The sequence below is a fragment of the Tachypleus tridentatus genome, chromosome 12, assembly GCF_004210375.1.
Source record: "Tachypleus tridentatus isolate NWPU-2018 chromosome 12, ASM421037v1, whole genome shotgun sequence".
NCBI classification, from domain to species: Eukaryota; Metazoa; Arthropoda; class Merostomata; order Xiphosura; family Limulidae; genus Tachypleus; species Tachypleus tridentatus.
The window spans coordinates 118,826,709-118,898,797 of NC_134836.1; the positions used below are offsets into that span (position 1 = coordinate 118,826,709).

The 72,089-nt window shown below is 36.2% G+C and overlaps 2 protein-coding genes across 8 annotated transcripts; one reads left to right on the forward strand and one right to left on the reverse strand.

Moving 5' to 3' along the window:
- Nucleotides 1-5,551: 5,551 nt before the first annotated feature.
- Nucleotides 5,552-27,753, forward strand: LOC143234499 (uncharacterized). 5 transcript variants are annotated; one of them, XR_013018689.1, is made up of 5 exons: nucleotides 5,552-6,086; nucleotides 15,042-15,100; nucleotides 16,884-16,978; nucleotides 17,219-17,349; nucleotides 26,778-27,753. XR_013018689.1 is itself a non-coding variant. In XM_076471900.1 (5 exons), exons 4-5 carry the CDS (start codon nucleotides 17,274-17,276, stop codon nucleotides 27,029-27,031), a joined length of 330 nt encoding a protein of 109 aa, XP_076328015.1. In that variant the 5' UTR covers nucleotides 5,592-6,086; nucleotides 15,042-15,100; nucleotides 16,884-16,978; nucleotides 17,219-17,273; the 3' UTR covers nucleotides 27,032-27,753. The 5 variants fall into 5 exon arrangements, 4 of the variants coding, with proteins under 4 accessions (XP_076328017.1, XP_076328018.1, XP_076328015.1 ...); XM_076471900.1 differs by having other exon boundaries at nucleotides 5,592-6,086; XM_076471902.1 differs by lacking the exon at nucleotides 17,219-17,349.
- Nucleotides 27,754-29,618: 1,865 nt separating this feature from the next.
- On the reverse strand, nucleotides 29,619-58,827 carry LOC143234498 (BMP and activin membrane-bound inhibitor homolog). 3 transcript variants are annotated; one of them, XM_076471897.1, is made up of 3 exons: nucleotides 58,357-58,827; nucleotides 32,120-32,434; nucleotides 29,619-31,677 (listed from the first exon to the last, which is right to left on the reverse strand). In XM_076471897.1, exons 1-3 carry the CDS (start codon nucleotides 58,433-58,435, stop codon nucleotides 31,235-31,237), a joined length of 837 nt encoding a protein of 278 aa, XP_076328012.1. In that variant the 5' UTR covers nucleotides 58,436-58,827; the 3' UTR covers nucleotides 29,619-31,234. The 3 variants fall into 3 exon arrangements, with proteins under 3 accessions (XP_076328012.1, XP_076328013.1, XP_076328014.1); XM_076471898.1 differs by lacking the exon at nucleotides 58,357-58,827 and adding an exon at nucleotides 52,341-52,676; XM_076471899.1 differs by lacking the exon at nucleotides 58,357-58,827 and adding an exon at nucleotides 46,010-46,617.
- Between the last annotated feature and the right edge of the window lie 13,262 nt (nucleotides 58,828-72,089).

Sequence of the window (72,089 nt, forward strand, 5' to 3'; positions counted from 1 at the left end):
ACAACTGTCGTTTACTTACAAACGATGTTCGTGATGCTATTGTTGTAACAGAAACAACTATACTGTATTTACAAACTGCGTTCGCGATGCTATTGTTTTTATAGTTATTAACAACTATCCTGTATTTACAAACTACGTTCGCGATGCTATTGTTGTAACAGTTAGAAACAACTATACTGTATTTACAAACTACGTTCGCGATGCTATTGTTTTTATAGTTATTAACAACTATCCTGTATTTACAAACTATGTTCGTGATGCTATTGTTGTTAGTGTTATTATCAATTATCGAGTATTTACAAACTATGTTCCTGTTGCTATTGTTGTAAGAGATATAAACAATTATCCTGTACTTACAACTACGTTTGTGGTGCCATTGTTGTAAGAGTTATAAACAACTCTCCTATATTAGATACTACGTTTATGATGCTATTGTTGTCAAAGTTATAAACAACTATCCTGTATTTAGAAACTATATTCAGAATGTTATAGTTGTTAGAGTTATAAACAACTGTCCTGTGTTTACAAACTATGTTCGTGATGCTATTGTTAATAGAGTTAGAAACAACTAATCTGTTTTTACAAACCATGTTTGTGATGCTATTTTTCTTAAAGTTATAAACAACTATCCTGTACTTACAATCTACTTTCGTGATGCTATTGTTGTTAGTGTTATAAACAACTATCCTCTATCTACAAACTACGTTCGTGATGCTATTGTTGTAAGAGTTATAAACAACTCTTCTGTATTTAGAAACTATATTCAGTATGCTATTGTTGTAAGAGTTATAAACAACTGTCCTGTGTTTACAAACTACGCTCGTGATACTATTGTTGTAAGACTTACAAACACTATTCTGTATTTAAAAACTAAGTTCGTGATGCTATTGTTGTAAGAGTTATAAACAACTAACCATTATTAAGAAACTATATTCATAAAGCTATTGTTGTAAGAGTTATAAACAGCTATTCTATATTTACACTCTATGTTCGTGATGCTATTGTTGTAAGTGTTAGAAACAGCTATACTATATTTATAAATCATGTTCGTGGTGCTATGGTTGTTAGAGTTATAAACAAACATCCTGTATTTACATGCTATGTTAGTGATGATATTGTTGTAAGAGTAATAAACAACTCTACTGTATTTTGAAACAACGTTCGTAATGCTGTTGTTGTAAGAGTTAGAAACAGCTATCCTACACTTACAAACTATATTCAATATATTGTTGTTGTTAGAGTTAGAAACAACTATCCTGTATTTACAAAGTATGTTTGTTATGCTGTTGTTGTTAGAGTTATAAAAAATATCCTGTATTTATAAGCTATGTTCGTGGTGCTATTGTTGTAAGAGTTATAAACAACTATCCTGTATTTACAAAGTATGTTTGTTATGCTGTTGTTGTTAGAGTTTCAAACAATTATCCTGTATTTAGAAACTATGTTCGTAATGCTATTGTTGTAAGTCATAAACAGCTATCCTACACTTACAAAATACGTTCGTGATGCTATTGTTGTAAGAGTTAGAAACAACTATACTGTATTTACAAACTATGTTCGTGATGCTATGGTTGTTAGAGTTTAAACAAATATCCTGTATTTACAAGCTATATTTGTGGTACTATTGTTGAAAGAGTTATGAACAATTATCCTGTACTTACGAACTTCGTTCGTGAATCTGTTGTTGTTAGACTTACAAACAACTATTTTGTATTTGCAAACTATGTTCGTATGCTATTCTTGTTAGAGTTATAAACAACTATCCTGTACTTACAAACTGCGTTCGTTATGCTATTGTTGTTGGAGTTATAAACAACTATCCTGTATTTAGAAACTATGTTCGTAAAGCTATTGTTGTAAAAGTTATAAACAGCTATGCTACATTTACAAACTACGTTTGTGATTTTTTTCCTACAGTTATAAACAGTTACTTTGTATTTACAAAATATGTTCGTGATGCTATGGTTGTTAGACTTATAAACAAATATCGTGTACTTACAAACTATGTTTGTGATGATATTGTACTTTCAGTTCTAAACAGTTACTTTGTATTTACAAACTGTGTTTGTGATGCTATTGTTGTTAGAGTTATAAACAATTCTCCTGTACTTATAAATTACGTTCGTGATGTTATTTTTGTAAAAGATATGAACAACTCTCCTATATTTACAAACTATGTTCGTGATGCTATTGTTGTAAGAGTCAGAAACAACTATTCTGTATTTAAAAACTAAGTTCTTGATGCTATTGTTGTAAAAGTTACAAACAACTAATTATTATTAAGAAACTATGTTCGTAAAACTATTGTTGTAAGAGTTATAAACAGCTATACTATATTCACAACCTGTGTTCGAGATGCTATTGTTGTAAGAGTTAGAAACAACTATATTGTATTTACAAACTATGTTCCTGTTAATGGTTGTTAGAGTTATAAACAAATATCCTGTATTTACATGTTATGTTTGTGATGCTATTGTTGTAAGAGTTATAAAGAACTATCGTGTACTCTCAAACTATGTGTGTGATGATATTGTTGTAAGAGTTATAAACAACTATCCTGTACTTACAAACTTCGTTCGTGATGATGTTGCTGTTATAGTTATAAACAACTATCCTGCACTTACAAATTATTTTCGTGATGCTATTGTTTTTGGTGTCATAAACAACAATCCTCTATCTACAAACTACGTTCGTGATGCTGTTGTTGTTAGTGTTATAAACAATTATCCAGTATTTACAAACTATGTTCCTGTTGCTATTATTCCAAAAGTTATCAACAGCTATCCTGTATTTATAAACAATGTTCGTGATCGTATTGTTGTAAGAGTTATAAACAATTATCCTGTATTTACAAAGAATGATCTAGATGCTATATTTGTTAGAGTTGTAAACAACTATCCTGTATTTAGAAACTATGTTCGTAATGCTATTGTTATTACAGTTATAAACAGCTACCCTGTATTTACAAACTCTGTTCGTTATCCCATTTTTGTTAGAGTTATAAACAACTATCCTGTATTTACATGCTATGTTCGTGATGCTATTGTTGTAAGAGTTATAAACAACTATCCTGTACTTACAAACTATGTTTGGTGTTATTGTTGTAAAAGTTATAAACAACTATCCTGTACTTACAAACTACGTCCTTGTAAGAATTATAAACAAGTATCCTGTACTTACATACTACGTTCGTGATGCTATTGTTGTGAGAGTTTTAAACCACTATCCTGTATTTCCAAACTATGTTCTTGAAACTATTATTGCAAAAGTTATAAACAGCCACCCTGTATTTACAGACTCTGTTTGTGATCCCATTTTTGTTAGTTATAAACAACTCTTCTGTATTTACAAACTATTTTCGTGATGCTATTGTTGTAAGAATGAGAAACAACTATACTGTATTTAGAAATGATGTTCGTGATGCTATGGTTGTTAGAATGAGAAACAACTATACTGTATTTAGAAATGATGTTCGTGATGCTATGGTTGTTAGAGTTATGGACAACTATCGTTTACTTGCAAACTATGTTTGTGATGATATTGTTGTAAGAGTTATGAGCAATTATCCTGTACTTACGAACTTCGTTCGTGAATCTGTTGTTGTTAGAGTTATAAACAACTATTTTGTATTTGCAAACTATGTTCGTATGCTATTCTTGTTAGAGTTATAAACAACTATCCTGTACTTACAAACTGCGTTCGTGATGCTATTGTTGTTGGAGTTATAAACAACTATCCTTTATTTAGAAATTATGTTCGTATAGCTATTGTTGTAAAAGTTATAAACAGCTATCCTACATTTACAAATTACGTTCGTGATTTTTTTTTCCTACAGTTATAAACAGTTACTTTGTAGTTACAAACAACGTTCGTGATGCTATTTTTGGTAGAGTTATAAACAACACTCCTGAACTTAAAAATTACGTTCGTGATGGTATTGTTGTTAGGGTTATAAACAACTATCCTGTATTTACAAACTATATTCTTGAAGCTATTATTGCAAAAGTTATAAACAACTATCCTATATTTACAAACTACGTTCGTGATGCTCTTGTTGTTAGAGTTAGAAACAACTCTACTGTATTTACAAACTATGTTCGTGATACTATTGTTGTTAATTTTTTTTTAGTTAGGTTTCTGGCAAAATTTTTTTCTTAATTCGGTTGACGTCGTCAATTTTCATTGTAGTTTCACATGATGTTCCTTCTGTTTTATATATTTTTGTAAGTGTTAACAATATATTTCTAACCATTCTGAAATGTTTGATTTACTTTCAATTTCATTCGAACAAATTAGAAAAACAGAAATTTAGTTTGTAATTATTTTGTCTAAATCTCCTCCAGTGTTAACCCTATGTGGCCAAGTGTGTTAAGGCGTTCGACTCGTGATCCGAGGGTCGCGGATTCGCATCCCCGTCGCGCCAAACATGCTTGCCCTTTCAGCCGTGGGGGCGTTATAATGTTACATCCAATCTCACTATTCGTTGATAAATAGTATCTCAAGAGTTGACAGTGGGTTGTGATGACTAGCTACCTTCCCTCCAGTCCTACACTTTTTTATTATTGACGGCTAGCACAGATGGTTCTCGTTTATCCTTGGGCGATATTCAAACCAAACCTTCAGTGTTGTTTGTTTTCGTTTCTGTATATATACAAAAAGACGAAAAAAAATTAATATTTTATGCTTTGTCACTTGATTTGTTTGCAACTTTTACCATAATTTAAACAAACATAGAACTGTGTATATAACCGTTTCTAATTTTCAACTGGTAGTCAAGAAGTTACGTAGCTAGCCAGCTACACCCACCATCACTCTTATAATGCATCCGTGACCACATAGCATAGAACGATTGTTTGAGGCAATGGGTCACCAGCCATAAATTCACAGACCAGGCAAGCTAATCAGTGGGAAACGCTTGACCTAACTAATACTTTTGTTTCGTTCTTACAAAGTCTGTCGTAAGAATAAATCCATTTGAACAGATAGTTCAATGAGGTCATTCTCAGCAACTCGTTGACATAAAGACAAGCTTCTAAAGTGTTCCTGTTGACATGGCTTAGGCTGTGGTAGAAGTGGGTAATCAAAAAGACGCCATTAGAAACGGAACAGATAGCATCAACGATCGAAGCGTTGTCCTAAATTAAAGTCTAAAGTAGGATACTGTTTTCCAGTTTTAACATAAACACCGTATATGCATTCACACACACATTGAAACATATAGAGAAACAAAAACTGGCTTGTAGTTGGTTATGCAATTGATTAATTACTCATTGGTATCTCTCTTGGTACACAAAGAATTTACCCTAGTATATTGACACCGCTCTAATGAACGCTATACTTAGTTAGGTCCTTGGACTAATGTTTTAAGATAGTTAGATAACTGTGGTAGTTTTGATTCTGTAAGCTCATTCGCTTTCCATACTGAACCACATTCTTTCTCTGAGCCAACTATACCAGTTGTCATGGTAACACAGATGTAACAACAGACTGCTGGTGAAATGTTTTGTATAAGTAATCGATTTCCTTTAAAAATAAATGATAATGACAACAGAAGCGAAGTGTACTGCGTTTATTCGATAAATATATATACTCTAGAAGAAGAAAAACCTAGCCTTAGCTTATTGACATATTTGTTTGTTTAATCTTTCGTTTTATTTTCTCAAAGCATAATTTTTGGTCTGAGAGAGGGCGCTACTAGTTTAAATTTCAAGAAAGGAACAGATAAACTGTAGTTTTTCCTGGTAGTTTAGCTCGCTATGAATGCTGTATATATGTCTAGGTATTCGTCTTTTTAAGCCTACTAGTAACCATTAAGTATTGTAACGCAACTCCTGGAAAAGTATGGAGTCTACAATATTTTGTCCTGGGTCTTTAACCTAGTTACACTTACAAAGCAGCATCCTAATGATTAATTCATTTGTTTCCATCTTCGTTGAGGTTAAGTGACGTTTTAAAGAAAACGAACAGCTAACCCTCGCAAGAGTTTCATACCAGCAGAAGATGATGTGACATTTGAGTGTCTGGCCATGTTCTGTTGGCTGCAGAAAGCAGCCCCCGTGACTGTAGCATCATGGTTGCTTTCAGAGGTAAGACTGTTTTATTTCTTCAGTCTTACATCGCTCTAATAACCTTAGAAATCTTGAAATTTACCTCATTTCTTCATAAGTCACCCTAACGAAAACGTGGAAGAAACATTAGGCTAAGCGCTCTGGTATATGAGCATATATGTAAGTCTTTTCTTTGTTTGCAAATGATATGACCAGTCGAATGTAAAACAGACTTTACATTAGGCTGTACTGTTATTTGGATCATTTGATTCTTTATTGCTGAGAAAAGACTACATAATAGGTTTTCTACGCTGTGCCCATCGCAAGTATCGAAAACCGGTTTATTTGCGTTATAAGCCTTCGGAATCAGGGTAAAATATTTTAACGTTGGATTGCACTTAGTGCAAGCTATAGGGTTAAAAACGTCATATAAATAACCCGACTTCTTACTGGAAAAAAAATTATTTTTTTAATATACGTATTTACTTGATAGTTCACTGTATTAACTTTTTCTGAAGTGTACAAATGTACTACAGCAAAGTGTGTAAAACGACAAACAGCACCCCGCCCCATCCGTGGCACAGCGGAATGTCTGAGAACTTGAAATGCTAGAAACTGTATTTCGATATCCGTGCGGGCAGAGCACAGATAGCCCATTGTGTAGCCTCGTTCGCAATTTTAAATAAACAAACTAACAAATGGATACGAAGGAAAAGCACGTGCAGAAGAACCAAACAGCTGTAGCTCGACAAATACTATGACTATTGGCAACAATGTATTCCAAATGTTCAAACCCTATTTTTATACTTCAACAATGTAATAGTAAAGTTGAAACTCTAATTTTAATAACGTTGTAATCTTACTTGTAAGTTTCAACAATGTAATAGAAAAGTTGTAATCTTACTTGTAAGTTTCAACAATGTAATAGAAAAGTTGTAATCTTACTTGTAAAATTCAATAAGGTAAGAGAAAAGTTGTAATCTAAGTTTTAAGTTTCAACAGTATGAAAATTGAAACCCTACTTTTAAGTTTCGAAAATATAGTAGAAAAGTTGATGTCTTACTTATAAGTTTCATCAATGAATAGGAAAGTTGATACCCTAGTTTTAAGTTTTAACAATGTAATAAAAAATTGAAACTCTAGATGTGTGTGTCAACATACAATAAGGAACTTGTGTCATGCTGAACCTGTTGTTAGTTGTAGAACATGTAATAAGGAATCAGTGTCATGTTGAACACGTGGTTAGCTGTAAAACATAATAAGGAACCAGTGTCATGTTAAACACGTGGTTATCTGTAGAACATGTAATTAGAAATAAGTGTCATGTTAAACACGTGACATTTATGTTATCCTAAATGGATATTGCCCTTCATGGGTTTGAGGGACGACCAGACCTTTTAAGCGTTGTTAACCAAATTTCAGTATTTGTTCCGTATATTACTATTATACCATTGTGTTACATTATGTGTAGTTACAGTATGTTATATTTACAAGTACACGTTTAGTGATTTAAACAATGCCCATGGAACTGACCAATAACTGCGTAATACCAAACGCTGTAATTTGTTGAGTAAACAGGTTATTTTGGGCATTGTATTTTGTCTTTACACATAAAAGAAAGTTATTGATCAATATACCCAATACCAGAGTGGTAATTGTAACTTCAGTTGACCTTGTTACATTGACACGATAGAGACTCCTGGCAAGAACATATCTTTTACGTATATTCTGGAGTCTCATCACTTTTGGATCACCCTGTATATGTAGATGTATGTAACCACGTCTGTACATCTGTTTTTGTGTAAGCACCTGGGTGTTTTTAAAAACGTTTCTCTTTAAGACGTTTCAAAATTTAAAGTTTGTGATGGAGCATTAACTGCTCATGTCTCTTTCCGGAAACACGTCACTTAGTGGCACAGTTGTATGTCTACGGACTCACACCGCTAAAATCCGAGTTTCGATACCTGTGGTGGGCAGAGCAGAAACATCCCCCGCTGGTACAGCGGTAAGTCTACGGATTTACAGCGCTAAAATCAGGGGCTCAATTTCTTTCGGTGAATTCAACAGACAATCCGATATGGCTTTGCTACAAAACACACCTACACTTTCCACACATTCGTCCCGACTTGTCCTTAGAAAAAAATGCATAAGAACTGCATGTGATACCTGTTTTTTATTTCCAACAAGTCACTACTCAGAAGGCTTTTCGTTCAATACCCTGTTTATATATGCTGTACAAAAATCAGAAATAAACTCAGAAAACTTTAGAAAACAATATTTGCGACACACACTTCCTGTTTGTTTGTTTTTGTCATAAACGTTAAATCGATTAGTTTCTAAAGGTTCGATATATATTAGTTTTTAAACCATCACTTCATTGTTTTCTTTCATATTTTGTTTCGCCTAACATTTTTGCAGTTTATACCTAACATTTCCACATTCCTATTAAATTATTTCTACGATAAATATAAAGCGACCTCTATCTACAGATATAATTTCTGGCTGGTCAATATATCGATTTCCGTCTTGTTCACGAGTTTTTTTTTAGTCCTATCCACATGATAAACGAACGCCATGTGGATTTATAAGATATTAAAAATACGGTTTTTAGAATACTATTGCAGTGATTGTTAGCTACATCTATACTGTTCTCATTTTGTTTTAAACTTACCTACCAGTTGTATTTCAGGCTTTACTGTAGAACAGAGGCGCCCTTCCAAAGAACCCACTTGGTAAAGTTGTATTATAATACGTTTAATGGCGAATAACACGTGATAACAACAATAATAAATAATTTAATGGTGCCTATAGAAACCATTTGGAACTTAAAATATTTGTTAGTCATTAATTTGTTAACGATTAGTTCCTGACTGGACAAGGATGGAATGTTAACCTGAAGTGTGAAAGGTCAGATAAATATAGCTCTGGCTTAAGAAAGTGCATGACATCTTGGTTATATACATATTAAATAACCATATCCTAGATTTAACAAGATACAAAACACTATTCATTTTTCTAACAATAACAATGAAACCTGTCATTGATTTGGCTTCATACAATAACCATGTAAACTGTTGCTGTTTTAGTTTCTTAAAATAACCATGGAAGTTGTTCTGGTTTTGATTTATTATAATAGCCATGCAAGCTGTTACTGTTTTGGTTTCTTACAATAACACTAATAACTCGATACGACGTAAGGGTTATCACTAGTAGAAAAGACAACTTGACTCAAAGACTGAATAAACTTGTATTCAGATATCAACTGTTGACTCAAAGATTGTGAATAACCTTGTATTCAATTATCAACTATTGACTCAAACACTGTGAACAACCTTGTGTTCAGATATCAACTGTTGACTCAAAGATTGTGAACAACCTTGTATTCAAATATCAACTGTTGACTCAAACATTATGAACAACAATGCATTCAGATATCAACAGTTGACTCAAAGACTGTGAACAATTTTGTATTCAAATATCAGCTCTTGATTCAAATATTGTGAACAACAATGTATTCAGATATCAACTGTTGACTCAAAGACTGTGAACAATCTTGTATTCAAATATCAGCTCTTGATTCAAATATTGTGAACAACAATGTATTCAGATATCAACTGTTGACTCAAACAGTGAATTCAGAAAATTGTTCTATTGTATCTTGTTTCCATAGTAAATAATAACAAAGTGGTCTTGACGTATGATAGTCAGTTTTAATATAGTGATCGTTATGTTGAAGTATATGGTGGCCAGTTTTAATGTAATGATCGTGGTGTTGAAGTATATGGTGGTCAGCTTTAATTAGTGATCGTGATGATGAAGTATATGATGTTCAGTCTTAATGGGATGCTCATGTTGAAGTGTATGGTGGTCAATTTTAATGTAGTGATCGTGATGTTGAAGTATATGGTGGTCAGTTTTAATGTCGTGATCGTGATGTTAAAGTATATGATGGTCAGTTTTAATGTAGTGATCGTGATGTTGTAGTATATGGTGGTCAGTTTTAATGTAGTGATCGTGATGTTAAGTATATGATTGTCAGTTTTATTTTAGTGATCGTTTTGTTGAAGTATATGATGGTCAGTTTTAATGTTATGATCGTGATGTTGAAGCATATGATGGTCAGTTTTAATGTAGTGATCGTGATGTTAAAGTGTATGATGGTCAGTTTTATTTTAGTGATCGTGATGTTGAAGTATATGATGGTCAGTTTTAATGTAGTGATCGTGACGTTAAAGTATATGATGGTCAGTTTTAATGTAGTGATCGTGATGTTAAGTATATGATTGTCAGTTTTAATGTAGTGAACGTGACGTTGAAGTATATGGTGATCAGTTTTAATGCGATCGTTATGTTGAAGTATATGGTGGTCAGTTTTAATGTGATCGTGATGTTGACGTGTGAAAACATACAACGTTAAATTGTTCTATTTTTATATTTTCCTGAAGAAAATGTTATTGACATATCGTGCAGTTCAAATCAATAGGCGCTGTATTGTTGAAAGAAATGTAAATTAAGAGTAAACTTCTGTTGGTATTTCTGTTTACTAAGAAAAAGTACAGTTGGAACTTTATGGAATATATCACCCCGTACATGAGGTGGATAATCACGTAAGTGGAAAGTACTCATAACTAGACCATAAGAACTCTGTTCACGAACTATAACATCGACCCGTTATTGCTAAAAATAAAGAATAGCAGTACTTTTACCGTCTGTAAGTTTTGAATGTTGTTAAAAAAAAGGAAACTTGACGATTTGTTTAGGGGTAGGTAGCTAATTTGACGTATCTCACTCGTTTCCGAAGTATTGACGTAAATTCTCTCGTGTGGATTTTGAGATAAGCGAGCGTATGGTCCATCTTTCTGCATATCTGGTAAATCGTTTATTCCAACGTAACAACTTTTTGTTGTTTGTAGTATTATAATAACCACGTCTTTCAAATAATTCTAAAAATGTATCTTAGGGCGGCTGGTATGGGTATTAATACTTTTACCAAAGTAAAGCAGAGAACAACGTTTCGACCTTCTTAGGTCATCTTCAGGTTAACAAAGAGATAGTTCGCAACAAACTACAAAACTTTACACTGCTGTATACCGTATGTTCCTGACATCAGCGAAAAAATAACCAACATTTGGAAAAAACTTATAACAAAACACAACATTCCAGTAATCACCAAATGTATTCAAAAACCAGATACAAAACTAAAGCCCATACTATGCAAAAACTACAGTGATAAACACAACACCAATATGAAATAGAGTTCAACTGCCACGACTTCTATATTGAAGAAACAAGTAAGAAAATGGAACCCAGATTCAAAGAACATAAAAAACACCTTCACACGTTTTTGAACACTGCAAATCAAATAAACATAACATAACCATAGAAAACAATCAGATACTAAGTAGGGAAACAAATATAAACAAACACAAAATCAAAGAAGCCCTACTTGTACAACAAGTAAAACCAAAATTAAACTAATATAAAGAAACACCTTTATACATGTACTAATTATTAACCTAACATCTAACTGCATCGCCCCCTACAATCCTATATCCCTTTACACCCTCGTCTCTGAGACATGTGCCGGCAATGGTCATTTGCAAGCCGTCTCTTTGTTAACCTGAAGATGACCTTAGAAAGTCGAAACGTTGTTCTCTGCTATATTATAGTAAATGTGTTAATACCCATAACAGCCGTCCTGAGGTACATTTTTACGTCCAGTGGGTTTCTCGTCACGAATTCGTCCCTTTTGTTGTAGCAACGAAACGTTTTATGTGATGGTGTGTGTAAAAGTAACCTTGACAAACGATTGTTTTTCAACTCACGTGCAGGAGCTAGCTTATGTAAGTGTTGTGAATGGTAGTTTCGTTGAAACACAGTGAAAGATTTGAGTTTTAATTCCTTTTTGTTATCATATTTCTTCACTTTGTTGCTTTCAAATGTTCGCGCAAAACTACATCAGGGCTGTTGGCCGTTCCTCACCGTGACCAGCACGCAATTGTTGAGATTTTTGTGTCTAACCGAATAGTGAGATCTGACTGTCATTCCGATAACACACTCACTGCTTGTAAAGTTCAGATCAACGTTTTGCATCAAAAAGGTAGCGAAAATACACGTACACATTTGTTCTCTACGTACTGATGACGTGTGGTCTACTTTAAAGAGGGAATACTTCTCGTGCGCCCCTTTAGTGACTCACACCCGTAAAATCCGGATTTCAATATCCGTGACGAACATAGAACAGACAGTTCTTTGTGCAGTTTGTGTTTAGAAACAGAACAAACATGCAAACTCTATATATATTAGATTTTCAAGCTTCGTGGCCTGTGATAAAACTGTTTATAATATTCTTTGGTTATCTTAGCATATTTTTATTTAGTAGAAGGCAAGAAAATTTGTTTGTTTGTTTTGAATTTCGCGCAAAGCTACACGAGGGATTTCTGCGCTAGCGATCCCTAATTTAGCAGCGTGAGACTAGAGGGAAGGCAGCTAGTCATCACCACCCAATGCCAACTATTGGGCTACTCTTTTACCAGTGAAAAGTGGGAATGACCGTAACGGCTGAAAGGGCGAGCTGGTCAAGTTGCGAGTCAAACGCCTTAACCACCTGGCCATGCCGGACCGGTAAGAAGATCTAACCAATTATAAAAGAAAACAGTTTTGGAACTTCCAAAGATTTTACTGGTAGCGACATCTAGTGATATTTTAAAAAATAATGTAAACAATATATATAAAGCACGAATTATATAACGATCGTACTCTTTTTAGGTTTCAAGTACTCCGTCGTAATCTTATTATAAATACGTAATGAAATGCTTATAAATATTCAGTTCTAGAGAAGAAAACGGTCTCATAGAAATTATTAATACCTCGTCTAGACGGAACGCTGCTACGAGCTAACCCTTGTCAAATAATAATGTTGTTTGATTTCTGAAATTAAAGGCATTCCGAGAGGCCACGGCAGTGTTACGTAACAGTGACTTTGAAAAAAAAAATTGGGTGGGAAGGGTTCTGGTAACTCCAAAACTTTCTTATTTCGGGTATGACTTGTATTTTAACTTGTATTATAAAAATTTCGTACAATGCATGGCGAGTTTCTGTTCCACTGTTGTGCCACTAGACCAGAAATTTGTTCTTCTGGTCATGCTGCATCAAAACTTTGAGGCCTAGCATGGCCAGGTGGGTTCGAGTCGTAGTCTGACGTTCGCAGGTTCGAATCCCTTCACACCAACTATGCTCGTTCTTTCAGCAGTGGAGGCCTTATAATGTTACGATCAATCAATAGTAATTCGTTGGTGAAAGAGTAGCCCAAGAGTCGGCGGTGGGTGATGATGACTAGCTGCCTTCCCTCTAGTCTTACACTGCTAAATTAGGGACGGCTAGCGCACATAGCCCTCGTGTAGCTTTGCGCCAAATTTAATAAAATAGTAATTTTTAGTACTAAAGTATACTGATTTATTTATCTGATTCTTTAAAAGACCACATCTGTTCGTTTTGTGTGTGTGTGTTGTTGTTATTTGCAAGATGAAATTCGAAACTAAAACTGTGGTATGTAGTTTTGAATACATGTACTTTGTCACAAATGGTCAAATATGAGCAGTGGTACACAGTCATTTTTTTACATCTCGGAAGGGGTTACGTGATTTGATCTCGTAATAAAACTATTAGGTTTACTTGACATGCACGAGGAAACTTTATTTAAAAACATCGCGTAATGAGTTAAAGCGCGAGAGAAAACTGTGGAAAATGTGTACTGTTCGTCGGTGTTTTTCTCTCAAAAGGTTAGATGCTGGAAATTATTATTGAACAAAGAAAACCGGATAACGAACATTAATGGACTGGTGCACCGGATATCAGTTGTCTGAACTTATTTCATGAGGACGACATTTGTGAAGTGTAGTGCACTATAACTGAGTGACCTTTACCATACGCAAATCGTTTCGTGCGATGAAATAACTTTATATTGTGTTACTTGTTTGTGTTGTTTGAAGTAGGTTTGATTCTTTATCACTGTAGATTTCTAAAGATGTCCATCCCAACAAATAACCTCGGTACTAGTTACAGGTCCACAATGAATAAACTGAAGTTTTAGTTTCGTCCACAACAAATAACCTCAGTATTAGTTTTAGGTTCACAACAAATACCTTTGTGTTAGTTTCAGATCAAACTTAACCTCTAGACAACTAAAAAATTCAAACGTTACAGAAGAAGAGTCATGAAAACTTAGAAATAACATCAAAATATTGGATGCTTTTGTTCAAAAGACAATCAGTATATTGTATTAAAAAGATTTTAGTGACTCACCACGTCGTTACACTCCGTGTCACTACGTCTAGTCATGCTGTAAGCTTGACTTTCACTATAAATACTCATCGAGAACCTGAAGGAGGTTAATTTTCCCTATTACTGAATCACGAAGAGGTGATAGAAGACATTACTGGCTGGAAGAATTTTGAATCAATTATTCGCGAACCTTTTATATATTTTACGTATTTTATATATTTTACATATTTATTTTGTGTGAATAGTATGCTTAATTCCATAGCGTCTATTGGAAAATATTCTCCATTATTTAGATTCGAGCTTTTTTGTGAAACTCAAGAGGCTAAGTGTTTGTATTTTTTCCTTATTTTCTGTTAGTAGAAATTAAAATATATATTATCAACATATTTTATGAATTTTTCAAATTCTCTATGGAATACATATTTATCATATTTTTTTTACCTATTTAATGTGTAATTAATATCCATGATACTTCTATATAATCCCTCCAGTGATTCAGGAAAATTTTGAAGTGGGCACAGCACAGATAGCCCATTGCGTAGCTTTATGCTTAACGATAAACAAACAAACAAAACTTGTAGCAGCCTTAAAATTGTTTAACGTCTGTAAGGTAGTATTACTTTAATTTTGTAGTTTAACACTAGATGGCGATATTCATTAACGTTCATGTGTTTTGTGAGTGAAGCGTTTCATATATATTTCCTCCTGCAGCTTCAGAAAACAGAGGGTATACAGAAATGCAGGGATCCTTATCAAGGAGTTTTAGTAGTGTAAGTAAATTTTAGACTGTTATTTAGGAATGAATTTGTGTAATTATATTATTATTATTCATTATCGGTTTACGTATTTTATCATTGAAGTACTTTTTAACCTGGTTCAGTTCATCATAATTATTTGAACGTTTGCCCCTTCATCCATTTGATTGCGGGGTCCTCTACTTTCATTTGTTTTGATTCATCAACATACATGCTCGCTCTTTCTGCTGTAGAGACATTATAATGCTATGGCCAATCCCATTACTCATTGATAGAAAAGTAGTCCGAGAGTTGGGGGCTGGTAATGTTGACTAGCTGCCTTTCCTTTAGTTTATCACATAGTCCTCCAGTGACACAGTAATAAGTCTGCAAATTTATACCACTAGAAATTGGGTTTCGACACCCATGGTGGGCAGAGCACAGATAGTTCATTGTGTAGCTTTGTGCTTCAAACAAAACCTTCATAAAAACACACTAGCTTATCACTGCTAAATTAATGGACGGCTGGTGCAGGTAGCCTTCGAGTAGCTATGCCTGAAACTTAAAACGTACCAAATCGATACAATATGGCATCTTCCTATTCACCACGTCATCCTTGTCATCTCTAATATTGTTATTTCTTTATAGTTTGCCCTCAGTTTTCTTCACTATAACTAAGTGAATTTTGTGAGAAAAAATGTTTTTTTTCTTTCTGGGAAAGAGTGCCGGGTAAAGTGTTCAGATAGTATCTTTAGTCATACATAATTCATTATATCAAAATAATTCAACGTACAGAGTTAAAACTTATCTTTAGTCATACATAATTCATTATATCAAAATAATTCAACGTACAGAGTTAAAACTTATCTTTAGTCATACATAATTCATTATATCAAAATAATTCAATGTACAGAGTTAAAACTTACCATATATTTTACTGATATAAACTGTAATTTTAATATATTAAAAGTGATACATTTTATTGAAAAAATACATTCTTTAAGAACACCAGTATCTCAGTACATGTAAAAATTACATCAATAAATATATAATCAAACCTTGACATACAGTCCTATTGTTAAGTAGTGTACTTGTTGTGAAGAGAGTACTTTTATTTAGAACTGTTATGTTATAATGAAATGGCTGTTATGTAAGCCATAATTATTTTTGTAATTGTCTGAATCTCGAATACCCAAAGTGCAATTGTGTTTATAAATATTCGTTCATGGTGTTATTTAATAGATGGCGCGAGAGTTTTGTCATACGAATAGATACTGACATGCACCCTGTGTTCATTATAGCAAAATTAAAGGACCAGAAAGATAGTATTTTTGTACCCAGAGCAAATCAAGCAGCCACAGCGTTAGTTGTGAGAACCCACGACTAAAACCAAAAGAGAATGTGTAACTGGTTTTGAAAATGAGATTCTTAAAAACAGAACAAAAACATTATATACAGTTTACCAAAAAATATAGTATAGGGTTCGATTCACAAGGGAGGACGTAACAGATAGCCCAGTTTGTTTCAAGAAAGAACAAACTAACAAACCATTATCTTAAGTATTGCATTACGACTTTTTTTCATGCTGCCACACAGTTTACCAATATAGATTTGTGGACTTAAAGTTTCTCTTCTAGTAATTTTAATGTGTTAGTGTGCGTGTTTTTTGTGTTTTTTTAAATTAAACTACCAAAATAAAATATTGTGATATTACGATTGTTTTGTGTTGTTATATAAAACAGTTTTCGGTTATTTCTGTTCTCGAAAGCCTAACCTGCTAAATTTTTATTTTTTATTTTTTTCCTCTTTTCTTTTCTAGTTGCCCTGGTAACGAATATTTTTTTGTTGTGGTGAATTGTGTTGTAATGATTCCAAACCAAAGGTAGCGCCACTGTACTCGGCATGGTATTTCTGGTAAGCGATCACGTGTTTAAAACAACGTGCTTTGTGAGATTTAAATAAACGTGTTAGACATAAAACTGTTGAACTTAACACTTGAAGTTTTGAAGTACATTCTTCGGTTTAAGTTTGTTAAACATGAAAACTTTAATTGGACTAATTTTATCAACAAAAGAAACGTTCATAATTAAATAAATCTTTCTTTTTTCGGAAATTATATGTTTCTGATTAATCAATATTTTATACACTGACTAGGATCGCTGTGTTTATTGTTGTGTGCTTGGCCGTTTCGCTAGTCGGTGCGTGTATTATGTGCTGTAAAAAGAATCGAAATAACGTTGTGATAAAACTGAAACGATCCCTGCCTAATGCTGTCCTTCGAACAAGTAAGTCACATTTAATCATCTTATTCATGTACAAAAGATTTACTCATATCATTAATAATTACGCCGTTTCGCTAACGTATTGTATCCTTTAGAACACAGAAGACAAGATTAAACTATCCACAACATAAGAGAAAATTCGTAAGAGTTACACCGTAACTAGTACCACTAGTTTGTTACAGAAGTTTCACTCTGTCTTATGTGTTGTGACTAGTAGCACCAGTTCGTTATTGAAGGTTCGCTCTGCCCTATCTCTTGTGACTAGTAGCACAAGATCCTTTATTGAAGGTTCACTTTGTCCTATCTCTTGTGACTAGAAGTAGTAGTTCCTTTATTGAAGGTTCACTTTGTCCTATCTCTTGTGACTAGTAGTACTAGTTCCTTTATTGGACGTTCACTTTGTCCTATCTCTTGTGACTAGTAGCTCTAGTTCCTTTATTGAAGGTTCACTTTGTCCTATCTCTTGTGACTAGTAGCACTAGTTCCATTATTGAAGGTTCACTTTGTCCTATCTCTTGTGACTACTAGCACTAGTTCCTTTATTGAAGGTTTACTTTGTCCTATCTCTTGTGACTAGTAGCACTAGTTCCTTTATTGAAGGTTCACTTTGTCCTATCTCTTGTGACTAGAAGTACTAGTTCCTTTATTGGAGGTTCACTTTGTCCTATCTCTTGTGACTAGAAGCACTAGTTCCTTTATTGGAGGTTCACTTTCTCCTATCTCTTGTGACTAGTAGCACTAGTTCCTTTATTGAAGGTTCACTTTGTCCTATCTCTTGTGACTAGAAGCACTAGTTCCTTTATTGGAGGTTCACTTTGTCCTATCTCTTGTGACCAGAAGCACTAGTTCCTTTATTGAAGGTTCACTTTGCCCTATTTCTTGTGACGAGTAGTACTAGTTCCTTTATTGAAGGTTCACTTTGTCCTATCTCTTGTGACTAGTAGTACTAGGTCCTTTATTGGACGTTCACTTTGTCCTATCTCTTGTGACTAGTAGCTCTAGTTCCTTTATTGAAGGTTCACTTTGTCCTATCTCTTGTGACTAGTAGCACTAGTTCCTTTATTGAAGGTTCACTTTGTCCTATCTCTTGTGACTAGTAGCACTAGTTCCTTTATTGAAGGTTTACTTTGTCCTATTTCTTGTGACTAGTAGCACTAGTTCCTTTATTGAAGGTTCACTTTGTTCTATCTCTTGTGACTAGAAGTACTAGTTCCTTTATTGGAGGTTCACTTTGTCCTATCTCTTGTGACTAGAAGCACTAGTTCCTTTATTGGAGGTTCACTTTGTCCTATCTCTTGTGACTAGAAGCACTAGTTCCTTTATTGGAGGTTCACTTTGTCCTATCTCTTGTGACTAGAACCACTAGTTCCTTTGGTGGAGTTTCACTTTGTCCTATCTCTTGTGACTAGTAGTACTAGTTCCTTTATTGAAGGTTCACTTTGTTCTATCTCTTGTGACGAGTAGTACTAGTTCCTTTATTGAAGGTTCACTTTGCCCTATCTCTTGTGACTAGAAGCACTAGTTCCTTTATTGAAGGTTCACTTTGTCCTATCTCTTGTGACTAGTAGCACTAGTTCCTTTATTGAAGGTTCACTTTGTCCTATCTCTTGTGACTAGTAGCACTAGTTCCTTTATTGAAGGTTCACTTTGTCCTATCTCTTGTGACTAGTAGTACTAGTTCCTTTATTGGAGGTTCACTTTGTCCTATCTCTTGTGACTAGTAGCTCTAGTTCCTTTATTGAAGGTTCACTTTGTCCTATCTCTTGTGACTAGTAGCACTAGTTCCTTTATTGAAGGTTCACTTTCTCCTATCTCTTATGACTAGAAGTACTAGTTCCTTTATTGGAGATTCACTTTGTCCTATCTCTTGTGACTAGTAGTACTAGTTCCTTTATTGAAGGTTCACTTTGTCCTATCTCTTGTGACTAGAAGCACTAGTTCCTTTATTGAAGGTTCACTTTGTCCTATCTCTTGTAACTAGTAGTACTAGTTCCTTTATTGAAGGTTCACTTTGTCCTATCTCTTGTCACTAGAAGTAGTAGTTCCTTTATTGAAGGTTCACTTTGTCCTATCTCTTGTGACCAGAACCACTAGTTCCTTTATTGAAGGTTCACTTTGCCCTATCTCTTGTCACTAGTAGCACTAGTTCTTTTATTGGAGGTTCACTTTGTCCTATCTCTTGTGACTAGTAGCACTAGTTCCTTTATTGAAGGTTCACTTTGTCCTATCTCTTGTGACTAGAAGTACTAGTTCCTTTATTGAAGGTTCACTTTGTCCTATCTCTTGTGACTAGTAGCACTAGTTCCTTTATTGAAGGTTCACTTTGTCCTATCTCTTGTGACTAGTAGCACTAGTTCCTTTATTGAAGGTTCACTTTGTCCTATCTCTTGTGACTAGTAGCACTAGTTCCTTTATTGAAGGTTCACTTTGTCCTATCTCTTGTGACTAGTAGCACTAGTTCCTTTATTGAAGGTTCACTTTGTCCTATCTCTTGTGACTAGTAGTACTAGTTCCTTTATTGGAGGGTCACTTTGTCCTATCTCTTGTGACTAGTAGCACTAGATCCTTTATTGAAGGTTCACTTTGTCCTATCTCTTGTGACTAGAAGCACTAGTTCCTTTATTGAAGGTTCACTTTGTCCTATCTCTTGTAACTAGTAGTACTAGTTCCTTTATTGAAGGTTCACTTTGTCCTATCTCTTGTGACTAGAAGCACTAGTTCCTTTATTGAAGGTTCACTTTGTCCTATCTCTTGTAACTAGTAGTACTAGTTCCTTTATTGAAGGTTCACTTTGTCCTATCTCTTGTGACTAGTAGCACTAGTTCCTTTATTGAAGGTTCACTTTGTCCTATCTCTTGTGACTAGAAGTACTAGTTCCTTTATTGAAGGTTCACTTTGTCCTATCTCTTGTGACTAGAAGCACTAGTTCCTTTATTGAAGGTTCACTTTGTCCTATCTCTTGTGACTAGTAGCACTAGTTCCTTTATTGAAGGTTCACTTTGTCCTATCTCTTGTGACTAGTAGCACTAGTTCCTTTATTGAAGGTTCACTTTGTCCTATCTCTTGTGACTAGTAGCACTAGTTCCTTTATTGAAGGTTCACTTTGTCCTATCTCTTGTGACTAGAAGCACTAGTTCCTTTATTGAAGGTTCACTTTGTCCTATCTCTTGTGACTAGAAGCACTAGTTCCTTTATTGAAGGTTCACTTTGTCCTATCTCTTGTGACTAGAAGCACTAGTTCCTTTATTGAAGGTTCACTTTGTCCTATCTCTTGTGACTAGAAGCACTAGTTCCTTTATTGAAGGTTCACTTTGTCCTATCTCTTGTGACTAGTAGCACTAGTTCCTTTATTGAAGGTTCACTTTGTCCTATCTCTTGTGACTAGAAGCACTAGTTCCTTTATTGAAGGTTCACTTTGCCCTATCTCTTGTAACTAGTAGCACTAGTTCCTTTATTGAAGGTTCACTTTGTCCTATCTCTTGTGACTAGAGCACTAGTTCCTTTATTGGAGGTTCACTTTCTCCTATCTCTTGTGACTAGAAGCACTAGTTTCTTTATTGAAGGTTCACTTTGTCCTATCTCTTGTGACTAGTAGCACTAGTTCCTTTATTGAAGGTTCACTTTGTCCTATCTCTTGTGACTAGAAGTACTAGTTCCTTTATTGAAGGTTCACTTTGTCCTATCTCTTGTGACTAGAAGCACTAGTTCCTTTATTGAAGGTTCACTTTGTCCTATCTCTTGTGACTAGAAGCACTAGTTCCTTTATTGAAGGTTCACTTTGTCCTATCTCTTGTGACTAGAAGCACTAGTTCCTTTATTGAAGGTTCACTTTGTCCTATCTCTTGTGACTAGAAGCACTAGTTCCTTTATTGAAGGTTCACTTTGTCCTATCTCTTGTGACTAGAAGCACTAGTTCCTTTATTGAAGGTTCACTTTGTCCTATCTCTTGTGACTAGAAGCACTAGTTCCTTTATTGAAGGTTCACTTTGTCCTATCTCTTGTGACTAGAAGCACTAGTTCCTTTATTGAAGGTTCACTTTGTCCTATCTCTTGTGACTAGAAGCACTAGTTCCTTTATTGAAGGTTCACTTTGTCCTATCTCTTGTGACTAGAAGCACTAGTTCCTTTATTGAAGGTTCACTTTGTCCTATCTCTTGTGACTAGAAGCACTAGTTCCTTTATTGAAGGTTCACTTTGTCCTATCTCTTGTGACTAGAAGCACTAGTTCCTTTATTGAAGGTTCACTTTGTCCTACTCTCTTGTGACTACTAGAAGCACTAGTTCCTTTATTGAAGGTTCACTTTGTCCTATCTCTTGTGACTAGTAGCACTAGTTCCTTTATTGAAGGTTCACTTTGTCCTATCTCTTGTGACTAGTAGCACTAGTTCCTTTATTGAAGGTTCACTTTGTCCTATCTCTTGTGACTAGTAGCACTAGTTCCTTTATTGAAGGTTCACTTTGTCCTATCTCTTGTGACTAGTAGTACTAGTTCCTTTATTGAAGGTTCACTTTGTCCTATCTCTTGTGACTAGTAGCACTAGTTCCTTTATTGAAGGTTCACTTTGTCCTATCTGTTGTGACTAGTAGCACTAGTTCCTTTATTGAAGGTTCACTTTGTCCTATTTCTTGTGACTAGTAGTACTAGTTCCTTTATTGAAGGTTCACTTTGTCCTATCTTTTGTGACTAGAAGTACTAGTTCCTTTATTGGAGGTTCACTTTGTCCTATCTCTTGTGACTAGTAGCACTAGTTCCTTTATTGAAGGTTCACTTTGTCCTATCTCTTGTGACTAGTAGCACTAGTTCCTTTATTGAAGGTTCACTTTGTCCTATCTCTTGTGACTAGAAGCACTAGTTCCTTTATTGAAGGTTCACTTTGTCCTATTTCTTGTGACTAGTAGCACTAGTTCCTTTATTGAAGGTTCACTTTGTCCTATCTCTTGTGACTAGAAGCACTAGTTCCTTTATTGAAGGTTCACTTTGTCCTATCTCTTGTAACTAGTAGTACTAGTTCCTTTATTGAAGGTTCACTTTGTCCTATCTCTTGTGACTAGAAGCACTAGTTCCTTTATTGAAGGTTCACTTTGTCCTATCTCTTGTGACTAGTAGCACTAGTTCCTTTATTGAAGGTTCACTTTGTCCTATCTCTTGTGACTAGAAGCACTAGTTCCTTTATTGGAGGTTCACTTTCTCCTATCTCTTGTGACTAGAAGCACTAGTTCCTTTATTGAAGGTTCACTTTGTCCTATTTCTTGTCACTAGTAGCACTAGTTCCTTTATTGAAGGTTCACTTTGTCCTATCTGTTGTGACTAGTAGCACTAGTTCCTTTATTGAAGGTTCACTTTGTCCTATCTCTTGTGACTAGAAGCACTAGTTCCTTTATTGAAGGTTCACTTTGTCCTATCTCTTGTGACTAGAAGCACTAGTTCCTTTATTGAAGGTTCACTTTGTCCTATCTCTTGTGACTAGAAGCACTAGTTCCTTTATTGAAGGTTCACTTTGTCCTATTTCTTGTCATTAGAAGCACTAGTTCCTTTATTGAAGGTTCACTTTGTCCTATTTCTTGTGACTAGTAGCACTAGTTCCTTTATTGAAGGTTCACTTTGTCCTATCTCTTGTGACTAGAAGCACTAGTTCCTTTATTGAAGGTTCACTTTGTCCTATCTCTTGTAACTAGTAGCACTAGTTCCTTTATTGAAGGTTCACTTTGTCCTATCTCTTGTGACTAGAAGCACTAGTTCCTTTATTGGAGGTTCACTTTGTCCTATCTCTTGTGACTAGTAGCATTAGTTCCTTTATTAAAGGTTCACTTTCTCCTATCTCTTGTGACTAGAAGCACTAGTTCCTTTATTGAAGGTTCACTTTGTCGTATCTCTTGTAACTAGTAGCACTAGTTCCTTTATTGAAGGTTCACTTTGTCCTATCTCTTGTGACTAGTAGTACTAGTTCCTTTATTGAAGGTTCACTTTGTCCTATCTCTTGTAACTAGTAGCACTAGTTCCTTTATTGAAGGTTCACTTTGTCCTATCTCTTGTGACTAGAAGCACTAGTTCCTTTATTGGAGGTTCACTTTCTCCTATCTCTTGTGACTAGAAGCACTAGTTCCTTTATTGAAGGTTCACTTTGTCCTATTTCTTGTCACTAGAAGTACTAGTTCCTTTATTGAAGGTTCACTTTGTCCTATCTCTTGTGACTAGAAGCACTAGTTCCTTTATTGAAGGTTCACTTTGTCCTATTTCTTGTCACTAGAAGTACTAGTTCCTTTATTGAAGGTTCACTTTGTCCTATCTCTTGTGACTAGTAGCACTAGTTCCTTTATTGAAGGTTCACTTTGTCCTATTTCTTGTCACTAGAAGCACTAGTTCCTTTATTGAAGGTTCACTTTGTCCTATTTCTTGTCACTAGAAGCACTAGTTCCTATATTGAAGGTTCATTTTGTTTTTTCTCTTGTGACTAGTAGCACTAGTTCCTTTATTGAAGGTTCACTTTGTTCTATCTGTTGAAACAATACACTCTTAATATATATGTTTTAACCATCTGCTTGAAATAATTTCTAACTCGTAAAATTATTTTTTTCTTAATGTCCTATTTAAAGTGGATATCAAACTAAATGTATACAGCTCACAACTAGCACCATAAGTCAGATAACTTTCATACTTACAGCCCACAACTAGCACTATAAGTCAGATAACTTTCATACTTACAGCCCATAACTAGTGCCGTAAGTCAGATAACTTTCATACTTACAGCTCACAACTAGCACCATAAGTCAGATAACTTTCATACTTACAGCCCACAACTAGCACCATAAGTCAGATAACTTTCATACTTACAGCCCACAACTAGCACCATAAGTCAGATAACTTTCATACTTACAGCCCACAACTAGTGCCGTAAGTCAGATAACTTTCATACTTACAGCCCATAACTAGTGCCGTAAGTCAGATAACTTTCATACTTACAGCTCACAACTAGTGCCGTAAGTCAGATAACTTTCATACTTACAGCTCACAACTAGTGCCGTAAGTCAGATAACTTTCATACTTACAGCCCACAACTAGCACCATAAGTCAGATAACTTTCATACTTACAGCTCACAACTAGTGCCGTAAGTCAGATAACTTTCATACTTACAGCTGACAACTAGTGCTGTAAGTCAGATAACTTTCATACTTACAGCTCACAACTGGTGCCGTAAGTCAGATAACTTTCATACTTACAGCTCACAACTAGTGCCGTAAGTCAGATAACTTTCATACTTACAGCTCACAACTAGTGCCGTAAGTGAGATAACTTTCATACTTACAGCTGACAACTAGTGTCATAAGTCTGATAGTTCATTTCTATGTATAACTGATGGTACCTTTGTATGAGATTATTATAGACCAAATCCTTACAGTCGATTTTCTTGAGTATATGAAAAATGATTTGAAGAATATATTCACTCATAAATCTGTATATTTCATTTTATAATATAACAATTAAGAATAAAAAGTAGAAATAATAAACAATTCCATTTTTACTGATATTTCATTCAGAAATATACCATAAAACTGTTTCTTACATATTTATAGAAAAACAATAGATGACTGGCCTTACAGTCAATGCTGACCTGTGTTCTATTTGAAAAACTATTACAATATTCATTTTTAGGGAAAGTAATGGTTGTGTTTTTTTAAAATTAAGGTGTGGAAGTTGCGTGGAAATTTTGAAATAATTTAAAAACACCTCTACTTTTATTAAATTTTCGTTTTCACTCATTCGAACATCTTCAACCTTTTATTTTCTAAAAAAAAAGCAGTTTCTTTGATATCAGTCACGAACTGTGATTTTCATAGATACATTTAATAAGTTCCTGTTGTAGAAGGATAAATCTAACTTTTTCTTGAAGAATTGGTTCAGAGATTTCTGCTGTCGAAAATCCACTCTTGGAGCGGCCATATTTGACTGGTTGACGTCACCAAGTCTGTTCTAATTATCCGATAATAGTGATTCATTGTGTGATAAAATAATAGTATTAAAAATGAACAACGGAAACACATTAAGGATTTGCAATTATTATTCTGGGCAAAGGTTTTCGGAGGAGAAGATAAGTTTATATGAACAACTAATTGCGAGTGATGTGCGTGTGAACTGTGCGCGCGAAAATATCCGGGTTGTGTTTAATTCTGATGTTCTTCGTGTGAACTGTGCGCGCGAAAATATCCGGGTTGTGTTGAATTCTGATGTTCTTCGTGTGAACTGTGCGCGCGAAAATATCCGGGTTGTGTTTAATTCTGATGTTCTTCGTGTGAACTGTGCGCGCGAAAATATCCGGGTTGTGTTGAATTCTGGTGTTCTTCGTGTGAACTGTGCGCGCGAAAATATCCGGGTTGTGTTGAATTCTGGTGTTCTTCGTGTGAACTGTGCGCGCGAAAATATCCGGGTTGTGTTGAATTCTGGTGTTCTTCGTGTGAACGTTTGGTGATTATATAACTTTGCCTGCCCCTGTGGTAATATATTTATTGATAATTCATAACGTAAGTAATTACTGCCTATAACAAACATTTTATTGGTGGAAAGCGTTGTAGCCGTTTTTAGCAAGACCCAATCAAAACTGCTTGCTTTTGAAATTTACACCAGGGCTAGCTGCATTAGCCGTCCCTAATTTAAAAGTGACAGACTGGAAGGAAGACAGCTAGTCAACATCATAGTCACTGCCAACTCTTCGTCTGCTCTTTTTACCAACGAGAACTGTGATTGACCGTTACTTATAACGTCTTCACGGCTGAGAGAGTGAGCATGTTAGGTAACGGGGTTTAAACTCGCGACCCAAAGATTGAAGTTATAACCATTAGGTCAGGGCCTCCAATCAAAACGCCTGATAATATATTTATTCTTCCTGTGTAGCGCTTTACTCACTTGTTAAACGATTTGTTTGATAATACTTAATAACGTCATGCAATATTCTATAAAAAAATTTCAATACGGTGACGTCCGCATACGTATTTGTAAGCTACAGATGCAGAAGTCGTTAAAACGTACTTTAAAATAAAAGTGTTTTTTAAATATTTGATTTTATAACATTTTAAACGGCCCGGCATGGCCTAGCGCGTAAGGCGTGCGACTCGTAATCCGAGGGTCGCGGTTTCGCGCCCGCGTCGCGCTAAACATGCTCGCCCTCCCAGCCGTGAGGGTGTATAATGTGACGGTCAATCCCACTATTCGTTGGTAAAAGAGTAGCCCAAGAGTTGGCGGTGCGTTGTGATGACTAGCTGCCTTCCCTCTAGTCTTACACTGCTAAATTAGGGACGGCTAGCACAGATAGCCCTCGAGTAGCTTTGTGCGAAATTTCCAAACAAACAAACATTTTAAACAAAGTTAGTTCAACTTGATGGAAGTTTACCTTCATAACTTTATAATGTGTAATACCATTGTTTTGATCTATTTCAGCTCGGAATTCACATGGCATAATACAACCAGATGTTTCTTTTTACCAACGACCACCAGCTAAAGACACAACTACGAGTCTGTGTGGTACTCACTGCGCCATCTTTCGGTTAACTACACCGATACGCCCCCTAACGCCGGCCTATCAACCAACACAGCCAGTTACCGTGACAACAGTAAGTGTGCCCACTTCTTGTGATGACCTGACATTACCACCAGGTTACGTGACGTCGCGTGATCTGCGAAAGAGCCATTGACTATTTTCGTTTCAGCCATCAGTGCTCGTCAAAATGGGGCGCAGAAACGTGGGACAAAGGCATGCACCCTATAAATAGTTTATGATTTATGTACATAATACGTGTGTCTTTCACGTGCCTCTCACCATCCTATTCAGCTGACAGTTTGTTTACACTTACAGTATAAAGATGGTTCCTTGCATCTTTAGTGATAATATTAAATGAATTTACGCTGATAAAACTTAACTTCCAAAACTTTTTTTCTTCGTTTACAGTGTATTAATCGTGGTGGAGCGCAGGGTTCTTTAGAAAACCATAATTGGAAGAAAAAATTCGAGGTTCTTATGTCACTGGATAGCGTCAGAGAAAAATATGGATACCGTTATCCTTTTCTTTAATTAATTCTACTTACGAACCACAGGTGGCGTTCCAAATTAAAATAATAATTTATTGTAGATGTCGTAAAAATGAAAATGGCCTTTGGAGCAATGCGTGAGAACGATGAGGACTGCAATCGAAACCGCGTGTTACTTCTTCTTACGTTAGCTAGATGGCGCTCAAACTAACTGTATAAATTAATATTTCTTTAAATGAACTGTGATGGTAAAAGTAGCCTATGGACTAAAGTTAGCATTATGGCTACCTATTTTTTGCTACACTGCCTAGATGGCGCTCAACTTAAATTTTTGTATCAATTCATGAACTGAACAAAAGAATAAAATTAAACAGTCTCTGGTCTATCCATATGTTTATCGTTAACAGTTGGTATTATATAAAGTAAGGTATTTGCAAACTCTATTTGTCGAACAGTATCTGTTATCACGAAAATATATCGCAGTGTCCGAAAAGCACCACGGATTTATAACAGCAAACATAGATCTTTGATTTTTTTGTTGTGGTTTGATTGTTGATGAACGTAATTATTGCTTTAACTTGCATCTAATACTTTCAATTAGGAGTGTGTGTGCGTCTTATATAATTAATTAACAGAAATTAAAAAGTTTAGTTCGCATTAATTTTTTTTTCTTTCGGTGAAGCTGCCAGGAACAATTAAAATTAAATAGAAAAATAGCAAGATTATTACAATTATTATTATTTATTTATTTTTATTATTCATAAGACGTTCCATGTTAGCATAATCTGGCTCTCAGTTAAACAAGTAATTACTGATTTATATTATTAATATTCATATATTACTGGGATAACTTGTAAGTGTAAAGCCTTGAGTTTTTGTCTTACGTTTAGAAACGGATATTTTTACTTGGTTCGTAAACATTCTATAGTGTTTATATCTGGTGCAGGATATATCAATGTGTTTTCTTTCGTCGGTATATACAATAATCCGAAAATACTTTAGTCGTTACATAACGTTTATCTCTTCATTGCTCGTAAATCGCTCATAGTGAGATAGAGGGCGCTACTAACATATACTAACTCGCGCAAAAAAAAATTTAAAGTGTCTTCTCAGGCATTTCGTGAAATTACTTTGTTTCGTGCGTGATCCTTTGGTCATTGACTGAGATAAGAAATGTGAAAAAATGATGGTTTTTTAATCATCCAAAGATTTTAAAAGTTACTGTTATGTCTTCGTTTCTGTGATGAGTTTTTAAACATAATTTTTTTAATAAATGATTGGACGAGCTAAAAATCTAGAAGATTCTTAATCTATATAGCAGAAACTTTTGTACTGGAGCTCAGAGATACAAATATATGTATATATATAAATAGATAGATAGCCATGAAACTATCAGTTTTTTAACTACCTTATAAAACCAGAGTTACAATTAATAGCTCTATTTCCAGTATTATATTTTCTTGGATTGGACAAGGAAGTCAATTAGAAAAACGTAATGTACAAACCAATAATTAAAATAATTATAGACCTCTTTGTTAAAAAACATTGCCACTAGATGGCAGGTTGGCCTTTTTTAAAATGAAACTTGGCAGCAAATTAATCAAATACTTTATAATAAGTCGTTAAAAATTGACCGTCTTTCGTATTAAAATTCAAAGGTATATAATTAACAGAACATTACTTATTTTTCAAAATTGTTTAAATACCGTTAACACAACCTTCAAATAGAGCTTTTAGAAGGGTACCAGTTCTCTTCTGGTTTTTCATTGATTTATCAAATACAAAACAGTATTAATAACACACTCATAAAAAGGTCATACATTTCGTAGATAAATAAAGTTTATGTAACTTATCTTTTCATTCTCAAGAAATTAATAATGACTGTATATTCCTAAAGCTCTAGGGTATAATAAATAAACAGCTAGGCCTACTTTTTAGAGAAAAAAAAAAGTTAAATCATAGTCAATGACCGTTAGATTCGAATATTTCACAGATATTACCATGGTATCAACGTTTTCACACTTTAAATATAATCATGCAACTACAATTCTAAACAGTGAATTTTACTATTTGTTTTGCTGTCTCGTGAAATTTTATATTTTATAAATTAAAACATAACTAACAAGCTTAGGCCTAGCAACAGCCACCTAATGATTAAAGTATCAAAACTAGATGTCGCTAAAGATTAGTTACCAAATCGCCAAGTTTCAAAAATCTAATAACATATTTAAAAAAAAAAGACAATTCGTACTCTTTTTTTTTTTAGAAATGGGATTTATTTTTAATAAATAACATCATACAGAGCCCATTCTAACTGTTTTCCACAATTCGTACAAATATTGTACAGTTATATACAAAAGCACATTAAAGTTTAGGTTGTGCTAGAAAAATAACCTTTTATTCATCATTCCAATGAAACATTCCAGAAATTATTGTTTTTACAGCCTGTATTTATTCTTGCTGTATCATCACAAAATAGAAATTTTTATTGTATTACAATATATGTGTGAGAAATAAACGTCTTTGATTATGTTTCATACTATTTACACATATATATATTATCAAAGCTAATCTTTCACAATTAATATATGTTTGGTAACCAAGCTCGAATGTGAACAACAATAAACTATTCAGTTTAAAAATAAAATGGTTCAAGTGGAAAATTAAAAAAAAAAAAAAACACCCGCTAGAACGTACCAGACAAACTCTGCTTTCATAGGTTTCATTCAAAATGTCACACATGCATGGAAATATTCATGGTTATAGGAAACTTCAATATTATTTAACTATTTATAAGTGCGCGACATCTGGGGAAGAAATTATTAATTCACATTAACCGTAGAATAAGGAACTTTTTAAAACAATATTATAACTGACGCTTACAGAATTATAAGTATTTATTAATGATGTTTAGCAACTGTTTTGATTGTTGCCTAAACATTTAATTGAAATATGTATATTTACATCAATCTTAGTTAAACATAGGTCAAATTCACCTCCTGCCTAGTTTACTTTCAGTGGTTTGGTTAATATATGAAGCCTGTATTACATCTCTTGATGGCAACCCATGTTGAAAACCATAACTTCAAATATACAATGTGAAGTATTGGCTGATCTTATTCGGACGATTAAGGAAGTATTGACGTTGAATCTGCCATATTGTGATTAATAACATTTCGGTATGCGTGATGGCGTTTCATAAAACCTGTTAAACTCAAAATAGTAGCCTGAATGTCGACCAACACGACTCCCGGCAGATGTCGCCCGTTGAAAATTCCTCAATATTACAATGTGATAATATCTATAACAATAAGATATACTAAATTTAAACTTTCAAACAAATGCTTAATGTTTAATATATGGTTCGACTGTAAATCACCAAATTTACAATATCATGTGTTCCTTGTTAGCAAAAAAAATTATTACAAAAAAACTGTGAGAGAGTAGTTGTAATACAACATAAGCTTGTGCGTGTGCTCGTGTATATATAATGAATAATTACGCATTTTATAACCAGTTACAGACTTGAATTTTTCCATTTTTTTACCACATAACTAGTTGTATCTGTTATGGAAATAGTGCAACCTCAATAAATATGTTTTTAGCTTTCGGAAAGTGTACAAAAATACTAAATACCAACTACTTCTCATGGGAAAGTCAATTTCGATTCTTTTTATGAAATTATTAATACTTCATCTCCCTTTTATATTAAGTTCAAAGGGAATTGTGCGTATATAATATTTTTTTTCATGTTATTATCATTTGTTTCTCACACTAGCCACCAGGTTTTAATGGGCAGGCGAGTTACTAGCGGTCATTTACAAACACACATTAACCACGTGATCGTACTTAGTTTCGAGAAATGTATACTATACCAGAGTTATAGGGCTAGGACTAAAAGGTTTCCAGCTAGGCCATGGCACTGGTCCGTAAATATTGTTTGTTTTGTCACTGATGTCAGTAACCCAACTATCACGTGAAAGGGCTATATTTACATTTTTATATAGTCTTCTTTCACTACCTACTCCTGTGTTATGCTCGCTACACTTTTTACGGGTTTCTCGATATCCAAAATTACCTAACAAAAGACGGGTTTTAAATTGTCTCTGCTGTCGAAGTTCTAATAGACGTTGTTGTCGCTTGGAGTCCTTCCTAAGCATGCGCACTGCCAGCAGTATTAGCATAATCAGAATGAAACTCCCCGCTATAGGCACGGCTATAACTGCAGCCCGAAACCAGAGTCCACCTTCTACTGATCCTTCACGAATGCTGTTTGTTTTGAGTAAAACTTCTTTATCGTAACCATATATTCCTGAAAACATATATAAAAATACCTGATAATATCCACTTAAACTTTTACAGCAACTATTACGAACTAGCAGCATTTAGTTAGGTTAAGATGCATTTATTATCTTCAGTTAAGCAGTGGTTAGGCCTAGTATGAACTCTAATATTAATACACATACTTAGGTCAGATAAATTATATTGAAATACGTTTCTCATATTCAGTTAAGCCTAGTATGAACTCTAAAACAGTACCAAATTCTTAGATCAGTTTAATTACGTTACCTTAAGCTTCTTACCTTCAGTTAAACTGTGGTTAGGCCTAGTATGAACTCGAATATTAATACACATACTTAGGTCAGTTAAATTATGTTGAAATACATTTCTTATCTTCACTTAAACCTAGTATGAACTCTAAAATAATACCCAAATCTTAGATCAGTTAAATTACGTTGCCTTAATTTTCTTACCTTCAGTTAAACTGTGGTTAGGCCTAGTATTAACTTGAATATTAATACCCAAACTGCTGCCATAGTTACACATATCTTTCTCACAACAAAATACTTTAAATGATGCCCCAGGAGAAAGTTTAAGAGAACGAGCTTTCACTTGGCACAACGCCTTTTTCTGGTCATTTAATAGTTCTAGACAACCGTGGCGGGTCCGGGAGAGGTCGTTGCTGTAGCCATTGTTTTCGATGTCGGAGAAACACAAATTGTGGGACGATTTGCACATGTAGCCTGTGTTAACACACGATGGGAGATTGCAGTAGCATCGAATTTCACCTAAATTAAGAAATAAAATAAGGATTTTAAACGTTTGGCAGCTTTCTCGTATATTTACATAATATTTATTACAATAATAATATTTGTGTTTGAAATATAATTTATAGTCCTAAAGCGACTGGTCCTCAATCGTAAGGGCATTAATATCACATTTGAAATGTTTCTCGCCCTTACAAATATTTTAATTCGCTCTGATGTCAGTTGACTTGTTTTGTACGAAAATAGTTACTTACAACAGCCAGATTTATAATTTCGAAGTTTGATCTTACTCCTACCATTCATATTAACCGGAAGTGACGTATCTTAGGAACGATAGCAACAGGTCAACAAAAATCATAACTTTGTATTCAGTAACTAAAGTAAACTACCCAACTTTTTCCAGAATAACTGTTTTATAATCACATCAAGATGTCTTGCTGGTTCGTGTGGTAGGTGTTAATTACAGGTCGTCCGTAACAGTTCAGCTAAAACACAAACTTAGTCTCAGATTTCATGGAAACGTTATAATGTGACAATCAATTCTATTTGTTGTTGAGAAGAGGTAGTAATAGAGATGGATAGCGCAGATGCCACTCGAATGACATACCGTTTGGGATATGTCGTTTCATACCCACAAAAGAAAGTTCAGATGTGTATTCTGAAATATACATGTATATGAAATATATTTGTTTGTTTTGAATTCCGCGCAAAGCTACACGAGGGCTATCTGCGTTAGCCGTTCCTAATTTAGTAGTGTACAAACTGTGTTGTTTTGTTTTGTTTTCTTATGGCAAAGCCACATCGGGCAGTCTACTGTGTTCACAGAGGGGTATCAAACCACTGATTTTACCGTTGTAAATTCGAATACTTACCGCTGTCCCACCGGGGCACAAATACACGTACGAAAAACAAAATTAATTACCAACAATTTCCACAACGGAAACTTCCTTTTAACATCAGAAACGAACCGTAACAATTCACCTTTGTTAAGAAAAATATCACGACAGACGTTACTTTTGTAAAACAAAAACAAAAAAGCCTACTTTATATTAACTAACCAACATGTTAAGATTAGAGGTTAATTGGTGAGACGCTAAAAGTTTTTAAATGGCCCTTTCGTTGTAAAAGAAGGGCCCTGTGTACTTCACTTTTCGATAAGCGTCTTTTTTCAATGGCGAAGTGGCGTGTTGACAAAGTCTGTCTTGTCTACACCTTTCACTGTTTTCTCTCAGTTATAGGCTCCGATAAAGAGCTTTCGTTACTGTCCCATCGGATAGCCGGCGATAAGCAAGGCGCCGTCTTCTGTCTGGGAACTGTTCACTTACGGTTTTGGTAATTATTTCAAGAGACTTTGGTCGATACACGCGCATCGTTTGGTTTGAAAAACTGTCCTTTTTCCTTCAACTAGCCGAATTAAAGTCAATTTTGAAAACATGTCTTAAACATAAGACTAACATACCGATTTCTAAGTAAACTTGAATGTATATACTGCATTTTTTTCCCAATACTTTTTCTTTAATGACTGTTATAGTGTTGTTGTTTTGCATTTGTGTGCGTGCGTGTTTTTTTTTATATCAAAGCCACATCGGGCTATCTGCTGAGTCAACCGAATCGAATCTCTGATTTTAGTGTTGTAAATCCGTGGACTTACCACTGTACTAGCGAGATTGGCTTTGCATTTGTTCTTACGTCATTCAAAGTTTGAAATATGAAATTGATTAGTAGTTGGATTAAAATATAAGATACATTTTATGTGAAATTACACAATGTATGTTTTTGTTTGTTTTTTAGTTAAATGTAGAGCTACACACACAGTATACTCACCACGGGTATCGAAATCTGGTTTCTGTCGTTATAAGTTTACATACTGCTGTGCCACTCACCGTGACGCATAGGTATATCATACATTATGTATCCTAGTGGTTCCTATTAGAACTAGAGTTTTGAAACCCGTGAAGGGCACAATACAGATATCCCATTGTGTAGCTGTGCTTAACAATCAAACGAAGTGCATCTTTTGAAGCCCACGGTTGTCTCAGCAGCAAGTATGCAGGCGTATGATGCTAAAAAGCGGGATTCGACACCCGTGGTGGGCAGAGCACAGATTGTGTAGCTTTGCGCGTTATAAAAAATAACCAACTACATTGTTTAAGTATGTACTAGTTCTGTAAAAATGAAACTACACAATCAACATTTAATTATAAAATTCCAAAGTTGATAATAGAATGCAAATGACAAGTATAATAAAGTTACAAATACCGCACAAAAAAACAAACAAACTCGGTAACTTTTTAGTCCGACACTCTAAAGGGACTTGAAACAAACTTTAGGCTTAAGTATCTGACCTCGTGGCTCTTTAAATTATCTCTTGTTTGTTTCTGATTGTTCTGTTTCTTTGTTTATGAATTTCGCACAAAGCTACTCAAGGGCTATCTGCGCTAGCCGTTCCTAATTTAACAGTGTAAGACTAGAGGGAAGGTAGCTAGTCATCACCACCTGCCGCCAACTCTTGAGCTACCCTTTTATCAACGAATAGTAGGATTGGCCGTCACATTAAAGCGCCTCATGGCTAAAAGAGGCAAGCATAGTTTGGTGTGACGGGGATTTGAACCCGAGACCTTCAGATTACGAGTAGAGTGCCTAATTTGGTTTTGTATTATAGCTGTCTTTGAAATGCATTTTCCCAGCGTTACTCAAACTAGCGTTTCTTACTCTTTTAAAATTTTAATTGGCAGTTTAGGTTCTCAATCAGTGAAATATCGAAATGAAAGAAGGAGTGTAGCCTTCTGTTCCAGATATGGGGGTTTAGAGAGGGCGCTGTTATATTAGCTCAGTTTTGTAACTGTTAGTAATAGATTATTGCTCACCATAAGGGTTTAGTGTGTGTGGTACTCACAGTTGCAAACACGAGGATGAAACAGACTGAGGGGGTTTTAATATGGCCAAATGGTGGGGGCGATTGACTCGCAATCTGATGGTCACGAGTTCGAATCCTCCTTCCATCAAACATACTCGTCCTTTAGGCCATGGGATTGACTGTCACATTATAACGCGACGGTTAATCCCACTATTTCTAGGCTTACACTACTAATTTAGGGACGGCTAGTGAAGACAGCCCTCTTGTAGCTTTGAAATTGAAAAGAAAGCAGTATGATTGGTTATCCAAAATACACGTGAAATTATTATAAAAGCATTTTATTAAATAATCTGTTTCAGGTGAGAGCGAGTAAACTAACAATCACACTTGTTTGAATTAAGTGATAGACGAGATGGATTGGTTTAGTTTTTTATGAATTCTGCACAAAGCTACATGATGGCTATCTGAGATAGTCGTCCCTAATTTAGCAGTGACACTATAGAAGAATTAAGCGAGCCATAAATTACCACCCACCGCAAATACTGGGACTTCTGTTTTACCAACGAAAAGCGGGATTGACTATCACATTATAACTTTCTCTTGGCTGAAAAAGGGCAAGCATGTTCGGGATAAAATGGATTCAAACCCACGGCTCCCAGATCGAGAGTCGAGCACCCCAGCCACCTGGCCGACGAGGGATAAATTAATTATTCACTTCCAGCCCGTGAACTGTTCTGTCGAGGACGAATATTGGAGTCTGACTGTCACATTTATAAGGCACCAAAAATACGAGAAGTCATGTTTTCTTTCTTCTTGTACATGGCAAATGGACGCAAACCATAAACCTTCAGATTCACAGTCTCACAACCTAACTAAAATTGGTTAAATTGTTTTGTTTTCCAGTCATTGTCATAGCGAAGGAAACAACAGTTTTCACAATAATTATTATATTTGGAGTAAAATGGCCGCACAAGGCGAGTCCCACTTCATATCAAAGCGTGGCACAGAAATTAGTCTTAAAATTCGGACATCTAGCGAAAATTGGAAGGTTTTGGGGGTTCCTTACATCCAACCCTTGAAGTCTTTAAAGTACAAAGCCACTCAAGGGCTATCTGTGCTAGCCGTCCCTAATTTAGCAGTGTAAGACTAGAGGGAAGGCAACTAGTCATCGCCACCCACCTCCAACTCTTGGGCTACTCTGTTACCAACAAATATTGGGATTGACCGTAACTTTATAACGCCCCCACGACTGAAAGGGCGAGCATGTTTGGTATGACGGGGATTCGAACCCGCGACCCTGGGATTACGAGTCGAGTGCTTTAACCATGCCGGACCTATCCCTTAGGCGATTTAATCCTAGTAAGGCTAACAAAAAACTAAAAAATCTAAACACGATAAGTGAGGGCTCTCTCCAACATCGAAAATACACTAAATTAATAACTTATTGTCAAAATGTATAAGCAGCTGTTGGATACCACACTAGGTAAGAAATAGTAAAGTTCCAAACAAAGTTTCAATCAGTATAGTTTGTTTGTTTTCTTAGAAAACTCATGAAACAGTAAAGTCCTGAACTATATAATTAAAGTTTATTACATTTCTGGTTTTATCGAACACTTATCAAAACGAAACGTGAGCAGGCGCTACTGACGTTTCGCAATAAAACAGATAAACTTAAAAAAAAAAACCAGAAACATCACGTACAGCCAGATAAGTGACCAGTATAGTACCCACGAAAAATTAGACGTTTGTGAATTTTAGTGTTAACGTCGAAGCTATGTTTAACATTAGTACAGAAACAAGAAACCATCATACAAATGTTGTTAAGAACTAATATGTGATTAATTAAGATCATGCGCAGATAAAGCTGACCTCTCAAACATCTACGTTGTTTAGATTAACTAAAACTCACGTGGTTTGAGTCAGAAATATAGTTTGTCACTACTTTTGCCTTTAAGGACAATACCGGTATCTTTGGGCCCAGCATGGCCAGGTGGGTTAAGACGTTCGACTCGTAATCTGAGGGTCGCGGGTTCGAATCCCCATTACTGAATGTGCTTACTCCTTTCAGCCATGAGAGCGTTATAGTGTGACAGTTAATACAACTTAAAAGAGGATCTCGAGAGTTGCCTGTCAGTGGTGTTGGCAAGCTGCCTTCCCTCTAAGTCTAAGCTATCGTTGCTAAATTAGCGACGGATATCGCGAAATTCAAACACAAACAAACAAATAAAAAATACGTTTTCATCAGTAACAAACCGTCTAATCCTTTAATAACATCCACGAGCTTCGATCTACACATGTTTAATTTTTATAGTAACACCAGAAATCACGAGATTTTATGGTAACATGCACAGAGGAATTTTCACAGGGGACATGTTCCCCACACTTTTTCGAGAATACAGTAATTCATCTTGACATAATAACAAACGTATTATGGGGGTAACCTTCAAGGGGATATGCACCCCCACACTTTTTCAAGTATAAAATAAATTTTTGATAGAATGCTCTCGTGCATATCCTAGATAGAGAAACTGCCCCCTTCTCACTTTACAAACCAAAGCTAGGCCACTCTTAACACATAATGTTGCATTGAAATCTGACGTACTTTTATTAGATGCTCAAAGGTTTTAAAACTTTTATTCAAAATAAATTAACAATAATGTATCATTTATCAAAGTCACTGAACTAACAGTCTATTTTTTTACATAGAGTGACGTAACAATCGGTCACGTGATCCGTAAATACTCTGACGTCAGATCACGTAAACCAAGATGTTGCTTGTTGAATTTCGCTCACAGCTACTTCAAGAGCCAGCAATCCTTAGCTTTACTATGACATACCAGAGGAAAGGCAGTTACTCAACATCACGCACCGCCAGTTTTTGAAGGATACTGTTTACAAACTATACTGAGACTGACCATAACATTACAACGCCCCCATGACTGAAAAGTTATGGTTTTGCGATCCCACGAGCCAAGTGTCATAACCACCAAGTAACAGTGGCATAGCTGTGTCTATAAACCACCACGGCTTAATCGATAAGTATAATACTATGGGCTCGGCATGGCCAAGTGTGTTAAGGCGTTCAATTCGTAATCCGAGGGTCGCGGGTTCGAATCCCGGTCGCACCGAACATGCTCGCCCTTTCAGCCGTGGGGACTTTATAATGTGACGGTCAATCCCACTATTTGTTGGTAAAAGAGTACCCCCAAGAGGTGGCGATGGGTGGTGATGACTAGCTGCATTCCCTCTAGTCTTACAATGCTAAATTAGGGACGGCTAACGCAGATAGCCCTCGAGTAGCTTTGCGCGAAATTCAAAACAAACAAACAATAATACCGTGATGTACTTATACGTAATTAAATACTGTAGTATGCTCTACTGTCAATATAAAGTTTCTTGTTCCACGTCACACTACTGAAAAAAAAAATTAAAATGACGCTCCTCACGTTGGGGTCGTGGGCGCGTGATAAAAGTGACGAAACACTCCAGCTATTCGGTCTGACATGAGTAGTCTAAGTGTTGGCGGTGGGCACTGTTGACTAGTTTCTTTCTCTCTAATTTATCACTTCAGATTTAGGAACGTCGAGAGCAGACAGCCCTTCACCAGGTTGGTGCCAAACGTAAACAGGCAAGTAACTTATATAACTGGCGCTTTACAAAATCTGAAGTAACAACTGTGCTGCAGTCGGTTTATTAACGCAGAGCTACACATATAGTGTCAAATGTATCTGACACTCCAGAGAGAAATTACAGTGGACATTTAAATCTGACATTCTGGGCAGGAACTCTGATAAAATATGATAACACTTTATAATCTGACATTCTGGACAGGAACTCCGATAAAATATAAAGAAACGTTAAATAAAATCTGACATTCAATAGAGAAACTCTGATAAAATGTGATGAAACGTTAAAATCTGACATTCTGGACAGAAACTCTGATAAAATATAGCTAACTGTTAAAATGTGACATTCCGGACAGAAACTCTGATAAAATATAACGAAACTTTATAATCTGACATTCTGGACAAGAACTCTGATAAGATATGATAAAACGTTAAAATCTGACATTCTGGACAGATACTCTAATAAAATATAATGAGACGTTAAAATCAGACATTCTTGACAGGAACCTATAAAATATAGGTAAATGTTAAAATCTGACATTCTAGACAGAAACTAATAAAATATAACAAAACTTTATAATCTGACATTCTGGACAAGAACTCTGATAAGATATGATAAAACGTTAAAATCTGACATTCTGGACAGATACTCTAATAAAATATAATGAGACGTTAAAATCAGACATTCTTGACAGGAACCTATAAAATATAGGTAAATGTTAAAATCTGACATTCTAGACAGAAACTAATAAAATATAACAAAACTTTATAATCTGACATTCTGGACAAGAACTCTGATAAGATATGATAAAACGTTAAAATCTGACATTCTGGACAGATACTCTAATAAAATATAATGAGACGTTAAAATCAGACATTCTTGACAGGAACCTATAAAATATAGGTAAATGTTAAAATCTGACATTCTAGACAGAAACTAATAAAATATAACAAAACTTTATAATCTGACATTCTGGACAAGAACTCTGATAAGATATGATAAAACGTTGAAATCCGACACTGCATCTCTGAAAGCATATCTCTTCTATTAATTAAACTAAATTATTTGTAAATATTTATTTAGTGTGAGATAAATTTACTTCAACTGACACAAAAGCTGTCACGGGTATTCTGGACACAGTTAAACCCTTGGAAAGATAAAGAAATGGCGCCAAGTAATGTATTTTGGTTTGTTTGTTGTTGGTTTTTTTTTTGGAGGGGGTGAATTCATAATCACAGGTTCTGTTTATGCTATGGAATACAAAAAACAACAGCGTCGAAAGTTTGGCCCGTCACAAAACTGCAGGTGTATCGAGATAATAGAGTCTGCGCATGTTCTAACTAGCCGCGGGTCATAAGCTGCCACGCATGTCTAAGTCTTTGTTCCTTATAAAGTACTGATTACAGGATCCGAGGGTGATGGCAGCGCCCTCTGAAACTTTAACAATCGTATTTTTGTTTTGTTTTTTCATGTTGTAGCCTCTTTCCTTAGTGATGAAACAACATTGCGTAAAAGTTGTTGGTACCAAATCATAACTAAAGACACATTCGTCTGTCTAACTTCAAGTTGAGACAAAAAAACAGCAGTCGATGGTTGAAAAAGATATAAAAAAGAAATAAATCTGTTCTCACAAGCACATAATAAAATTATATTAAAAAATAACTCTGTCCTTCGTTCTTTCAGATATTTGTTTATGTTTGTTTTGTTGTTTCTTTTGGAATTTCGCGCAAAGCTACACGAGAGCTATCTGCGCATTTGTTTGTGATACGAAATAATATTGTCGATTAGAAATGCCTGAATTCGACTTTAAAATTTAATGTATTGTGTAAGCAACATAAGCAAATTATATGTTACTTTTCAGATACGAATAAATAAAATAAAAACAAAGATAAGTTTATGATTGGATTTTTTAAAGATAAATATACAATATTCATTTGTTAAACTTTCCCTAATAAAAATAGGAAATTCAGCAAAAAGACAATTTGTTATACCAAGTTGGTTCCTGATTTTATCAAAGTATTTCTTCATTACATTAAAACGGTTTGTTATACCAAGTTGGTCCCTGATTTCATCAAAGTATTTCTTCATTACATTAAGATGGTTTGTTATACCAAGTTGATCCCTGATTTTATCAAAGTATTTCTTCATTACATTAAGACGGTTTGTTATAACAAGTTGGTCCCTGATTTTATCAAAGTATTTCTTCATTACATTAAGACGGTTTGTTATAACAAGTTGATCCCTGATTTTATTAAAGTATTTCTTCATTACATTAAGACAATTATTTTATACCAAGTTGGTCCCTGATTTCATCAAAGTATTTCTTCATTACATTAAGATGGTTTGTTATACCAAGTTGGTCCCTAATTTCATCAAAGTATTTCTTCATTACATTAAGATGGTTTGTTATACCAAGTTGGTCCCTGATTTCATCAAAGTATTTCTTCATTACATTAAGATAGTTTGTTATACCAAGTTGGTCCCTGATTTCATCAAAGTATTTCTTCATTACATTAAGATGGTTTGTTATACCAAGTTGGTCCCTGATTTCATCAAAGTATTTCTTCATTAAATTAAGACGGTTTGTTATAACAAGTTGATCCCTGATTTTATTAAAGTATTTCTTCATTACATTAAAACAGTTTGTTATACCAAGTTGGTCCCTGATTTCATCAAAGTATTTCTTCATTACATTAAGATGGTTTGTTATACCAAGTTGGTCCCTAATTTCATCAAAGTATTTCTTCATTACATTAAGATGGTTTGTTATACCAAGTTGGTCCCTGATTTCATCAAAGTATTTCTTCATTACATTAAGACGGTTTGTTATAACAAGTTGATCCCTGATTTTATTAAAGTATTTCTTCATTACATTAAGACAGTTTGTTATACCAAGTTGGTCCCTGATTTCATCAAAGTATTTCTTCATTACATTAAGATGGTTTGTTATACCAAGTTGGTCCCTAATTTCATCAAAGTATTTCTTCATTACATTAAGACGGTTTGTTATAACAAGTTGATCCCTGATTTTATCAAAGTATTTTTTCATTACATTAAGACAGTTTGTTATACCAAGTTGGATCCCTGATTTCATCAAAGTATTTCTTCATTACATTAAGATGGTTTGTTATACCAAGTTGGTCCCTGATTTCATCAAAGTATTTCTTCATTACATTAAGACGGTTTGTTATACCAAGTTGGTCCCTGATTTCATCAAAGTATTTCTCCATTACATTAAGGTAGTTTGTTGTACCAAGTTGATCCCTGATTTCATCAAAGTATTTCTTCATTACATTAAGACGGTTTGTTATACCAAGTTGATCCCTGATTTCATCAAAGTATTTCTTCATTACATTAAGACAATTATTTTATACCAAGTTGGTCCCTGATTTCATCAAAGTATTTCTTCATTACATTAAGATGGTTTGTTATACCAAGTTGGTCCCTAATTTCATCAAAGTATTTCTTCATTACATTAAGATGGTTTGTTATACCAAGTTGGTCCCTGATTTCATCAAAGTATTTCTTCATTACATTAAGACAATTTGTTATATCAAGTTGATCCCTGATTTCATCAAAGTATGATTCCTTCTTTTACCAAAATCAGTGGCTAAACCAAAAAAATTCATCATTACATCTTCTCGATTCTCCTGAAGAAGAACAGTGAATTATTAGGTATGGCTGGAGTTTTGGGTTTCGATTGAAAACTATAACACCAGAGTGACATCTTAAACCAAGACGATCCCTCATTCTGATTATTGAGCAAAATGTAAAAAGAAAGGATCAATATATTTGTGTCTCGTCAGTTCCTTTAACTAGTTTCATTTAAATATTTCTCATTAACGTTACGTATGTTAGTTGTAAACATTTAGATTTCTCTAGTTTCAGGTAATCCATTTACTGTTAGAAGGAAGCAAAGCTCTGAGTGTGTATGTTTGATGGTGTACTGAAGGAAGCCAAGCTCTGAGTGTGTATGTTTGATGGTGTACTGAAGGAAGCCAAGCTCTGAGTGTGTATGTTTGATGGTGTACTGAAGGAAGCCAAGCTCTGAGTGTGTATGTTTGATGGTGTACTGAAGGAAGCCAAGCTCTGAGTGTGTATGTTTGATGGTGTACTGAAGGAAGCCAAGTTCTGAGTGTGTATGTTTGATGGTGTACTGAAGGAAGCCAAGCTCTGAGTGTGTATGTTTGATGGTGTACTGAAGGAAGCCAAGCTCTGAGTGTGTATGTTTGATGGTGTACTGAAGGAACTCAAGTTCTGAGTGTGTATGTTTGATGGTGTACTGAAGGAAGCCAAGCTCTGAGTGTGTATGTTTGATGGTGTACTGAAGGAAGCCAAGCTCTGAGTGTGTATGTTTGATGGTGTACTGAAGGAAGCCAAGCTCTGAGTGTGTATGTTTGATGGTGTACTGAAGGAACCCAAGCTTTGAGTGTGTATGTTTGATGGTGTACTGAAGGAAGCCAAGTTCTGAGTGTGTATGTTTGATGCTGTACTGAAGGAAGCCAAGCTCTGAGTGTGTATGTTTGATGGTGTACTGAAGGAAGCCAAGCTCTGAGTGTGTATGTTTGATGGTGTACTGAAGGAAGCCAAGCTCTGAGTGTGTATGTTTGATGGTGTACTGAAGGAAGCCAAGCTCTGAGTGTGTATGTTTGATGGTGTACTGAAGGAACCCAAGCTTTGAGTGTGTATGTTTGATGGTGTACTGAAGGAAGCCAAGTTCTGAGTGTGTATGTTTGATGCTGTACTGAAGGAAGCCAAGCTCTGAGTGTGTATGTTTGATGGTGTACTGAAGGAAGCCAAGCTCTGAGTGTGTATGTTTGATGGTGTACTGAAGGAAGCCAAGCTCTGAGTGTGTATGTTTGATGGTGTACTGAAGGAAGCCAAGTTCTGAGTGTGTATGTTTGATGATGTACTGAAGGAAGCCAAGCTCTGAGTGTGTATGTTTCATGGTGTACTGAAGGAAGCCAAGCTCTGAGTGTGTATGTTTTATGGGGTACTGAAGGATACCAAGCTCTGAGTGTGTATGTTTGATGGCGTACTGAAGGAAGCCAAGCTCTGAGTGTGTATGTTTGATGGTGTACTGAAGGAAGCCAAGCTCTGAGTGTGTATGTTTGATGATGTACTGAAGGAAGCCAAGCTCTGAGTGTGTATGTTTGATGGTGTACTGAAGGAAGCCAAGTTCTGAGTGTGTATGTTTGATGGTGTACTGAAGGAAGCCAAGCTCTGAGTGTGTATGTTTGATGGTGTACTGAAGGAAGCCAAGTTCTGAGTGTGTATGTTTGATGGTGTACTGAAGGAAGCCAAGCTCTGAGTGTGTATGTTTGATGGTGTACTGAAGGAAGCCAAGTTCTGAGTGTGTATGTTTGATGGTGTACTGAAGGAAGCCAAGCTCTGAGTGTGTATGTTTGATGGTGTACTGAAGGAACCCAAGCTTTGAGTGTGTATGTTTGATGGTGTACTGAAGGAAGCCAAGCTCTGAGTGTGTATGTTTGATGGTGTACTGAAGGAAGCCAAGTTCTGAGTGTGTATGTTTGATGGTGTACTGACGGAAGCCAAGCTCTGAGTGTGTATGTTTGATGGTGTACTGAAGGAACCCAAGTTCTGAGTGTGTATGTTTGATGGTGTACTGAAGGAAGCCAAGCTCTGAGTGTGTGTGTTTGATGGTGTACTGAAGGAACCCAAGCTTTGAGTGTGTATGTTTGATGGTGTACTGAAGGAAGCCAAGTTCTGAGTGTGTATGTTTGATGGTGTACTGAAGGAAGCCAAGCTCTGAGTGTGTATGTTTGATGGTGTACTGAAGGAACCCAAGCTTTGAGTGTGTATGTTTGATGGTGTACTGAAGGAAGCCAAGTTCTGAGTGTGTATGTTTGATGGTGTACTGAAGGAAGCCAAGCTCTGAGTGTGTATGTTTGATGGTGTACTGAAGGAAGCCAAGCTCTGAGTGTGTATGTTTGATGGTGTACTGAAGGAAGCCAAGCTCTGAGTGTGTATGTTTGATGGTGTACTGAAGGAAGCCAAGCTCTGAGTGTGTATGTTTGATGGTGTACTGAAGGAACCCAAGCTTTGAGTGTGTATGTTTGATGGTGTACTGAAGGAAGCCAAGTTCTGAGTGTGTATGTTTGATGGTGTACTGAAGGAAGCCAAGCTCTGAGTGTGTATGTTTGATGGTGTACTGAAGGAAGCCAAGCTCTGAGTGTGTATGTTTGATGGTGTACTGAAGGAACCCAAGCTTTGAGTGTGTATGTTTGATGGTGTACTGAAGGAAGCCAAGTTCTGAGTGTGTATGTTTGATGGTGTACTGAAGGAAGCCAAGCTCTGAGTGTGTATGTTTGATGGTGTACTGAAGGAAGCCAAGCTCTGAGTGTGTATGTTTGATGGTGTACTGAAGGAACCCAAGCTCTGAGTGTGTATGTTTGATGGAAAACCAGATTTTGTAAATATGAACACACACGCACACACTTTAAGTGAGATTCGCCGCTTTTCAAATTCGATGTAAGCTTGTTACCGTTCACTTGAGTTAACTGAGCTAAAAAAAACAACAACAGTGGTACGTATACGCTGTGATTTTCTTAAAGGTTAACTCTAGATATATGTCACTTTAGCTCTTGTCTTTCCGACTAATTGAGTAACCTGTTGTTCTTTTCAAACGTTGCCTGTTTAAACTTTTTGTTGTTGTTCTATATAAAAAAAGGTCCCGAAAAACACTTGCCAAGTTTTGTAGGAAGGCCTACTATAAGTACCTTCTAAAGTTTGTTGTTTGTGGTAGGAAGTCTTTGCGGGATTATTTAGAAAACAAGATATTACTCGGCGTGTTTGATATACCCTTCTATACTAGTTTATCAAATGAACTTCTAACATAACTCACATTTCTCTTCTATTAATGTAAACATTTACTGTATATTTGTCAATAAATAATAATGAAATTATATGTATTTTAAAATAGAAAATAATGGTTTCACAGTGATTATTAACGTGTAATACATTCAAAATATATTGAGAGAAATAGAAAGGTTGTGAACTATGATAAAAACAAACAAATCAGAGGCACTTAATTACGTCAGAGAAACAAGGACAACAAAAATCACTTTGGAGAAAATTAGTTCCATTTATACCTCGTAACGCCCTCTGTCGGAAGATTTATATCACCGATAAGCATGCAATCCAATCTCTTCTTGGGCTGTCATAAACTTATCTGTGCTTTTTAAACCTTGACTTCTTGAGCTTATGAGAACTTGCCAGAAGTCAGGAAGTCGGGAGCAATTAGACAAGGAATCATTTCTTTTTCGTCTTCAGCACACACGTTCTCCCACGACAAAGATCTCTGATTAACACAGAGATAACTAGTCAGTGTATCCGGTCCAATAGTTTAGATCTCTCGTTGAAGCACAATCTAGGATCCTTGTAGCCCTGTTTTGTTGTTATTTCTGTTATTTTTCCAAATAACAAAAAAAAAGTAAAACTTACCCCAGAAATAATATGTCTCTGTTCGAAGTCTTGATTGAGTTCATGTGGGCTGGAACATGTTTCAGACACGTTACAAAAAATGAACTTACAGACACGTAAACAGACGATGATAGCCCTCTTGAAAGAAAGAAAAAACATTTCTGAGGAAATAGATCTTATAAAGGGTACTGGTGGTGGTGGTGGTGTTTTAACAGGGACAGTGGGTGCAAATTAACTGATTATTTGTTGGTCAGTCGTCTAGTTATTATAATATATATGAAGTAAAGGTATGCATGTCCCTGTAGCTGAGGTCAAGCCGAAGTGGAAATTGCATTACGTACATTCTAAGAATACAATCTGTGGATGAAATCGAAACTTCTGTTAATATTGTGAAATCAAATTCTCTCTCTCTCTGTTTTTATGTGAAAAGTCACGTGCAAAGGTTTAGCTCTTTTGGTAGAGTCATCAGTAAATGAGACAGACCCTGAACTTGTAGCTGGAGAAATACCAGTTGTGCTAGTAACATGTTACAATTATATTCAACTGTTTTTTGTTATGTATATGTTTCAGTGGGTCAGCGGTACGTTTACCAACTTACGACTCTAAAATCCGGAGTTGGACTACAACTGTGAAGCATTGTACCAAAGCATATAAACAAATATATGTTTCAATTTTAAAAATTACAGTTTCAAATTATTTACAAAATGACGTAGAAGGGTGAAACGTTTTTATGTTTAGTAACGTTAAACTCGCACATCAAAAACAGAAAAAAAAAGTTTTAAACCAAAAGATAAGACTTCCTGGTTTTCATGTTCTAGCTAAGGCGATGTATTTTAAATCTACGAGTCAGCCCATGACCTTCTGTATTCTTTGTTGTTGTTGTCTGGGAGGCAAAACCTAATAAAGTTGAAAGGACCAATCACTATCACGAAAAAAATCATAATTATAATTCCACGTGTGTCAGCCATTTTGTTCTGTGAGGGTGGAGCTAATAATAGACATTCACTTCATTAAAACGCTTTACTTTATTCCTGTGTAAGTAAGTTCAAAGCTACAAAATGGGCTATCTGTGCTGTGCCCATGGAAATCCGATTTTTAGCGCTACAAGGCCACAGAATTATCACCGAACCACTGATGGGTGGTAGTGGCGGTCAGTATACCAGCTAAATCTTCTCCAGCAGCAGGTTTAACTTCGAGACTTCCGTTTGTCTCAAATTATCTTTTATGGCAGCTAGGATTTGCTGATGGAACTTCCCACATCCCATAAAGTCTTTGGATCTCATCTGTTTATGAGGTCCCCAAATCTTGTACACTTCAACACCACTTCATCCTACTAGAACTACAACATTTACTGAGGTTATTTTGAAACAGTATTTATGTAATTATCAGAAATGTTTATATACAGAACAACAGTTTGTGTATTGAATACAGACTCAGCGTATTGAATACAGACTCAGCATATTGAATACATACTCAGCGTATTGAATACAGACTCAGCGTATTGAATACAGACTAAACGTATTGAATACAGAAGAAGCGTATTGAGTACAGACTCACAGAAACGTTTAAATACAGAACAACTGTATTTTTAAACGGTTTGTGTATTGAATACACACTCAGCGTATTGAATAATACAGAAGAAGCGTATCTTTCAAAATGTGGACACGACTCTCCGTTACTCCTTAAGATAAATAAAGGACAGGAGTAACAATGTCATATGGTAATGTCATCATTGGATAATACTTACCTGATATGGCAAGAGACTAAGGTAACTATGTCATATGGTAATGTCATCATTGGATAATACTTACCTGATATGGCAAGATAGTAAGGTAAATACAAAAGTATTTAGAAAGAATCGCTATACCGGATCATACTAGACTGGTTATAAACAATCACTCTACTGGGTTATACTAGACTGGTTATAAACAATCACTATACGGGGTTATACTAGACTGGTTATAAAGAATCGCTATACTGGGTTATACTAGACTGGTTATAAACAATCACTCTACTGGGTTATACTAGACTGGTTATAAACAATCACTATACAGGGTTATACTAGACTGGTTATAAAGAATCGCTATACTGGGTTATACTAGACTGGTTATAAACAATCACTAGACTGGGTTATACCAGACTGGTTATAAACAATCACTTTGCCCGGTTAGACCTTTATAAGTTTTTGATTCAGCCCCCTAAACTTAAGACTTGGTTTTGTATCGATAATTAATTTTAATTATTAATTTGACACTTTATGTTTATAATCAATTTATACATGTTTCCAACCATTTGTAATAAATAAAACGTGGAAATGACAAGTACTGGAACAGCATCAATAGTGTAAGGGTTAGGAATAAATGAATTACAGCGTTGGACTAACTACAGTTGTTTTGTATTGGTTTAACACCGCAATTCGGTGACGTACTCTGACGAGGATGAGAGACGCCAAGTTGTTCGACGGTACCGTTTGAGGTATGTACAAACAGCGATTTTGTCAACGTCACGGCTCGTGCAAGTCTCAGTGACCAATAAGCATCATCCAAAGGCAATTAACTACCGAAAAAACATAATAGACCGTGGCAGGACGAGCAAACCTTCGTATGCCGCCATGATGGATGTGTGGCAAAATAAAAAGTCTAACTCCCATCGCAAAATTCGGTTCTTTATTTACCTACGAATAATTATAAACCAGAAAAACTGTGTCGACTTTCAAGGATGAAAAAGAACTCTGTGTTTAGAATTACATATTTCTTCCCAGTGGATGGTAACCAGTAGCCATTAAGACGTTGTGACCTCATTCACAGAATGATTTTATTATAAATTGGTATTCATGTTCCCTGAGGGTTCACAGCTCGCTCGGTTCATCTTAGATGTCGAGTTTGAAATACAATTTTGTTTGAATGAGGTAAAATCAGTTAAAGGCTAGCTAACAGAAATCCTACAATATTTTATTTTAACATAGCCTGTAAGATTAAGTGAAGCCCACTGGTGGGAAATTGGGGATACCAATGGTAAGAAAAGCTACCAGTGTAAGAGTAATTGTGGCCCCAACTAAGAAAATCGCTAAAGATAATTCCCATAACTATACTGAGCAAAGAGCCTAGGGTAACTAAAACAATATTAGAGGATAGTTGAACGTTTGTGAAGAAACTTCAAAAAGGAACATGCGATTATATGTGAAAACTTGTCTTCACCAGGCAAGGTTGGAAACACGGCTAACTATCCACAATGAGCTGCATTTGTTTGTTAGAAGTTAAACACAAAGCTGCACAATGGGCTATCTGTGCTCTGCCCACCATGGGTATCGAAATTCGGTTTCTGGAGTTGTAAGTCCGCCGACATACCGCTGTGACACTGGGGAGTTAATGAGGTGGATCTCAGAGCTAGAGACATGCGCGAACTGATTTCTAAATCCAACAATGGTCCATCTGTATAACATTGGAATCCACTATCATATATAAAACAAACAACAGATTTGCAACTGCGAATGCTTGCATGTTCAAATTCCTAACATGTCTGAACTTGTCTCAGTACGAGATTTATTTATTTTATTTTCAGTGATGTCGAGAAACCCACTTGTTGATAAATTTATATGCAAAAACGGCTCGTTTGGGTTGAGAAAATATTTTACATAGAAGAGCGAACAACGTTTCGACCTTCTATGTAAAATATTTTCTCAACCCAAACGAGCCGTTTTTGCATATAAATTTATTTTATTTTGTTCTATGCACTTAATGAAATAGAAAATTGACTTTTTAAAGTTTTCTGAGAGAACTAATATAGCAGGTTAAGAATCCCCCTTCTCCATCCAGTTCCAGCTCCAGATTTCCACTTAACCACTGGCTATAACTATTATTTCTAGGGTAAAGTAGAGAACTGGGAAAACAAACATAATTTAATTTTAACAACTCAACTGATTCACAGCACCGCGTGGAAGAGAAACATAGAAAACTGCGTACAAATTGTTTCCATAGTTAAGATCATACGTTGTCTTTAAGTTAAAGTTTTAAGCCGTCTTTGGGTTAAAGTTTTAAGTTGTCGTTGGGTTAAGATTTTAATCTGCCTTTGGATTAAGGTTTAACGTTGTCTTTGGGTTAAAAGTTTAATCTATCTTTGGGTTAAGGTTTTACGTTGTCTTTGGGTTAAGAGTTTAATCTGTCTTTGGGTTAAGGTTTTACGTTGTCTTTGGGTTAAGATTTTAATCTATCTTTGGTATGTTAAATGAATAAGCTAAAAGTTTACAAAAACAATAATTCTATTTATTATTTGAAATGGTAACAAAAAATGTGAGAATGACATTAGGGAAAAAGGGAGGTAGGTTTGAAGTTTCGAATAAAATTATTTTTTGTTTATTTTGTTTCACTGCAAAAAACAAAATTCAACTGTCTTTTCAACCATAGAGATAAAAGTTTTTTCTATTGTTCAGTCGTAACAAAATTCTGAGATATGTTTAAAACCGAAGTAACTAAGTATCATTTTATAGTCTCTTAAAAAGTGATGTTTTAAAAAAAATATATTAAGGATAATGTGCTTGTTTTATGGAGGGAGGGGCAATACTAAGATTTAATTTTTTTTCTAATTAAATTAATTAGATTTGGTTGTTGTTAAAGAGCAAAGCTACACAATGGGCTATTTGGAGGGAGGGGCAATCCTAAGATTTAATTTTTTTTCTAATTAAATTAATTAGATTTGGTTGTTGTTAAAGAGCAAAGCTACACAATGGGCTATTTGGAGGGAGGGGCAATCCTAAGATTTAATTTTTTTTCTAATTAAATTAATTAAATTTGGTTGTTGTTAAAGAGCAAAGCTACACAATGGGCTATCTGTATTATATTCACCACGGGTATCGAAACCTGAATTTAACGTCGTAAGGGGGTCGGGAGGATAACTTGGAAAAAGTGACTGGAGTTAGCACTGGCGTCACCAAAAATTATAAATGGATTCACTTCAGATTAAGCATGGATTGCTATCTACACCCATGAATTTAAGACTGTGCTGCCCTCAGTCAACTAAATATCTCAGCAACGCCACCAGTATATAACTTTAATATTGAAAACAATAACGTTTGTTTTCACAATAAAACCATACTAAGCAATCAACTGTGTCCATCGTGGAGAATCGAACTCCGGATTTCAACATTATAAGTTAGTGAACTTCTCGCTGTCCCAGCGAAAGACTGAAAAATAATATATATTACTTGAAAATTTTCAAAATTTTCTAATCTCCACCACAAATATTTGTTTTTAGATGCGGCATGGCAGCTAAGAGAAAGGCTCTGAGTTTCTCATATCCAAGCTTTCATCTCATAGGTCTGTCATCTTTTGACCAATTTAAAATACAATTACAGTTTTCGGCCCAACGTGGCCAGGTGGATAAGGCACTCGACTCGTTATGCGAGGGTCGCGGGTTCGAATCCCCTTCACACCAAACATGCTCGCCCTTTCAGCCGTAGAGCGTAATAATTTGACGGTCAATCCCACTATTCGTTGGTAAAAGAGTAGCCCAAGAGTTGGCAGTGGGTGGTGATGACTAGCTGCCTTTCCTCTAGTCTTACACTGCTAAATTAGGGACGGCTAGCGCAGATAGCCTTCGCGTAGCCTTGCGCGAAATTCAAAAACAAACCAATTGCATTTTTCAGACTCAGGAGGTCAAACCTTTTCGATTGGTGTATTTGATCACATCGTAGGTCTCATAGATTAATTTACTCTAATCTTGCCTAACATTATTTCGTGTGCCGCTGCTACTGAGGTTTCCCTCTTGTTTCAGGTTGGCCAATTTCGCGAGATCCGAGGTCATCGGGAGGCTTTCTTTAATGCCTGAGTTTATCGATAGAAGACAAACATTGGATAAACTGTTTCTACTACTAACAAAGAACGCGAGGGTCTAATTTGTAGTTAAAACGGATTTGCAATTTAAATTTGGGCTTAAAAGAATAAACATCGAAAGATACAAGAATCAATAATAAGAAGAAAAGTCCAGCGGATGTAGCTTTCATACCCGTATCACAGTAATTCATCCATCATGGGGCCAGGACTTGAGAACGGACGCCCGCTGTGTGCGTTGTCAGCTCCCGCAAACAGAACCGGCGTTGAGGTTCTGGCTCATTTCGTTATCTAAACCCTGGAAGGCTAGGATAATTACCAGAAAGATAGTGGCCCCTGTAACTCAACTACCCTCTCATGCAAAACATGAAATCACGTGAGTAACGAAGAGTGGGTCGAAGCAACCCGATCGCCTTCAGACAGGCGATAAAAATCTGTCAGTAATTTCAGAAGAGAAGTTAATGCGGGTCCTGATTCATATTTTGTTTCATTTACTTCAAGTTACTTTTATCTTTACATTATATACACACATTTCTGACGTATTGTAGCACAATGTTGGTCCGTTTCTGCCTGTTAGGTCGCTCCGGATCCGATATCCGGAATATCTTTTAGATATGTTTTCATGTCTAAAACTAAAACTATACGAATAGTTTTAAAACTATTTCGATTGTTATCATGAATTGACATTTAAGTTACGTAATCAACCGTATTATATAAGTACAGCCACGTGTCAACCACATTATTACACTACAGCCACGTGTCAACCACATTATTACACTACAGCCACGTGTCAACCACATTATTCACCTACAGCCACGTGTCAACCACATTATTGCACTACAAATCCGTGTCAACCACATTATTTCACTACAGCCACGTGTCAACCACATTATTCACCTACAGCCCCGTGTCAACCACATTATTTCACTGCAGCCACGTGTCAACCACATTATTCACCTACAGCCCCGTGTCAACCACATTAATCTAATACAGTCCCGTGTCAACCGCAGTATTGCACTACAAATCCGTGTCAACCACATTATTCCAGTACAGCCCCGTGTCAACCACATTATTTCACTGCAGCCACGTGTCAACCACATTATTCACCTACAGCCCCGTGTCAACCACATTAATCTACTACAGTCTCGTGTCAACCACAGTATTGCACTACAAATCCGTGTCAACCACATTATTCTATTACAGTCCCGTGTCAACCACATTATTGCACTAGAAATCCGTGTCAACCACATTATCCCAATACAAATCCGTGTCAACCACATTATTCTACTACAGTCCCGTGTCAACCACATTATTCCACTACAAATCCGTGTCAACCACATTATTCTACTACAGCCCCGTGTCAACCACATTATTTCACTATAAATCCGTGTCAACCACATTATTCTACTACAAATCCGTGTCAACCACATTATTCTACTACAGCCCCGAGTCGACCACATTATTGCACTACAAATCCGTGTCCACCACATTATTCTACTACAGCCCCGTGTCAACCACATTATTGCACTACAAATCCGTGTCAACCACATTATTCACCTGCAGCCCCGTGTCAACCACATTATTCTACTACAGCCCAGTGTCAACCACATTATTTCACTACAAATCCGTGTCAACCACATTATTCTACTACAAATCCGTGTCAACCACATTATTCTACTACAGCCCCGAGTCAACCACATTATTGCACTACAAATCCGTGTCCACCACATTATTCTACTACAAATCCGTGTCAACCACATTATTCTACTACAAATCCGTGTCAACCACATTATTCTACTACAGCCCCGAGTCAACCACATTATTCTACTACAGCCCCGTGTCAACCACATTATTGCACTACAAATCCGTGTCAACCACATTATTCACCTACAGCCCCGAGTCAACCACATTATTCTACTACAGCCCCGTGTCAACCACATTATTTCACTATAAATCCGAGTCAACCACATTATTCTACTACAGCCCCAAGTCAACCACATTATTTCACTATAAATCCGTGTCAACCACATTATTCTACTACAGCCCCGAGTCAACCACATTATTGCACTACAAATCCGTGTCAACCACATTATTCTACTACAGCCCCGAGTCAACCACATTATTTCACTACAAATCCGTGTCAACCAACCACATTATTCCAGTACAGCCGTGTCAACCACATTATTCACCTACAGCCCCGTGTCAACCACATTATTTCACTACAAATCCGTGTCAACCACATTATTCACCTACAGCCCCGTGTCAACCACATTATATCATATCACTACAGCCCCGTGTCAACCACATTATTGCACTACAAATCCGTGTCAACAACACTATTCCACTACAGCCACGTGTCAACCACATTATTGCACTACAAATCCGGGTCAACTACATTATTCCAGTACAGCCCCGTGTCAACCACATTATTCCAGTACAGCATCGTGTCAACTACATTATTCACCTACAGCCCCGTGTCAACCACATTATTCCCGTACAGCCACATGTCAATCACATCATATCACTACAGCCCCGTGTCAACCACATTATTCACCGACAGCCCCGTGTCAACCACATTATTCACCTACAGCCCCGTATCAACCACATTATTCACCTACAGCCCCGTGTCAACCACATTATTCATTTACAGCCCCGTGTCAACCACATTATTCTAGTACAGCCCCGTGTCAACCACATTATTCCACTACAGCCCCGTGCCAAGCACATTATTCACCTACAGCCCCGTGTCAACCACATTATTCCAGTACAGCCCCGAGTCAATTACATTATTGCACTACAAATCCGTGTCCACCACGTTATTCGACTACAAATCCGTGTCAACCACATTATTAACCTACAGCCCCGTGTCAACCACATTATTCCAGTACAGCCCCGAGTCAATTACATTATTGCACTACAAATCCGTGTCCACCACGTTATTCGACTACAAATCCGTGTCAACCACATTATTAACCTACAGCCCCGTGTCAACCACATTATTCCAGTACAGCCCCGAGTCAATTACATTACTGCACCACAAATCCGTGTCCACCACATTATTCGACTACAAATCCGTGTCAACCACATTATTCACCTACAGCCCCGTGTCAACCACATTATTTCACTACAAATTCGTGTCAACCACATTATTCACCTTCAGCCACGTGTCAACCACATTATTCACACCTGCAGCCCCGTGTCAACCATATCATATCACTACAGCCCCGTGTCAACCATATCATATCACTACAGCCCCGTGTCAACCACATTATTGCAGTACAAATCCGTGTCAACAACACTATTCCACTACAGCCACGTGTCAACCACATTATTCATCTACAGCCACGTGTCAATTACATTATTCACCAACAGCCCCGTGTCAATCACATTATATCACTACAGCCCCGTGTCAACCACATTATTGCACTACAAATCCGTGTCAACCACATTATTCACCTACAGCCCCGTGTCAACCACATTATTTCACTACAAATTCGTGTCAACCACATTATTCACCTTCAGCCACGTGTCAACCACATTATTCACACCTGCAGCCCCGTGTCAACCACATCATATCACTACAGCCCCGTGTCAACCACATTATTGCAGTACAAATCCGTGTCAACAACACTATTCCACTACAGCCACGTGTCAACCACATTATTCATCTACAGCCACGTGTCAATTACATTATTCACCAACAGCCCCGTGTCAATCACATTATATCACTACAGCCCCGTGTCAACCACATTATTGCACTACAAATCCGTGTCAACCACATTATTCCACTACAGCCACGTGTGAACCACATTATTCCAGTACAGCCCCGTGTCAACCATATTATTCACCTGCAACACCGTGTCAACCACATTATTTATTCTACAACAAATCTGTGTCAACCACATTATTCACCTACAGCCCCATTCCTAACACAATTTTCAATAATAGTCCAAAATTCCTCTTCCCATTATCATGGAGGCCGATATTTTTTTCCTACAAAATAAATACTGATAATGGTTTGTTTCAATATAAACACAAATCTACACAATGGGCTATCTGCCCACCACGAAAATCGAAAGCCAAGTTTTAGCGTTGTAAGTCCGTAGAATGGCTTTAAGCCACTGGGGGGCTCTAAAGGGGAGCTAATATTGGAGAAAACGCTTAACATCTTATGTTCAACGACGTATAACATGTAATTAACTAATATAACCTATACTTTGGTTTCCAGTTTGGAGAAAAGTGAGGGATTTGGAGCTACGAGAGGTCTACTCATATTAAGGTGACACTCAACGTAGTAAGATTCATCACAAAAAATACAACAGATAACGTAATCACAAAACAAGTAGTTTTGGTATCTATTCATCATATTCAACAAACGTAAACACAAAACAAGGAGTTTTGGTATCTCGAACTCATGTTCACAAACATAAACACATTTTTCAAGTAGTTTTGGTACCTCTATATTATGTTCAACAAACAAATCAATAAAACCAAAATGTTCAATGATTGGTTTTGGTTTCGTTGATGTTACGCTCTTGGCCACTCAATGTCTTTTTGTACTTTGCCCATCAAAGGTATCGAAACTCAAACTTTAGCGTCGTAAGCCTGCAAATTTGCCACTGAGAAACTATGGGGGGAAGAGATCATCCCCTCGGTATTGAACGTAAACTTGATATTTTTATATATCAGTATATTTTCTTTCTTTATCTGTGAGACGAAGTCGACTTCTATAGATAACTTACGTAAGTCTTCTTATTAAAACAGTTCAAAAGCTTTTAGGAACGGACAGACAAACCATTCATTGTTCTAATAATATGGCGTTCAGTTTTTCCAAATGATAATAGTCAGATGAATCGACATGACGTATCGTGGTTTAAACATCTTTTGTTTTGTTTATAATTTAATTATAATTGTTTTGGTTTAAATTTCGCGCAGAGCTCCGCGTGAGATATCTGCGCTAGCCATCCCTAATTTAGCAGTGTAAGACTAGAGGGAAGGCAGCTAGTCATCACCACCCATCGCCAACTCTTGGGCTACACTTTTACCAAAGAATAGTGGGATTGACAGTGACGTTATAATCCTCACGGCATGTGACAGGATTCAAACAGATAACCCTCAGATTACGAGTCGAGTGCCCTAACCACCTGGCCATGCCGGGCCCCTTTGACGTAGGACTTCAGCCTTTTATTTTAAAGGTGTCTAAGCTTAAAACAGACGATTAGTGGGATTGACAATCACATCAAACAATCTCAAGGTTATAAGGGCAAAGATGTTGGGTTAGACAGAAATGCGAACGCGAGACCTGCAGATTGGTTGAAATATTTAGTTATAATAAATGATTTTACGGTAGTTAAATCTGTTGTTAACATGTTAACTTTAAAGATTCAGCCTTCAGTCGTGATTATTTTTCTCCCTCGTTTTCAATTAACTATTAATAGTTTTTGTTGTGACTTAGTTGCTAGTTGTGTAAGTTATGTAAGTCTTTGATGGTTTGATAGTGTGATGCTTCTCCCTAAAAATATTCCCATCTTTTCATCTGCGCCACGTGCTATTCCACGCGCCATGACGTCGCCACTCAGGTTTCACAAAAACCAACAACCCGCCCCTGCTGTCACACTGCCACGCGAAGTACAGTTAAGAACCAATAGTAAGCGATAACCTCCCAGAGAGTGAATTACTACGAACTAACGAACATACAGACAATGGGATTCAGGAGTTCAAAAGTGTTTCATATCGTTAACAGGTAAATAATAACAAAAAAATACCTATTTTTTTTTTAAGAATGGGAAGAGAGTACTCTCATTATATAATTACATTCTACTTCAAGCTGTTGACAATTATTGATTTTTATGGAGGTGCCAAGCCCGCGGCGCCTGGCCCCCTCCCAGGGCAGAAATAGAAGAAGAACACGGAGTTGCGGTAAGCAGTCTCACGTTTTAAGAAGCCGATGCACGAGCCCACAGAGTAAACGTTTGAAAGTTCCATTAAGAATTAAAAACAAAAAAAGCTTATACACGTTGAAAACAAAAAGAACTTTAGAACTACGGTCAAGCTGTAACAAGTCAGTCAACTCTAAGGAACGATAAACCCTCATTAAAATAGAAATACTTGTAACTTTTTTAGTTTTACCGGCTCTTGGACCAAAGGAAAATTCCTGCCTGTGTTCTGTAAATCAGCAACTATCTACCTACCTTCAGCTACTGGGAGCGTGGCGAAAATCACCAGAGTTAGTGGGGCGAAAAAACTTTTGCTTGGCTGCCCAGGCAACATCGTGTTCGAGACGCCCGTGCACAACAGAGCGAATGTTCAGGTTTACGGTTAAAACTCACCACTGATAAAAACGTTTCTCAGTCTAAACCGTCAATTGTAAGAGCATTTTCAAATGCTAATGTTGCTACATTACCACACACACAGTGATAGACAGCCACGTCACAAACAAAGTCACCACGCACGGGCTTTGATATTACTCCATATGCGCGCTGCAACCATATCCCCTGTTGTAACCGCCTCAAGATCTTTTAACTGGTCGCTAGGGGTTGGATTTGGAGGGGATAGATTTGAACGCGTGCGCACGATATTTTGGCTACCAACAGTCACTAACCTAAATGAATGGGAACCGAAGAAATCTTAAAAACCCTTGAGGCGGAGAGTAAGGATGAGCGTTGTCTTAATATTCATTAGTACACCAGATGGCGCATAGCAAGTTTTTTTGTTTTTTTTTACCCTTTTTTCATAACTGCCGAAGAACCCAAAATACATGGTAGTGACATCTGGTGATAAAATCATGGAAATAAAATTTGTGATAAAAACAGAAATGTTGTTTAAACTCTTTTGTTTTTATTTGTCGAAAACAAAATTACAGAATGTGTCATTATATATATATACCGAAACATTTCTTGAAACGTTTTATATTATTAAAACCTATAATGTTGATAGGGTTTGATAATCTAATATTTTCAACATACCCAGATTTGTTCAGTACGAGTTTCGTCAGATCGGTTAACTGTCTTGCTATCTCTCTGGAAGACTAAATAAAGGCGTTTCTTGGAACTGAGAACTTAGGAACTGATACTGTAATCAAGATACATAATTATTTAAATGTGAGAAGTGGATTTCTCTGTGGGACACCGGCAAGTTTACGGAATTACAACACCAAAATCAGAAATGTGATTCCCAGCGTGTACACAGAAGATGGACCACGTGGTTTTGCCCTTTAACAAGCACACTTTTCCTTTAATTATTCTGTACGATTTTTACTGCAACAATTTGAAATGTGGTTATATTACAATCATAAGTAAGTCTACGGATTTACAACGCTAAAATCAGGGGTTCGATTCTCCCATCGGTGAACTGAAGAGATAGCCTGATGTGGCTTTGCTACAAGAAAACACACACACACATACATTCATAAATATTACCTTAAATAAACACGAGCCAACGAGTGGAAAATCTCGCACGAAAATGTCCTAAATGTACTTAACTCTTAAAGAGTGAATTAGGTATCACTAATGAATGACTCAACGGGTTAGTCCGAGGGCTTACAACCCTAAAGATCGGGTTTCAAAACCCGCTTTGTAAGAACGCAGATAGCCAGTTGTGCAGCTTTGCACGCAGCAACAAATTCCCTGGTAGGTCAGCGGTACGTTTATGAACTTAACAGCACTAAAATACGGGACTCGATTCCTCGCAATGGATATACCAGACAGTCCAATACGGCTTTACTCTGAAAGAAAACGTAACGATAAAAAATAAACTGCATAATAGTTACGGATTTATCCGCTAGTCTTTCAGATTAACAAAATACTTGAATATTCCAAGTTAAGATTACCGTAATTCATGTACTTATGTTTTAGGCTTAACGTTTGGAGTCGAAGTATGTAGAAAGTAAAGGGGCAAGTTAGGTTTCTAGGTTATTTAAACCAATACCGTGTAACAGTTTGTTTGTTTTTGAATTTCGCGCAAAGCTACTCGAGGGCTATCTGCGCTAGCCGTCCCTAATTAAGCAGTATAAGACTAGAAGGAAGGCAACTAGTCATCAACACCAACCGCCAACTCTTGGGCTACTCTTTAACCAACGAATAGTGGGACTGACCGAACCATTATAACGCCCACACGGCTGAAAGGGCGAGCATATTTGGTGCGACGGGAAACTTTTGGATGCAAGTTGTTCAAGAAAGCTGCATTTCAGTCCAGTTCTTCATTAGAAACACAAGTGTTCAAAATCTTAAGTCATGGAAAATTACTCACTCGTTTGCGAGCATATTTGTGTGGGACAGGGATTCGAACCCGCGACCCTCAGATTAGGAGTCGAACGCCTTAACTCACCGGGACATGTCGGGCCGTATAACAGAGCAAACTTTGTATTCCACCGTTTTAATTAGACAGTCCTTTGGCTCGTGCGATTGTCTTTGACTTTTTGTTTTCTTTACTGTTGAAGAAATAAAATATGATAAATCTTACTTAGTAACAATTGTTTAGAAGTCAATCACAGTAGATAATGTGGACTGCGCATCCAGAGACGCGCAGCGTAATTAATTTTCACCTTTGTCACTTCCAATTATAATACCGTGAAAAGACGAGTACAGAAGGAATTGTTACTGGTAACCGTTAACTATTCAATTAGATCCTGAAATATCGAACACCTTGTTTTAAATATGCTGAAAACTCATTAGATCTAAGTGAGACTTCAGATTTAACTGCCTCATCTCTGGCTTCTAATTAATTCCTAGTTGCGTTAGACGTGGTAGAGGACGTTATCATTAACGGTACACAAAGAGCAAGATTTTCTTTATTTGTTTCCAAGTTCAAAGTTACACAACGAGTTAGTATCCAGTGCCCTGCCCACTTCGAATATCGAAACCTGAATTTTAGCCTTATAAGACTTCAGGCTTACCGCTAAGCCACTAGAGTCCGGAAGGGGAGAGAATTAGCCATTCTGTTAATTGTTTTCTTGTTTCAGGTACTTAAGCACAAAGCTACACTGTGGGCTATCTGTGCTCTGTCCATCAAGGGTGTCGAAACCCAGTTCATAGTGCCGTAAGTCCGCAGACATACCTCTGTGCCACTGGCGGAGGAAGTGAGACTTGTAATTAGTGTTATAGACTTTGATGCCAAAGTTCCGTGGTTTGCTACATGAGTCCATTATAATAACCAAGGTTTAAATCACACTTTTCAATACAGAGTAACTAACGAGAAGTCAACGTGTGCCGTTAATTAGATGTATTCCCTCGAGTTATTTAACATTAGGGAAAACTACTTCTTCCAAGGACACGGGTTCCAGGGTTCGGGTCCTTGTACAGCCGAAAGAAAAACAAGAAACATTGTGTGTCGCACTTTGGGGTCGTGAGTGTAATGAAAAACAGACGGCATACTTCCTTTACTCAGGTTTTATGGCCAGATGGTTAGGGGAACGTTCGAATCACAATCTGAGGGGCCAGAGTCCAATTCAGCTGTGAGGAAGTTATAATGTTACAGTCAATCCCACTGTTCGTTGGTAAAAGTATAGCCCAAGAGTTGACGGTGGGTGGTAATGACAAGTTGTTTTCTCTCTACTCCTTCACCCCTAAATTAGGGGCGGCTAGCGCAGATTTTTTCAACATTTAATTATTATTAACTGTATTTGATTATTTGATCTAATACACAAATAAATCATTTCACGATTTAAAACATTCACGTACGAGGTCTGTAAGTCACGTCACCTCTGTGAAAGAATGCAAATAATATTTGGCTAATTATGTTAAATATCTTGTTAAAAGTTGCAGGAGGTTCAAATAGAAATCGTAGGAATCTTCTCGGTATTACATCAGGAGACAGCCCGTGAATGTCGATTAATCAAACTACCTTTCAAGCAATAACCACCTCGATCAACTTGGGGGATAAATGTTCCAATTTCGTCTTTTCTGGGTATGAAGGTTAATCATAATGTTAAAGATGGAGGTTAGATATCTTTGGTGAATATAGATTTGTTCGATGACGGAGCCACTTCAAGGTTAGATCTCTTTGGTGAATATAGATTTGTTCGATGACGGGGATACTTGAAGGTTAGATGTCTTTTGTGAATATAGATTTGTTCGATGACGGGGCCACTCGCAATAAAAATGTATCTCAGAACGGCTGGTATGGGTATTATAACTTTTATTGATAAGCAGAGAATAACGTATCGACCTTCATGGGTTATTTTCAGGTTAACGGTTTTTTGTCTTTGTTTGATTAATACACATACCAACAGTTCTGGGTTACATGAATATAGATTTGTTTGTTTCAGACTTCGCACAAAGCTACTAAAGAACTATGTAAGCATTATTGTCTCTAATTTCAATTTAATAGAATAGAAGAAAGGCTAGTGAACAGCGCCTGCCGCCCACTTCCTTTGAACCAATGATTCACTGTCACTTTTATAGTCGAGTCATAACTCAAAAGTGTTTGTTTGTTTCTGAATTTGAAAACAAAGTATGGTACAGTCCACCATATTTAAAATAATAACATTTAAGTTACTTTAAAAAACGTGATTATAAACATTGTACTAAAGACATCATAACGAGGATCGTTGACACACACATTGTCAACTGCCAGTCCCCAGTGGGTCAGCGATAAGTTCACGAACGATAAAATCTGTGTCGCCAAAGTGAGCAGTACAGAGATATTCTATTGTGTGTCACTCATTGTATATTTCTTAAACAAAAGTATTTACTTTCACGAAACGATAAAACGCAAAACAACTCTTTAAATAGAAAATTAATTCAGAAAAAAGACACGTTTGAATCATGTTCCGTCACGTGTTTGTCAGGGCAATCAATTCTAGCAAACTGCTATGACTCAGGTTGGTAAATACTTATGTGTCACAGATTCACTCAGGTTAGTAAATACTTGTGTGTGTCACAGATCTACAGGGAAAATATTATACTGCATTTTGTTTTTTACAATACCTTACTGAGAAAATAAAATATCGTAGAAAACAGCTACTTTGTACAGTAAGTATATCTTAAACATGAAACTTTCGAATATATTTAATTCTATTGGGCAAAGCATTAACGGTTCCTCAAACTGTATAAATGTTAAACTGTTAATATATTTCATAAAAATTAAATATCTTCTCATATCAGGTAATGTCCGCAAATACAGTAAGTTGCTTTTTTCAGAGTCACCGTCTGTAGAACACTGGCAAAGAAAACTAAAAAAATTATATATATATAAAACCCAAATGTTGGTCGATCGGTCAGTAAGTTACACGAGCCCAATTCTATTTTTTTCTATACTGTAATATTTCCACTTTTGATTGTCTGTTCCCATTTTAGTTGATTTTAATCGCTAACATAGAGGTAAATAGCTCCTAAATCTAGGTACTTCTGCCATATAAAAGCATAACAAGAAGGGAGTTCCCAGGACCAAACCAAGCACAGCGTTATGTGTATGGCACCACATCATCCACATCATTATGACGTCGAGTTAGGCACGATACGAATAGGAAATCCGGGAAGACTTCTATGAAAATTAAGTAAAATATTAGTGCATATTTGTGGTTGGAGAGTATTAGAAGAAACCCTTTGTTAAAACAGACTGAAGATATCAATTATCTGTAGGAAAAAAACGAATTTTCTTCAGAAAAAAAACAGATGTGTATGCAGTCACGTGGTTATCTTAAGTTTTAATATTTTATCCAAAGGTACCGATACGTAGCATGTTTTATCAGCTGTGTGTAGTGAATTCAGAAGCAAAATATAGCATGTTAATAAAAACCCAAAGTTTATACTTCTGTGTATTGGCACTTTTATAAGGATTAGCTTTGTTACCCATTAGGGCCCGGCATGGCCAAGTATGTTAAGGCGTTCGACTCGTAATCCGAGAATCGCGGGTTCGAATCCTGGTCGCACCAAACATGCTCGCCCTTTCAGCCGTGGGGGCGTTATAATGTGAAGGCCAATCCCACTATTAGTTAGTAAAAGAGTAGCCCAAGATTGGCTTTGGGTGGTGATGACTTCCTTCTAGTCTTACACTGCTAAATTAAGGACGGCCAGCGCTGATAGTTGCTTTGCGCGAAATTCAAAAACATTGTTTCCCATTAGTTTTGACGGGCTGTTAAGCCAGTATTTCATAAACATGAATACGCACGCGACACGCGTGTTTCCTTACAGCAAAGCCACATCGGGTCATTTGCTGAGCCCACAAGACACGTGCAATAATTCACGAGACGTTTTCTGAATCATCTTTTGGACAGTTTCTACAGCTAATGTATTTACTAATATGGTTATTAAACAAGAAATGTTTAACGTTATTCTATTGTGAACCAACTACGACATTATTTAATGGACTCATGAACGCTTGACGTCACTAACGAGAAGTATTGTTTTGGAATTTCGCACAAAGCTACTCGAGGGCTATCTGTGCTAGCCGTCCCTAATTTAGCAGTGTAAGACTAGAGGGAAGGCAGCTAATCATCACCACCTACGACCAACTCTTGGGCTACTCTTTTACCAACGAATAGTTGGATTGACCATCACATTTTAACGCCCCCACGGCTGAAAGGGTGAGCACGTTTGGTGCGACGGGGATTCGAACCCGCGACCCTCATGTTACAATTCGAACACCTTATCCCACCTGGTCATGCCGGGCCTGTGAACAGAGAAAAGCACCGTTATTTAGACAGAAAGACGTTGTTTTTTCTTGTCGCATATAACTCGCTATAGCCTATACTTTACACGTACGTGTGTGTGTATATATGAAAACAAACATGACGAACCCTTAATTAAATGAACCAGAATAGGCGATTAATAAAGCCAAAATATGTTGTTTAATAATTGGATTTTGTGTCAGGAACATTCTCGTAAGGAACTATATCACTTAATCATATATTATATCTGTTGATTAAAGTAACGTTTAATCCATATTTATCGATTTCCTGCTGTTGGCGCAGTCTTCCAGTTACGGTTTGGCGTGTCTCCTGTTAAGACTAAACTACTTCAGCGACGCATAGCGGAAGAATTAGTTCACGAGCCTTAAAATAGATTCATAAACACCAATCATGGCTTTTGTTTTCCTTCTCACTATTCTCACTCACCAGAAAGTGAAATCAACTTTCTTGTCGCTATTAAGCCCGTTTCCTAAACCCAAACATCCATGGTTCGATACTCGAGATGAACATAGTAAACAATGTGCAGATTTATGTTAAAACAAACAAATCCAGATAAAAATATATGTGTGAAAACGGCTCGTTTGGGTTGAGAAATTTTTTTTACGTTGAGGAGCGAACAACGATTCGACTTTCTTCGGTCATCGTGAGATTCACAAAGAAAGAAGTAACTGACCGGAAGCTGACCACATGTTTGAAAGGGGTTGTGCAACTGAGTGTCGGAATGTAGAGGGCGATGTTAGATGTTTGAATATATAATTTTATTTTATTATATTAATATAGGTATAAAGGCGTTCCTTTATATTGGTATATTTTGGGCTTGAGTTGTTGTATAAGTAAGGCTTCTTTAATTTTGCGTTTGTTTATGTTTGTTTATTTAGTATTTGAGTGTTGTCTATGGTTATGTTGTGTTTCTTTAACTTTCAGTGTTCGAAAACGTGTGAAGGTGACTTTTTATGTTCTTTGAATCTGGTTTCCATTTTTTTACTTGTTTCTCCAATATAGAAGTCGTGGCAGTTATCACATTGTATTTTATAAATAATGTTGGTGTGGTGTTTGTCAGTGTAGTTTTTACATAGTATAAACCTCAGTTTTGTGCCTGGTTTTTGAATAAATTTGGTATTAACTGGAATGTCATATTTTGTTACTGGTTTTTGCCAAATGTTGGTTATTTTTGCTGATGTCGGGAATATATGGTATGCAGCAGTATATGGTTTCGTGATTTTTTTGATTCGTGAGATATATTTGCTTTTGTTGGTTGATTTTGCTTTCTGTCTAGGTGTGTGCGTATAATGTTTTCTACGGTTTGAGGAGGAAACTTATTGATGTTGGTGAAGTATTGTTTTATTTTGTCTAATTCATCGTTAATTTTATCTGGTGAGCATAGTTTTATGGCTGTGTTTATTTGGTTTCTTAGTATGTTGAATTTTTGTTTTGTTTCATGTGCTGAGTTCCAAGGAATGTATAGTCCAGTATGGGTGATTTTTCAGTGGATTTCTGTTTTGAATTGTGTGTCAGTTCTTGTAATTTTGAAGTTAAGAAATGATATTTGATTGCTTTCTTCCTGTTCACATGTGAAGTTAATGTTGGGATGTATAGCGTTAATGTGATTGAAAAAATTAAGTGCGTGTTCTGTAGATCTGAATCCCGCAACCGTGTCGTCTACATATCTATACCAGTATAGTGGTGGATGTAATGCTGTGTTAATTGCTTGTGTTTCAACTTGTGTCATAAAAATATTGGCTAGAACTGGTGATACTGGGTTGCCCATGCTTAGGCCATTTGTTTGTATATAGTTTTGGTTGTTGAACATGAAGTTGGTCTTTATCGTGGTGAATTCTATGAGGGTTGCTAACTGGTTACTGGGAATTTCTATAGTTGGGTTAGGGTCTCGGATATAGAGTTCTAAGGCTATCTTGCAGGCTTCAGTGGTTGGAACTTCTGTAAAGAGGGATATAACATCGAAACTGGCCATTAAGGCTTTATGATTAAGTTGATTTAGATTAGACTTGAAATTAAAAGAGTCTTTGATGAATGAGCTGGCTGATGTTACATATTTAGAGAATGCCCATGCTATGTATTTACCAAGATTGTAATTAAACGATTCATATGTGGACATTATTGGTCGTAATGGACAATCTGGTTTATGAGGTTTGGGGATGCCGTATATTTGCGGTGTGCGTGAGTCGGTTTTACGTAGGTAGGAATAAAGTGTTTGTGAAATTGTGTTGGCTTTTTTTATTTGTAGTAGTAATTTGTTCAGTTGCGTCTCGTGTGTCTTTGTTGGATTTGTGTGTATTGGGTTAAATTTGTTCGTGTCTGATAGGATGTTCTTCATTTTTTGGATGTATTCATTTGTATTCATTATGACTATAGCGTTACCTTTATCTGCTTTTAGAATTTTTATGTTTTTGTCTTGTTTTTAATGGAATTGATGTCTCTTTTTGTAAAATTGTTTTTTAGTTTTCTTTTTTGTGAAATTATGTTGATGGTTTTGTGAGAAAATTCTTTGAAAAAATTGTTTAAGATGTTGTTTTTAGGTGTTTCTGGAAAATATAAATTTGTAATTTTACCTGGGAAGTTTGGCTGTTGGATGTCAATAAAATTATCTAAGTTGTCTTCTTTCTGTTGGTTGTTTTGTTTTGAGTAGTTCACTCAAATTTAACCTCTTGGTTATAGAAATGATAAGTAGTTCACTCAAAGTTAACCTCTTGGTTATAGAAATGATAAGTAGTTCACTCAAAGTTAACCTCTTGGTTATAGAAATGGTAAGTAGTTTACTCAAAGTTAACCTCTTGGTTATAGAAATGATAAGTAGTTCACTCAAAGTTAACCTCTTGGTTATAGAAATAGTAAGTAGTTCACTCAAAGTTAACCTCTTGATTATAGAAATGGTAAGTAGTTCACTCAAAGTTAACCTCTTGGTTATAGAAATGATAAGTAGTTCACTCAAAGTTAACCTCTTGGTTATAGAAATGATAAGTAGTTCACTCAAAGTTAACCTCTTGGTTATAGAAATGGTAAGTAGTTTACTCAAAGTTAACCTCTTGGTTATAGAAATGATAAGTAGTTCACTCAAAGTTAACCTCTTGGTTATAGAAATAGTAAGTAGTTCACTCAAAGTTAACCTCTTGGTTATAGAAATGGTAAGTAGTTCACTCAAAGTTAACCTCTTGGTTATAGAAATAGTAAGTAGTTCACTCAAAGTTAACCTCTTGGTTATAGAAATGGTAAGTAGTTCACTCAAAGTTAACCTCTTGGTTATAGAAATAGTAAGTACTAAACAGTTGATCAAATACATTCACTCTCAGACTTTAAACAACAAACTTGATCTACAAATAATGACAAAATAATGCAGTATTTATTTACCATGTCTACCAGTCCAAGTTTACATGATACAATATTTATTTACCATGTCTACCTGTCCAAGTTTACATGATACAATATTTATTTACCGTGTCTCCCTCCCAAGTTTACATGATACAATATTTATTTACCGTGTCTACCTGTCCAAGTTTACGTGATACAATATTTATTTATCGTGTCTACCTGTCCAAGTTTACAAGATACAATATTTATTTACCATGTCTACCTGTCCAAGTTTACATGATACAATATTTATTTACCGTGTCTCCCTCCCAAGTTTACATGATACAATATTTATTTACCGTGTCTACCTGTCCAAGTTTACATGATACAATATTTATTTATCGCGTCTACCTGTCCAAGTTTACATGATACAATATTTATTTACCGTGTCTACCTGTCCAAGTTTACATGATGCAATATTTATTTATCGTGTCTACCAGTCAAGTTTACATGATTACAATATTTATTTACCGTGTCTACCTGTCCAGGTTTACATGATACAATATTTATTTACCGTGTCTACCTGTCCAGGTTTACATGATACAATATTTATTTACCGTGTCTACCTGCCCAAGTTTACGTGATACAATATTTATTTACCATGTCTACCTGTCCAAGTTTACATGATACAATATTTATTTACCGTGTCTACCTGTCCAAGTTTACATGATACAATATCTATTTATCGCGTCTACCTGTCCAAGTTTACATGATACAATATTTATTTATCGTGTCTACCTGTCCAAGTTTGCATGATACAATATTTATTTACCGTGTCTACCTGTCCAAGTTTACATGATACAATATTTATTTATCGTGTCTACCAGTCAAGTTTACATGATACAATATTTATTTACCGTGTCTACCTGTCCAGAGTTTACATGATACAATATTTATTTACCGTGTCTACCTGTCCAGAGTTTACATGATGCAATATTTATTTATCGTGTCTACCTGTCCAAGTTTACATGATACAATATTTATTTACCGTGTCTACCTGTCCAAGTTTACATGATACAATATTTATTTACCGTGTCTACCTGTCCAAGTTTACATGATACAATATTTATTTACCGTGTCTACCTGCCCAAGTTTACATGATACAATATCTATTTATCGCGTCTACCTGTCCAAGTTTACATGATACAATATTTATTTATCGTGTCTACCTGTCCAAGTTTGCATGATACAATATTTATTTACCGTGTCTACCTGTCCAAGTTTACATGATGCAATATTTATTTATCGTGTCTACCTGTCCAAGTTTACATGATACAATATTTATTTACCGTGTCTACCTGTCCAAGTTTACATGATACAATATTTATTTACCATGTCTACCTGTCCAAGTTTACATGATACAATATTTATTTATCGCGTCTACCTGTCCAAGTTTACATGATACAATATTTATTTACCGTGTCTACCTGCCCAAGTTTACATGATACAATATTTATTTATCGCATCTACCTGTCCAAGTTTACATGATACAATATTTATTTACCGTGTCTACCTGTCCAAGTTTACATGATACAATATTTATTTACCATGTCTACCTGTCCAAGTTTACATGATACAATATTTATTTACCGTGTCTACCTGCCCAAGTTTACATGATACAATATCTATTTATCGCGTCTACCTGTCCAAGTTTACATGATACAATATTTATTTATCGTGTCTACCTGTCCAAGTTTGCATGATACAATATTTATTTACCGTGTCTACCTGTCCAAGTTTACATGATGCAATATTTATTTATCGTGTCTACCAGTCCAAGTTTACATGATACAATATTTATTTACCGTGTCTACCTGTCCAAGTTTACATGATACAATATTTATTTACCGTGTCTACCTGCCCAAGTTTACATGATACAATATTTATTTACCATGTCTACCTGTCCAAGTTTACATGATACAATATTTATTTATCGCGTCTACCTGTCCAAGTTTACATGATACAATATTTATTTACCGTGTCTACCTGCCCAAGTTTACATGATACAATATTTATTTATCGCATCTACCTGTCCAAGTTTACATGATACAATATTTATTTACCGTGTCTACCTGTCCAAGTTTACGTGATACAATATTTATTTACCGTGTCTACCTGTCCAAGTTTACATGATGCAATATTTATTTGGAGAAAAGCAGAAAAAAAAAAGAGGTCATAGAATTAATAAGTTATGTTTAAAATGAATGTATGGTCCCCCTTAACAGGTCCCCTAGTGGAACAGCATGGCTTCGATTACCCTCGGTGGACACAGCAGATAGCTCAATATGGCTTTGTTATAAGAAAACACACACACTTCTGTCACAGCTATACACGACACACAGCGTCTTTGCACACTGTTTATAAGACGATCTACTGTTGAAGATAGAGTCTATTGACCAATCAGAGAAGGTTTTATGTCTTGGAAGGTGTTGAAATTTGCCTTTCTAGAGCATCTGAAGTACGCTCTATAGGACCGAGATCAGCAGAACCTGTTGGCCAATCCACACAAATGATGAGATGTAAATATTGGTCAAAAACACGCGCCTGGTATGAACGAGCATTATAGTTTACACCGAGAAAATTGTCTCCTATTGCGCGTGTAAAAGGTTTAATACGATGACCGTCACTATACAGTCATAGTGCAACCTTTAAACACCAGGAGGACAACACGTCAACCCACGGAATCCTCTTCTCTTCATGTGCTGGTTGAGTGATTCACGTTCTCGCCAAATGAGTCACAATGTAGACTAATCTTGACTCATCTGTAGAAAGGGCATAACTCTACTGATAACGTATCCAAGATACCGCTTCACACCTCTGCGAGTCGTGATGATACCTCTGGTCGTCTTCCATTGACCCCTCTTTCACGAAACCTTCTGCGTGTTGTCGAAGCTGATACTAGTCTCTCTGTGGTTGTGCAGAGATCTTAAGACAGTTCAATTGATTATGATAATTGATTAGATCGGGCTAAAAGCGACACGTAGTGGTCACCTGCTGAGATTGTGACCCGCGGTCGACCTTCTACTGGTATTCGAGTGAAATGTAAATGTAGTTAAAATTGTATCCATAGATGGGAACAATACCTATGTGTACTCTTAGCCCCGTGGGTCAGTGACGCTCTAACAGCACCTATGTACACACTCAGCCCTGTTGGTCAGTGACCCTCAACAACCCCTATGTATACACTCATCCATACTGATCAGTGACCCTCCAACAACCCCTACGTATACACTCAGCCATATTGATAACGAAGCCCACCAATAACTATACAACTTTAGGATGACAGTTATACACGTTTGACAAACAACATTTTTTTTTATCCTACAAAACGAACAAGGGGTCGGTGTGTTCCATATGGAACACAGGTTAAAATTAAAAAGTACCCACTTCGGTGTACAGGGTTAAATACTGGCCGTACCTTCTGCTGTAGACTGCAGTGACATTTCTCAAAACTCGTCAACACGGTTTGGGTCAGTAAACAGAAGTTCAATAAGGCTTCTTATAACTATGTTGTGTATATAATATTTATGGAGTTTTTAAGTTCTTATGAACTCAGTATCTAGTAGCTTAGACTCCAGATGACATATATTTTTCTCTTTTTTAACCTTTGATGAAAAGAAAAAAATCGAAATAATGTCATAAAATTGTTGGTCGAATAATAATTCTGAGGGATATATAATACTGGATGTGTTAAATGTATCATTGGAGACATGTCAGAACATGTTCCCCTTTGCCTTCCCTCATAAAGTCTTAAAATTACTAAAGTAGTTTTTTTTTCCGTTGGCATTATCCCCCAGTGGCACAGCAATATGTCTGCGGACTTAATCGCTAGAAACCGAGTTTTGATACCCGTGGTGGCCAGGTGCACGACCATGCGGTTGGGGTACTCGACTCGCAATAAGAAGGTCGCGGGTTCGAAATACCGTCGCA

Bases quoted from the DNA above. Each gene is read 5' to 3' on its own strand.
- LOC143234499 (XM_076471900.1), top strand. From the start codon at position 17,274: ATGTGCTGTAAAAAGAATCGAAATAACGTTGTGATAAAACTGAAACGA. The intron at 17,350-26,777 runs GTAAGTCACATT...GATCTATTTCAG, and splicing joins TAATGCTGTCCTTCGAACAA to CTCGGAATTCACATGGCATA.
- LOC143234498 (XM_076471897.1), bottom strand. From the start codon at position 58,435: ATGTTGCCTGGGCAGCCAAGCAAAAGTTTTTTCGCCCCACTAACTCTG. The intron at 32,435-58,356 runs GTAGGTAGATAG...TTCTTAATTTAG, and splicing joins CACGCTCCCAGTAGCTGAAG to GTGAAATTCGATGCTACTGC. The intron at 31,678-32,119 runs GTAAGAAAATTA...ATATGTTTTCAG, and splicing joins TAACCACAGTTTAACTGAAG to GAATATATGGTTACGATAAA.